Genomic DNA, 60,948 nt, shown 5'->3' on the forward strand with positions numbered 1-60,948 from the left:
AAAAAGCATGATTTGTAATTATTGGGGCTGATGTAGAGTATGTTTGGAGACCAAAATGTCTGAACTGTTCCAGATTCTCAAGGACGTCTTGAACATTACATTTTCGTGTAGTCAGAAGAGGAACTTACTGGGAGAATGAGCTAGCGCCAGAGGTGACACTGGCCCACAGGAAGCAGCCTCCATTTTTAAGCCAGATATGTGGGGAGTGGTATTAGTCAAACTGTAGCCAGGATTGTATTATTTCGCCACGGAAAACAAAATGGAATCAACATCAAGTGATGATGACCTGGTGCTCCTTTTACTTAATAAAAAGACAAAAAACCTGGGTACACCCAATATTGAAAAAGAGAGGAGAACTTGGTGAGTTTCACTGCTTGGTTCAGGAGCTTAAACTGTATCACGGCCACTTCAGGACATACTTCAGGATGTCTGTCAGACAATTTGAAGCACTGCTGCAACAGCTGGCACCAAGCTTGAAGAAGCAGAGGAGCAACTTCAGAGAGCCGATTGACCCGGAGCAGCGGCTAGCCGTATGTCTGAGGTAAGATAATTATTATCATAATTATTTTTTTCAATTATTTTTTTTCCATTTTAATTTGAGGAAAGTTTTGTTTGTCTGTCAACAGTTCCAGCTGTGCACAGCGCGCATTTGGTTTCATTCATATTCCTCCATATGAGTTGGGTCGCTTGTAGCTTGGTCAAAAATCATTCAAAGCCTGATCTCTCCACTTGAGACTTGCACCAACCAGACACTTTGCTTAGTGGTTAATAAATACGCATCTGTGTTGTTAATTGGTCTTTTTGTTCGCTCAAAAATAACTGAACATTGGTTAGAGAAATAAAATAAATAAAAGACAAACTTCATATAAAACTGATGGGTGGTGGGAGAGACACAGATTAAGGCTATTTGACCCTTTTGCATCTGTAAATTGCTTAAAAACAGCAAAGCACCGTAAATTTCTAAACTTGTCATAACAGAATGACTGGGCAGCTGTTCAGGCAGACAGAACTAGTACAACTGCAAAGCTGTATAACCAAGAAGGCAGTGCTGTATCAACAAGGCTCAGTAAATAAGAATATTTTATAACTGCAACATGATGGTGGACATTTCGATTTTAAGCATTTAGACTCTACACTTTAATAAGTGGACGGAATATTTATAAGGTCGTGGCAGCAAAATATATGTACTACTTCTGCTTCAAAACTATCACCTGGTGGCGGAAAACATTTTACACATTTACAAACATTAATGCTGCATAAAATACTAAATTATGAACACGTTATTCTGGAAAACATGCCAGATCACTGCACTCAGTGGTCTTGTTTGCCCTGTGGATGCAGACTACCGATTTCTGGCGATTTTGGCAGCAACAGCTACGGAGGCATCTTTGCCAACTCTCATCTAGGCAAAGCACTCCAGGCAGGTGACCTTGATCTTCTGTCACCATCTCTCCTATCTTCAGCAACAGAGTTGGGACCTGTGCCATATGAGGTTATGGCTGATGAGGCGTTCTCAATGAAGCCCTACCTCCTCTGGCCCTATCCAGGACGCCACCTTCAAGAGGACATGCAAGTCTTCAATTACTGCCTCTCCAGAGCCCGCCGTATAGTGGAGAACTGTTTTGGCATCCTCACACAACTCTGGAGGGTCTACTGTCGAAGACTGCAAGTCTGCCCTGATGTAGCAGACAGTATTGTGAGGGCAACTTGCATACTCTCCAACTTTCTGCACTCTGCTGAGGGGGATCAGAATCCAGACGATAGGGAGCCAGCTGAAGATGATGGTGGAGAGAACATCCTAGCTCCAATCAGGAACCCGCGGGGGAATAGGGCATCGGCAGAGGCCCTGAGAGTACGGGATACCCTCCACCACTAGTTTAACTCACCAGCTGGACAAGTGCCTTGGCAATATGCCCATGTACACCGTGGTTTTGCTGCCTAAAGCAATTTGCATCTGCCCTAATCAGTTCATTTAGTTTTCATCCCAGTTTTGCATTAAAATACAGTATATATCCAAACACTATAGTATGACAGGCCCTATGTACAGCATTGCTCTTCTCCTGTGGTGATTGAGTATACTAAATATCAAAACCTCATGTTAAATAGTTCTCTGATAAATATGTAAAAGTTAAATGTTTTAACTGTAAATAATAAAATCCATGTTTCTTGCCTCACCAATTGTTTTTCAGACAAATGCAGACAGATAATTGTTATAATCAGATTTTATTTAATAAATTAAACAGTAAATAAGAAATACATAACCAAATAATATCATAAAAAAACAAATTTGAAATATAACAGCACAACTAAAGTGAAGTAAAACAATCTGGGTATTGCTGAGAATACACAGCTCCAAACTCTGCCTGATGACACAACTCCTGCATCTTGATCCTAACCTAGGATTGCCTTTCTGGGGGCAGACGCCTCATTGCAGGTGCCAAGCTGCCAAGGAAGAGGATGACATCATCTCTCTGCAGCGCTCTCTCTCTATCTCTCTCTGTTGCCCTGGCTTCCTTCTTCCTCAGATACTCCTCCAGCATGCTGTCACTACTACTCTTCCTCTTTGCCTTGGCTGGCCTGGGAGCTACAGCACCACACTCTCCCTCACTTTCTGCAAGGTCAGACACCTGCTCTGCTGGCCCTGCATCCTCTTCCTGCCTTTCCTCACCATCTAGGTTGCTCTGGGTGCTATAAATAGTAACATTGAGTGACAGGTGAAAATTAGAGCAGTTGATATTTTTTCTGGGAAATGGTAGAAAATAGCAAATATTGTATTAATATAAACAGGAAACAGAAACACAGGTACTATGTGTAGATACTCTATTTTCTTGTCACCAGATGACAGAATTGGTAAAAAAAAAAAAAAAAAAAAATCACCACTTGCAGTGTTTCTAGTTTTAGGGCAACTGACAAATGAGAAAAAAGTTAAAAGGGTTATAGCCTACCTCCTGAATGAAGTGGATTTACCTAAGAAAGACATTGCCTCCATATATTTCCACCTCTTCCTATGCTTGCTACCTGCCTGGCCACTCTTCATCTCCCCCTCCTCCCTCTTCTTTCTCACATAAGTGTCCCTCAGATTATTCCACAACTTCTTCATTTCCTCAACTATAAAGTAGAAGAATAGTAGTTATGCTGTATTTGTTAAACAGCAAACACAACATGAGACTGGTTATGCTCAGTTCTGATTAGACACAAGCTTGTTTACATTACGTTACATTGCATTGTTACTTTTATTATATTTTGGACAATAAACATCTGCAAAAGAGGAAACCAGGTTGATATTCTACAAAGTAAGATTAGGAAGTTATTCCTATAACTGAAAAAGATAACGTTATCTTAGTGATAGTGATTTGGATTTGTAAAACAAACCTTGAACGTTCACCTATCCAGGGTGATGACTGTTCATAATAAACAAATTTCAGAAGATATTTTGTAGCAAAGACATCTGATTAACCTCATAATCCTGCTTTGTTACCCCCGATAGGGTGTAGGTTAGCCCAGACTCGGTATCTGCCTATTTTATACAGTCTATGGTATCTGCTGGGTCCTATTGTAAAATGTCAGATGGTCTTAAACTACAGCTTAAACTATAAACCATTAACATACAGTTTAGGCCTACTCGTCATTATGTAACAGCAAACAAACTGATATGACTTTTAAAAAGTATTAGTTAACATTGTAACTGGGAGGGTTAGCTTCCTATGGGCTAATGTCACATTAGCATAGCTGGAAGTTTAAACAAAGATGTTTTACAAAGATTGTTGAAACTTGATACACACCATCGTCATACTGCAGGTCGTTTGCTATCGCCCTCCACACATTGTCTTTTAAATCGTTGTCTTTGTAATGTTTCTGGCTTTTATCAAAGAGAACGGGATTCTGCGATACAAATACAATCAAACGCTCCGCCATGTTGAATGTTTTGAGTGTGACGTTGTCAAGAACATTAATTTTGATTGGTCAGATGTGTTTTTGTCTGAAGCGAAACCTTGGAAAAATCGACTGGGGTCCAAAAAAAAATCACTTCACTTTTTTGCCTCGTAATATTCGCATTCTGTGTGAGTACTCATGACACAAACAACAGTTTGAAAAAATATATTGACGTGTGAATTAATCACATGAAAAAATCGTGTCCAGTGTGTAAAGGCCTTTACTCAGGAATTGAGTCCTTTGCAGTTCCAACTAATAAACCCAAGGGCATTGCCATCAGGATATTGAATTAACCTGGGCTGGTCCATTGAGAACTAATGAGCAAGAATAAAGATATCAGTGACATTGACAGGTGAACCAACAGTAAATTTGGAGATTATACTGATCAGCAAAGCAACCAACAAAAAACAAACAAAAAACATGTAAGACAAGCACAATAAATACACAAAACCCTTACTCCTATCCCACCCCAGTACAGGTATCTCCCCAATTGAAATGCATGCAAAATCTCCCTAAACACAAGTAATCTGGAACACTCCATGGTAGGTCTAACAGGAACTTGATAGTGCTACCTGTAGATGAAGTGTGACTTCAGGTATCCACTGGATACCTGTAGCTGATACAGTAGCTAGCAGAAAGAGGTGTCAGTAGTGGAAATTAATAAGGGAAAAGAAAGAGAGGGAAAATTAATAATGAAATAAAAAATAATTGAACTAAAATAAATAAACAAAATACACACACACACACATTTCTAAATAAATTAATAGTTAATCAGGTTTAAACCAGGTTTGTTGGACTGTAGAGTTTCAGTGTGTAATTTGGTGAGAGCTCCCAGTTAGGGTTGATTTGATAGCATTAGATGGAAGATTTTGTTAAAATAAAAATAATAATAAATATAATGCAGATGCCATGTAGTGGTGTGTGTGCATGTTAATGTGATATCCCTTGCAATTGATGAATAATTTTACATATTAAACAGGTGACTAATTAAAGGAAATGCCTAAATATAATAACATATTAAGTGTAGAAACATGGTGAAGGCAGATGTGGTCATAAGGCTTCATTGAATATGAAAATGATGTGAGTCATATGCTATGGCCTTCACAATCACCACATCCCAATCCAGCTGGACAACTATTGGAGATTTTGTTAGACAGCCCTCTCCACCACCACCATCAAAACACCAAATGAGGAAATATCTACTTGAAGAATGCTGTTTCATTTATTGTCACCCATGTGTAGTTCTTAAAGAGTGACATGTTGCCTTTATATAGCCATCTAATATTGAGTACTAGACAAGTTGGATACCTCCTTTACTTATAATTTCTTATGAGATTTTGATGTCATGTTGGCTAGTGCCATTATTTATTTATCAGTCTGTGTAGCTTGTCATAAAACAGGTTGTGGCAAAGATAACATCATATGTTTCCCCTATATATTTATATCCAGCTAGTTTATTAATCCACATTAATCTTCACTGATAACACTGATTTGATAACTTTGATTGACAAGCTGAGAGGGTTGCTGTGTCAGTTGGAGGAACCTGACACTGAATGACAGCACAAAAGAGATGCATCAACAACAAAGGAAAGAGTGAACATGAAAGCTACTGCCCATGTTAGCAACCTTTTGTTTTTTTGGATCCTGGGAGAGGACAGACTGGGATCAACTGTAGTCTGTCTAGAATGCAGCCAGTGCATTCCTGGAAGAAGCTTAAAAACACAGCACACACACACACAGTTAAGCAACAGAGCAATGCATGTGTTACTGACAAAACCAGATTACTTCTCAGGGATTATCTAATACACTGTCTGTTCACCTATTTGTCTGTGTGTCTCACATATGCATGCCTTATAGACAAATTCTGCTAACTCCCTCCACACCAGCACATTTAAAAAAATACAGCAAAGGACTGCACAGACAGTGACTGTAGGGGGTGTGGCCTCATGGGAAGTGTGTGAAGCAGGATGTAAGGGTACACCAGCCAGAGTGAATTAAAGCCAGGTTCAGACTACAGGAGTTTTAAAATCCTAACCAATTTTTAAATCTATACAAAACATCTCTAGAATGTTAAACAAATGTATAAATCTGCACCAAAAATGAAAAATATTGCAGAAATACCTTAAAATTGCCTGACTTAAATGAAGACTGTTGTCTTCATACAGTATTCTTTGGTAAATGCATAGGATTATCCAATCCATCCACAAGAACTCCACATCAAAGCACAGATTTCTGGATGTAAAAAAAAAATATATGTAAAATTATACTCAGATTACCCTCCTTTGAAGCCCATTAACAGTATCTTGACAGCTTTAGGCTTTCATTTTATGTGACCAACCAATAGATAAATAGATTAACCAATCTATTTACAGTAAATTCCTGTTAAATATTGGCTTTATACTGTACAAAAAAATAAGATCATGTGATAATCACTTACAGAAACATAATTTTAATAGTCATTACTTTATATAAACATTATTTGACATTAATTACAAGCAACTCTCAAATATATTCAAAGGCTTTTCCTATTAATGTATGGGGTTTACTTTATATAAACATTATTTGACAGTAATTAGAAGCATCTATCCAATATATCTACAGACTTTTCCCATTAATATATAAGGCAGGGTTGCCAACTTTGGGTATCTGGCTGGAGTGAGCTTTTGATTCATGGGCTTAATCACACGTACATGCATGTGCACATGCACTTAATCACGTGCACATATTTGGACTCAATTGACCATCAGGGTTTAAAACAGTACACAGTTTACACATGTGGTGGGAGCGGGAACTTGACTGACTACACCACAATAGTAGACATACACTAATCCAATAAAGGGCACACAGGTTCATTCAGTAATGAAAGTCAGAGATGTGTTGTTTTCAATATCAAAACTACACCGTTTATTTGAATGTTCACAAGATAAAAGGCAATAACAAGGGTTTACACACATACACACACACACACACACACACTCACACAGCCAAACCTAAACATGACCACACTCACTCACACACACCAACACACACACACTGACTCAACCAAATATATACATCAGTATTCTTAACCATTTTTCATCAGTGCCACACTGGCAGGACAGACAGCCGCACTAACCACAATATACCCACAATATACAATATGTAATGCAGCCAATACAATCTGAATTAAAAATAGACTTACCTTAAAGCTAAGGTATCTAATGTATTTTAGAAGCATTTTTGTTATATTTGTTCAATTCTCTTTACATCCCGACAGCAATCATGAAATCAAACGAAAATCCAGTATCGTATCTGTGACTGTGGTAGGCCTCTAATAATGCCGTCCAATCATTTTATTCGGGCCAAATGACGGGCTACCTGCCTGTCAACCTACCAACTTGCCTATCTGCACGAACTCTGCGCACTCTGAGCTCTGTGCACTCATTGCGCATGACTGGAGTCTTCCACAAGGCGTGGCACACAAGCAGAAAGATGGGACACTCAGAGGTGGTCATGTTTACTGTTTACTAAAGGTTGTTGTGCCTTGAGAGGAAGTTTTTCATTTTCCTTTTCCAGGACACTGCCTACACCAGCTTTAATACAGGGATAAGCACAGGCATACATTTCCTCATCTTTCTTGACATCATTTTTCCTGCCATGACCAACACTAAAGTCCAGTAACAGCTTAAGAGAACATCATGTTAATAGAGATATTGTGTAGTGTTAGTACCTCTATTAAAAGCTCTGCAAGTCCTTTCATAGAAGGTTTCAATCTTGTTCGTTGACTTTTGTTAGTGGGATGCCCTTTAGTTTACATTTGGATAACAGATTGTGCCTTTAAAAATATTTACCAGAACAGTAATTAATCTAGATACAGGTGTAATTTCCATACCAGTTTTCCTGCTTTGAATTTGTTCATGTCTCTCTATCAGATGACGCCTGAGTGGCCTCTGTGTTTCTCTTTCCTCCTTAAACTTTTCTTTCAATCTTGAATCAGTTATTTACTTTCTCCTTGTTTTTCTTTCAACACCATCACATCCTGCAATTCTTCCTCACTTCTGTCTCCTCTCTCCTGATTTCTTCACTCACTCTGAAAATATAAAAAGCCTTCCTTTAAAAATCTGAGTGAGCATAAAGCAGAACTTTAACTTGTATGGTGTTAATTACAGAAATTGTGGACAAAACACACAGCGGAGATGCATCAGCAGTCAAGCTATCCAAACTGTCAAGCTAACATTACATTAACATTACTTCACGGCACAGAGGGTTTGTTTGATTTAAACACCCGCGTAGCAGGAGTGGGTTGTCGGTCACTCCTTGTTAACAGTAACAGTTGTCTCTGTCTCATACAAGGATACAATGTTCAAACAGAAAACAAAACAAGCGCCCCTAGAAGATACTAAACTGCAGTAGGAAGAAGGTCTGAGCCTCTAACAGCTGTAAAGGGATGTCTGCGTAAACGCTATTTCAGAATTTGAGAGGTGGCTAAACAGCGTTTATGTATGTTTAGTCTCCCATACAGCTCTGTATATAACTGTAAAAAAATGTGCTTAGTTTAACCATCACTCTATACCAAAAACACTCTAACTGTTCATCTCTCTCTGTTGCTATTGCAATGTTTTGGCGTGAGAATTGTTTGGGCAGCATGAGAGTGTGAGACTGAAGGTGAAAGCGTGTGTCATGCCAGAGAGTTTTGAGTGTACAAAAGCCAGACCTGAATGAGAAAGTGTGAAAAGCCCTACGACCTCAGAGTAGGGAGGAAAAATAAAAAGTGTTCATCAGTTCAAAGCCTCAATCAGGTTCATGTTCTGTGGTTTTGATGTGGCTAGGGTAGGTAACCTGTGATTTAGGATTCAAATAAGCCTAGGTAGCTGACGTTTTGCAACAGGTTACATAGTAAAAGTAGCTAACATCAACTGGTAGCTAGCTTTCATGGAAGCCCTAGACACTAGTTGTGACAGCTGCTGTCCTTTACTGTATGTTGTAGCGGGTGGCAACGTGCGTTGTCCGGCGTTGAAAACACGGACGATTTGGTGTTTTCGTGGCGATAGGCAGAGAGGCTGCAGTATCCACGGCTCGCGGGCAACCAAGGTAGATTTACCGACGCGGACTGAAACGCGCGCTAATCGCCAAGGATAGGCTTACTCCGGACATGAGGGTTTCTCTCCTGCTGTTGCACACACCGGCGACCCCCGCCATACTGAATTAAATCTACTGGTCGAAAGACGGAAGAGGCGGGACTCCGAGGGAGTGGCAACGTGGAGCTAGCTCACTGGCTGACTGGGCTAGTGGGGTGTGGAAGTAAGTAAAAAAACAACAGAAAACAGAATGGGCAATCGTATACCAAAACATAACATATATTTACAGCATGAATGTAAGGCATTTGCCTAGTCCCGAACATAGTTCAAATCCCCATTATTATTATCTTTTTTATTCTGTGGGATTGATCGCCACAATGTCATGGGTGTAGGTCTGGGTATGGATGGTAGGGGCATGTCCCTAACAATATCAAGGTGTTTCTGGATTGTCTAACAATATTTTTTACCAATCCCAGACCAAACAATCTAGCCACTTTAACTCCATGTAATGTTAATGATAAGATCTCTACAGAGCATACCTCAACTTCAAGCTGTACGCATTGTTGACTAGCAGCAGCAGCAGCTGTAGTGGAGCGAGGTGGAGAATCTGAAATGGTAAGCATTTATAATTTAAACATTCCAAAAGTCAAAGAATTGAAAACGACTTCAATAGACAAAATTATTTGATATTATATTTAATTTCATTGTGCGTTGTTGCTCAGAAATGCTGTTTAATTAAACAACTTTATTACTGGTGGTGAAAATTCCTCCCAAATGCAAATTAAGACACATGGGGTCTCATTTATAAAACAGTGGATACACACTAAAAGTGTACGTGCGCAAAAAAGCCGAAAACAGCGTGCACCAAAAAATAATCAGATTTATAAAACCATGTGTACGCACAAATGCGCGTATATTTCCCTTTATAAATCACAGTCCACCTGGAAATGTGTGCACATGGATCAGCCTCATATCCCGCCCTCTACACGCCCACATTCAACCATAAATGGTCGAAGCAAAAGAATTCATGAATATTGATGTTCACGTGTCTCTTTCACCACACCACTCACCAGGAACATCGCTAGGCCTATTTTAGGGGGGCTTTAGCTCCCCTAAAAACAGCTACAGTAAATAGCAAAGCTGGCCATTTCATTACTTTTTATTCATGTAATACATATACAGATGTCAATTAGATGGTAATCTGCATGAGAAATAAAGAAAAAGAAAAGAAATCGGTTATAATAATCATCCACATATGGTGATTAATTTGACCCAGACGGACGTGATCACTATAAGTGATTTCCACTGTACTAACTAGCTGACGAGCCATCCAGCCAAAGTGTGAACGAGCAAAAGAGGTAGAAATAATGTTATTGACAGTTCTTTACATACTTTGCTTTTATATGCCTCTTAAGTATTTCGAAACAGTCATATCAGTAGGCATAGAATATTGTTTATAATCAGTTAATGTCAGTTAAAAGGTCACATTGTGTTTATCATAACGCAATTTTATATCCTTCATTTCCTCAACATGTAGATAGATAAACAACATTTCTTCAAAAAAGGCAGATTTTCCAAATCAGACAAATACAAAATTAATCTGGTTGATCACTCATTAAGACCTGAATTCTTGTAAATCTGAGTCTAATAAAATAACATGCTACTAAAAACAGGCGAGGAGAGGGAGAGGAGGAAGATGGAAGAGACTGACAGGGCTGAAGGAGCAGGTCTGATGGAGGTTAGTGATCAAGAAGAAAGCGAGTGGGAGTTGTTTAAGCTTTCAGTTAAAATTAATACTGAATTTTATGACATAGGCCTATTACTCATACTAGGCATAAACTAGCCTAAATGATTTTATGACATTTTTAGTTTTCGAGGTTCACACATCAAACATCAGTCTATGTATGAATAACATACTTAGGACCTGCAACATATCTAAGAGAGAGGAGATAGCATTCCTTGACTTCAATACCTTTGCTTGATCTGTGCCTGTTGTAAGTGGATGGAAAGCATTTAATTCATATTAGATCCTTGCCGAATACAAACTATGAAGAAACAGATCTATTGTGTTGATTTTACATCTATTGGTACTCTAAAATTCATGAAAAACAGACATTTTGGGCCATTTAAAAAAAAAAAAATTCCTCCTCCCAGAGCCCCGTTAAAGCCCCCCTAACCATAAATCTCTGGTGACGTCTCTGCCAATCACTCTCTCTGTCTTTAGATACCTGACCAATCAGTGTCAAGAGTTAGCGTATCACTTGCACTCGGGCGGCTGCAGGTGAAGGAAAACGACAGCCATGAACAGACTTTAACAGTTTTATTTCCCTGTTTTCTGACGTCTTGAAGTTATGTGTGTATACAACTTCAATAAACATTCCTGTAGATTGTAAAGTCAGACACCTCTGGTTAAATGTTTACCACACCCTGCAGCGGGCCAGCTCCCAGTTAACCAGTAGCCTACACCACACACTCAATATCTACAATACAATAAACTATGTATTAACTTATATATACTTCAAAATCCAGTATACAGGTGTTTCTCTAATTTACACAGTGAGTGCAGATGGTGAAGATGTGGCGATGAGGTGACTGGAGAAGTCAGTTTGTATGGCAGCCACCGCAGTGTCTCCAGTGCGCTCTCTGTGCTTGACAACACAGTCATGTTTACTGTAGCGATTTTACACACATAAACTACATGGAAACTAAACTCATACCTGGTGATATATGCACAGTATAATGAAATATTACAAATCTATTAATGCTCTGTCCTGCAAATATTTTTTAGTTACGTTTGTTTAAGTTATTTGATGTCATCTTGGATTACTACAATCGCTTCTGATGATTTCATCAGTTAGTTAACGTGGTTGAGGTGGAAATGAATCAGTATATTCACGCTTAGCTAATATTGGAGAAAGGAAAGCCAGACTTTGCAGAATCCTGCCACCTGCTACATCCTGGCATTATTCATTTCAGCAGCTGCAGTGCTGCTCCACAGCTGAGTCTCTCCTCTGTGCTCTGGAGACAGCGCTAATGAAATGTTTAGTGGACTTTAATATCTGAGTTGGCTTATATCTTTTTAAATTGAAAGATGTTTATGGAATAATTATGGCTCACTACAAGCCCAAGTACAGATAACACTGCTGGTTTGAATGTTCATGATAACGTGGATCTATAATTAATGTTTGATATTAAGTGAAATTAAATGTGTGAGAGGATTATTATACAATCTGGCTTTAATTCACCACCTCACCATCTGTGTTGTCGATTTCCCCCTTCTCCAAAATGTTGGTACGCATGGCATGGGTCAGAGTTGACTTACAGGTGCGCACATTGTCCCGTCAAGTTTGTTTTTATAGATCACAACTGTTGCGTACGCCTCTTTCAGGCCCCGTTTTGTGCATAAAGAACCAAAGTGACAGTAACAGTTGAGCTTAGTTATAACAATGTTCTGTTATCAATCTAAACATTATTCTTTGAAATTAGTGGGAAAAATATTAATAATTTAATGCCATCTCTCTTCTTTTCTATGAGTTGATCAAGACCAGAGTTATAATGACATATGTGTCATTAAGACATGAACATTATTTATAAGCTAAATTAGCCACAGCCTGTCCAGCTGATCTGTTTGTGACTGTCAGGCATCATTTTATTACAAAAATCCTGTCAGCAGCCTGAGCAGCACAGAGACAGTGAGCTGCAGCCTCTCAGGTGAGCACTGATGTCACAGAGACACACAGACAGGTGAGCTGTAGCCTCAAAAAATGTTCCTACTAAAGTTAGAACCAAACCTATGCCCTTGCTGTATGTTTAGTATAATCCATGCAGGATCCAATTATCTTTATGGTTCATTAGCCAGTAGTAGTAAGTGCTGATTTTGTACCCCGCATCTATGTTATATTTTACAACGTTCACTTCAGTTCAGCATTCACTGTTTTACTAACACTATCTGAAAGTGAGTAAATTAGGACAGGTGATAAAGGCTACACAAGCTTATCAATTTGGATGTCCTTAGATTACAGTATTCCAGACAGTGAGCAGGACTAGATTTAATCTCTGTCTGTGATGCAATTGATAACCTGACATGGTTTAGCCTATTCCCATGCCTACTACTTACCTGATCAGCCTACTCTCAGTTTTCTCATTTTCTGTATTGGATTGAAGTAGTGTCCTAAATGTGACATGTCAGACATTTTGTTTTAAGGTGTATATTGTCTTTGAGGAGTTCTCATCAGTGGACATTTCAGTGGCAGAGTGTTCCTGTGTGGTTGGAACAGTACTCTGAAACCATAGTGTTGCACTGCTGTGCCAGACCACACACTACCCCACACTGAACCTGCACACTATACCCCCCATCCTTAGCTGCACAGAAACAGAGCAGCACTGGCACAATCCAAGAACCATGGTAAGTATGTTTTCACAATGTAACCACGGTTTACTGAGGAATTCCTTTGTGCCAGGAGCTGATCTAATGTGTTGCATCAACAACCATTAAAATTTATTTGATAATTTTTTTGTGGAATTAATAGAGTGTGAAAGCAGGCTGAGTGAGTGACATGGTATTCATTTCCACTAAGCCGAAGCAGTTTATAGTTGCTGATGGTGTAAGGTAATATCTATTATCCTATGTAATTGTACAGCCTACTATATATAGCTTTGTGATTGTTGTTTGAGTGTAAAATTGTTCTTTAAGTCCTAATTGTGAAATTACAGGTAAAATATGTAATTATTCCACAGTCAAATGTCTAAAAACAACTAGACCTTTGTTATATATTTTGTTGAGTTGTGTACTTAGATTATGCCAAATGTTTCCAACAATTTTCAAACCCAGAGAAATCTGTAATTTAATCAAAGTAACGGACCGTTTCATTTGGTCGCCTGTCAATGGCGTCATACCTCCTCTACCAAAGAGTAAACACGCACAAGATGTATACGGCGACGCTGTGTTTGTCTGCTACAATGGCGTCTCTTTTATTCAGTTTTAAGCCACATTGTCATGATAAATTTAGGTCACTTTTAACTGTATCTTTCAGCCGGAAGAAGGATTTCGTCATTGGACGTCTGGATCTTAAGTTATCAGATAAATAAACTAGGCAAACATTAGGAGCAGCTCAGCTAACAGCCCTTCCAGGAAGTCACCAAATATCGTCGGAGAAATATTGATTTTTTTTTAGGTGAAACAGCTTTAATTAGCATTTTTAACGATTTTAATCTGCGTGTATGTTTGTTTTTGGAGAGGAGGAGACCTCTGCGGATAATTCAGCTCCCGGGAGAAACTGGCCGAACGTCTGGATATACAGTTATAAGAGAAATAAACCAAAAAACTGTTGGCAGCAGCTCAGCTAACAGCCCGTACAGGACGTCCGGTGGACAGAGAAACACAGATTTTTTTAGGTGAAACAGCTTTATTTAGTGTTTTTACCTGTAATCACCGGGTCCGTTGGTTCTGGAGAGGAGGATACCTCCACGGGTAATTAGGCTCCCAGTAAAAACATCCTGAATGATTGGAGTAATCCTATCCCGGTGAAGCTGGTTATTTAACGATGAAGACAACAACTCCCATGATCCCTTGCTACTTCACACCGTCATCACACTCCATCTTTTGTTATTGTTTTGATTGAGAGACCCCTAGCGACTGAAATTACATATTGTGCATTTAAATTCTTAAAAGGAGTACTTGTTACAAGACAGTGTGGGGGGATCCACCAGATCCAGATGTCCTCAAAGTCAACAAGGTGTACAAAAACTTCTCTGCAGACATTGCTTGACTCATCACTACCATGGCGATAAGTGCAGAGTTCCCCCTGGTTGACTCAGGTTTTGGGAAGTCCAGGAAGGTAGTCCCATCTCCTACCAGGATCCATTACCAGTGAGCCAAGTTGTAGTATGCCACCCAAATGCCCCTCCACCACCACCTCTACCTGTAGAGGGCCATAGGCTGGAGCCTACCAGCTGTCAGTTTGTGCGCAGTCACCAAGAACACCTCCATCTACAGTCACTTGTAACTACATTATGAAAGTAGAGGTTGTGACCAGGGAGCAAAGCAACACTTAGTAGGAGGTAGGAGATAAATACCACTTCCTGCATCCACTATGTGGCGCTAGAGAACACCCATTAATTATATGTTACATTGCTGTATGTCATGCGTAGACCACACTATGTAACATTCAATATTCATGACAATGCATATGCATGTCAGGTGACCTCGACTTAATATTAAAGTTTTGAGAGTTTTCAAACACCCCTAGCAACTAGTGTGACCACCATGTGTCACCATGTGAATTTCATGTGAATCTGACTTCCTGTTGTCAGGAGGTGGCACTATGACTATTACTCAATATTAACACGTAGATGTGTTCAGGCCTGGACTCTAATCTAGCATGTGAAACTTGGGGCAGATTGGACAATGTAAAGTCGAGGTACAACAACTTCTTGTTTCATGGCGAAACATGCAAATTTACCAGCACGCCATATCAAGGGCGATCTGTGAAAAGTCAAGATTTTGATAACTTTTTATTGCACAGGTCTTACGAATACACCAATCAAATTTGAAGTTGGTTGGGTCAAATCTCTAGGAGGAGTTTGTTAAAATACAATGCCTGTGAATGGCAAAATTAACGCAAAAATTGCAAAGTAAATTCAAAATGGGTGAATTCCTGTTGGTCTTAGGGTATGGCTCCAAAAAGCTTTGCTTGAAGTCTGGACATGATACATGTGCCTACCAAATTTCGATCATCAACATCAAATTTAAAGGTGAGGGCTTTGACTTTGAATTTTTGAAGGGGGCGCCCATGAGCCATTTTGCCACACCCAAGCCCAAGAGCCATAGCAGATGTCAAGTTTCGCCACTTCTGATGTTTGCGCAAACTAGCACCTCAAAAATGCTAAAAATAATTAGGGGGCAAACCGATGTGCCTCGCCAAAGCCCAATTGCGATATCAAAAGCAAAATACTTACTAGTTTGAACATGCTTGCAGAGTTTTGTGAGTTTTTGTGAATCCTAAAAGCCTCAAACATCTGTTCGTAAACTGCAAATTGACACAAAATCCAAAATGGCCACATGTCGGGGGCAAAAATGAAAAATAAAAAAAATTGTGGGCAGAATGAAGAGAATGAGACAAAACTGAAGTTATTGTGCTTGGCCCTAAACACCTTTGAAACACATTATCTAATGTGCTGAAACACATTATCTAATGATAAAGCCAGAACAGCCTCAGTGCACCTTGGCATTGATTCTGCAAGTCTCTGGAACTCTTCTGGAGGGATGAACACCATTCTTCCAAAAGATATTCCCTCATTTGGTGTTTTCATGACGGTGGTGGAGAGCACTAACATGTCAGTCCAAAATCTCCCATAGGTGTTCAAATGAGTTGAGATCTGGTGACTGTGAAGGCCACAGCATATGATTCACATCATTTTCATACTCATCAAACCATTCAGTGACCCCTCATGCCCTATGGATGGGGGGCGTCGTTATCCTGGAGGAGAATGCTCCCATCAGGATAGAAATGTTTCATCATAGGTAAAAGGTGATTACTCAGAACGACTTTGTATTGATTTTACATTGACCCTCACCTCTGAGGGGAGAAGTGGACCCAAACCATGCCAGCAAAACGCCCCCCACAGCATAACAGAGCCACCGGATCCCCTCACTGATCTCCTAACATTCATACCTGTACCAGGTACACACGATTTACTTACTACTAAAATGGTTTATGTTGAGACGAAGTCAGTAAAATATGAAATGCACCAGTAGAAATACAATGTGTTTTTTTTTCAGTAATGTATGTATCTATATAAATTTGATCCAACGCATAAAGACAGCAGAATTGAGAAGAGTCACAAGTGGGACACTCTGCTCATGCATCTGGTGCACTCTGACCAATAGCTAGAATGGCAGCACGTGAATAGAATGAATAGATAGAATGCTGGCAGCCACAACACAGGCAGAACGCAAGCTGCATCTGGTGGACAGTGAGGATAAGACGTGCTGAAACACAGATTTGAGATATGCCACAGTGCAATGTCATTTGAACCTGGACTGACGTAGGTCCGAAGTCAGGAACGCACATGTAAACCAATACTGTTTTAAAAGCCATTCTGTAACAAATAGATACCAAAATAAAATAAATCAAACATAGGATTCATATGTTTTTGTTGGCTGTATGAACACTGTTACTCCCAGTGTCTTACAAATATCCCTGATGTACTTCATGGATAAATTCATGGATGTGTGTTTTTCAGACAATGACTCACAATCTTTGACTGTTGTCAGGTTTGCATGATAACCAGTCTAAAGCTGTTATTATCTAGCAATGTTCATTGTGCTTGCATGGATACACTGCACCTCTCTGATTATTGACATTAAACTTATTCCAGTGGGGCTTTTGTGGTGGATTTTATTTGCTATTTCAGAAGTACATACAGCATAATGACGGACCTTGAGGAAATGACTCAAAGATGCTTTCTGTCTCTGCCACATGTGGGGTCCCCCTCCCCCACTCCTTCTCTTTCTAGGACTATGTGTGTATGAGTCTATTTTTGTCATTTTGGAGATGTCATTATGTGGTGCAGGCGCTCTATTTTTACTTTCTCTTTTCCACCAAAGCCCTTTCTTCTACCCCTCTCTCCTGTTGAGGCCTCTGAAGGCTCATCTCAGCACTAGGCCTACCCTCTTATTTGAAAAATTGAAAAAAGCGGAATCATCTGTAAATTGCTTGCTGGCTTGTGCCTAATCATAACAACTCAATGTAAATAGACTGAGCCCCCTATCCCCCCTCCAAGATGTGGTTTATGAGTGTTAACAGATCAAAAATGCCCCCATCTCCACTCTGCTACCCCGATACCCCAAAGTACACATGCTACTAATTCTCTCCTGACAGAGGGAGATCAACAGAGACACAGAAAGAGAGAAAATGATGGAAATAGAGACAGGCAATTGGCTCTCCTATTTTTTCACATATATTTATTTTGGGTATTTATTGTATGTACACAATGGAGAGTGACTGACAAAGAGGCAGAGGAGAGGATATCTGCATTTATGATTTTTCTTATTAAGGATAATTCTGGTTTATTAGAAATGGTTTTATTTTGAAAGTTATAACAACATTGAACTCATGTTACAAAATATGTTGTATTATGTTACAAAACATACATACAACATGGTGTAGCAGGTAACTTTTGTTTTAAACCAAGTGCTTCATACACAGAAACATCGGACAACACTGGCCAAAACTTCTAATGCCAAGCCTTTGGCAGCTACTGTTCGTTAACTCATGTACAGTGTAAACAAATCAACAATCAATCAATCAATCAATCAATCTTTATTTATATAGCGCCATATCACAACAGAAGTCATCTCAAGGCACTTTTCACATAGAGCAGGTCAAGACCGTACTCTTTAATTTACAGAGACCCAACAATTCCCCCATGAGCAAGCACTTGGCGACAGCGGTAAGGAAAAACTCCCCTTTAACGGGTAGAAACCTCAAGCAGACCCCGGCTCTTGGTGGGCAGCCATCTGCTTTGACCAGTTGGGTTGAGAGAGAGAAAGAGAGAGGGAAAGGGGGAGGGGGGACAGAAGAAAAACAATCACAACAACAACAACAATAAGCACAAGCAGCAACAGCCAGGGAAGGATGCCATCAGGACTGTGAAGGACCGCGAAGGTTCAGCCCGGGACTCAGGTTTTTCTGTGAGATGAGAAAGCACAAAAAAACTCTGGGGAAGAAGCAAAGTTAGTGACATGCATTGATGTTACATGAATGCATACAGATGGAGAGGAGGAGAGGAGAGAGGAGCTCAGTGCATCATGGGAAGTCCCCCAGCAGTCTAGGCCTATAGCAGCATAACTAAGGGCTGATCCAAGGCGAGCCTGGTCGGCCCTAACTATAAGCTTTATCAAGAAGGAAAGTTTTAAGCCTACTCTTAAACATAGAGAGGGTGTCTGCACCCCGGACTGAATCCGGTAGATGGTTCCATAGAAGAGGAGCCTGATAGCTGAAGGCTCTGCCTCCCATTCTACTTTTAAAGACTGTAGGGACCACCAGTAAGCCTGCATACTGGGAGCGCAGTGTTCTAGTGGGATAATACGGTATTATGAGCTCTTCAAGATATGATGGTGCCTGACCATTAAGGGCTTTGTAAGTTAGGAGAAGGATTTTAAATTCTATTCTAGATTTTACAGGAAGCCAATGTAGTGAAGCTAAAATGGGAGAAATGTGGTCTCTTTTTCTAGTTTTAGTCAATACACGTGCAGCTGCATTCTGGACCAGCTGGAGAGTCTTTAGAGACTTGTTAGGGCAGCCTGATAATAAGGATTTACAATAATCCAGCCTAGAAGTAACAAAAGCGTGAACTAGTTTTTCTGCATCTTTTAGGGACAGGATGTGCCTGATTTTTGTGATATTACGTAAGTGAAAAAAGGCAGTCCTTGAAATTTGATTTATGTGGGAGTTAAAGGACATATCCTGATCAAAGATAACTCCCAGATTCCTTACGGTGGTGCTGGAGGCCAGGGTAATGCCATCCAGAGCAGCTTTATCATTAGATAATGTGTTTCTAAGGTGTTTAGGGCCAAGCACAATAACTTCAGTTTTATCTGAATTTAGTAGTAGAAAATTGCAGGTCATCCAGGTCTTTATGTCGTTAAGGCATGTTTGGAGTTTGTTTAACTGATTGGGTTCATCTGGCTTCACTGATAAATATAATTGGGTATCATCTGCGTAACAATGAAAATTTATGGAGTGTTTCCTAATAATATTACCTAAAGGAAGCATATACAAGGTGAATAGAATTGGTCCAAGTACAGAACCTTGTGTCTAACTTTTGCCTTCACGGAGGATTCATCATTCACATGTACAAACTGAAATCGGTCTGATAAATAGGACTTAAACCAGCTTAATGCAGTTCCTTTAATGCCAATTAAATGTTCCAGTCTCTGCAAAAGGATTTGATGGTCAATTGTGTCAAATGCAGTACTAAGATCTAACAGGACAAGTATAGAGACAAATCCTTTGTCTGATGCAGTTAGGAGGTCATTTGTGACAAACAAATGATTACCAGCCCAGGGCTATTGACCTACTACATGGTTTTGATTGCAAAATATAGAAACATAGGTGTTGGATGTTGGCAGAAATAAGATGAGCTGTATAACTTCAAACTTATTTTATTAACTAGGAAAATGAGGATGCAACATTACATTAGGTCAGCTTCATATCAGCCTGAATATGAGTCCACTAGCACTAAGTACAACTAACTATGCCATTCAAAATGTCTGTTGCCATAGTTGACCAATGCAGGTCTGTAAGAGAATGCAGCTGTGGACTGGATCTTCTTTTCTATGTTGTCTGTCAGCGTATGTCAGAAAACCATGTCTCATTCTCTCTGTTCAGTAGCTTCGGCACAGGGATGATGCTGATGTACTCCTTTTGCAACACTTCACATGGTGGAGTTGAGTCCAAATGGCATCCTGAGAAACCTATTGCTATATCAGTGCTAATAAAATTAACACTGATATAGCTGAAGATTTGTGGTCAAGTAAAATCTGCCATTAAGAGTTCTTTGACTCTTGTCTCTGTGCTGCTCAGGCTGCTGACAGGATTTTCATAATATGTTGCCTGACAGTCACAAACACATCAGCTAGACAGACTATGGCTAATTTAGCCTATAAATAATGTTCATGTCTTAATGACACATATGCAATACTAACTCTGCTCTTGATGCACTCATGGAAAAGGGGAGAGATGGCATTAAATAGTAAATATTTCTCCCATTAATTTCAAAGATTAATGTTTGGATTGATTACACGACATTCTTATAAGTAAGCTCAACTCTTACTGACACTTTGGTTCTTTAAAAATGACTTAATGTCTTAATGACTCATGTCTTAATTTGCTTTTGGGAGGAATTTTCACCGACAGTAATAAAGTTGTTTGTTGTTCAGACGTGCTGTCTAATTAATCATAAATTAGCTAACAACACTTAATGCCTGAAATTAAATAAAATATAAAATGATCTTAGTTTTGTCCAGTGAAGTCATTTTCAATTCTGTGATGTTTGGAATGTTTAAACTATAAATACTAATCGCTTCAGATTCTCCATCTCACCGACTCCACTACTGCTGCTGCTGCTGCTGCCAGTGTCAGTGCTGGGAGGAGCATGTTTGGTTATTAGCAATAATTAATAATTATCAAAGATAATTATTAATTATTACAATCAATAAATTTATTAATATGAATTAATGACAATAGGGTACCACCTGTAAACCGAGAACAATAACCAAACAGTAAGGTAGTCTCATAAAAGGAGCTCACTTACGAATCCCTGAGGGTAAACCTGAGGGGTACCAGCATCCACGGGTGAACGAAGGTTTGAGTCCAAGCTCTGACTCTCTCAACCAGCTTCTTATTACAACAAGTAAACACAATAATCACAAAAGACTTCTCTTTAATTGTACAATAGAATTTATTAAACTCAGCAAGAATTAATACAATTAAATGCTTTAGTTATCAAATTACACTATTATGACTAACATTACCTAAACAAAAAATACATAAAACAACAGCTGTACACGGTTACACACATATGCAGGTGAATGCGTGTGCGTGTGTGTGTGTGTGTGTGTGTGTGTGTGTGTGTGTGGGTGGGTGGGTGGGTGACAAGATGGCGGACATGACTACGGGAGGAAGTCGCGTTACACGAGAATCAAATAGCAGATGTGACTGCAGTGTTTTGGTTAGAGACAAAGGCAAGATCACCCAATTCAGAGTGTGTGCTATCAAATACACGTGTCTAGTGGTAAGATGATGAGAGGCAGAGTGCTGCTGTTTCTCACTTTATCTGCCCACCAGATGTGCAAAGGGGTGCAAGTGTTTATGTGCGTGTGTGCATCTAAACAGAGTTAGTAACGAGAGAGAAAAGAGAAAGAAACGCTGGCTCATGGCAGAGTCCCACGACCGTAGGGAGAAAGCAGTAGTTGCTTTGTCACACAGAAAAGCACGCGTACAGACGGTGGTCTGTAACGCATGTTGTCTGGACTGTTGACTGACAAACCAACCTGCTTTATCACTCGCGGTGGCACAAAACATCAGTCCTGAGTGGGACAACACACATTAGCGTAGTGTGGTGAACACGACTAAACAAGCAGCAAGAATCAATGCTCCTTGGAGCTTAGCAGACAAAAGAACTGTGGTCTGTCAACTCACAACACAGTAGCAATAAAGCTTAAAGGGGACGTATTTTCAGACATATATATAATGTCCCAATGTCGGATATTCATGTTAAAAGTGGTCAACAGGTCAAATAACGAGGTAAACGTATGTAGCAGTAATCCCTGTGAGCAAAGAGCAGCAGCTTCAGACTGCTCTGAACGCTCAGTTTCTGTTTTTTTCTACTTTTGGAATGAGTTGACGTCAGTTCGTGACAGATGGACATCTGCTACGTGCACAGTGCGCGAGTTTGCTGCTCCGCTCCGAGAGTAGTTACGCCAAGCCACAACGCCATTACACAGCACAGCAAAGTAAAATAAGTGGTTTACCTATTGGAGGTGTGCTGGTTGTCTGCAGCTCTATATAAAACATCCCACTGTGGCTGACCCTAACCTTGCTTGTACTAGTCCTCTCTGCATCATTTCTAACTGATCTGCTGAGCAAATAGCTCCAAATGTTGTTGTTTCAACTGGTTTTTAGTGCCGCTAACGAAACTCTGCTAACTCAGTGAGGAACACGTTTTTACTTCCTGTAAATTCTTCACAATAAAAGTCTCCCATTAGTTAGTCATTTAAAAGCTTTTAAATTGCAGCAGTAAAGCAGGAAATGTTTGGTTTGCAATGACAGTTAAGTTACACAACTCTGATACTCTGATACCAATCAGAACAGAGTGGACTCATCGGGAGGGGGGCCTTAAAGAGACAGGAGCTAAAACGGAGTGTAAGAGAAACTGTGTATATTGAGGGGCTGCATAAAGGGCCAGTAAAAGATAAATAAGGAGTTTTTTGAACTTTGAATAATGCAGAGCTACTCTAGTGGAATCCAAAAATAAAAATTTAGAGCTGAAATGAGCATAATAGGTCCTCTTTAACAAGCAATAAAGCTAACAAAAGACATAAGCCTCTTACTTTGGTCGCTTCAGAAAGTGATCAGATGTGTGTTTCAGTCCATCATTGGGGTCCAGCACAGGTCCTCCTATGCAGCGTCCTAGCAGTGCCGTCCGCATTTCCTTTAGGGTTAGCGGTGGCTGGTTTCTCGATGGGCATAGAGGACACACAGGAGAGTTGACTCGGTCAGAAGGCAGAGGGGTGTAGAAGTTATCCATGTCTTCGTGAAGAAATCCTTTTCTTCCTTATGAAGGCAAAACAGGAGAGGGCTGGATTGCAAAAGTGGTCTCTTCTTCATATCCAGTAGTTGTGCTCGGTTGAACACAGGGAGAAGTCTCAGCCAGCAAGGGAAGGATCTTCAAACTTGGCAAGGGGAGATACATGTGCACGGAAAACTGGTTACCTCCTTTAGTAAACTGGCTCATGAGGAAAGCGGAGCTTCCTCTGGCATGGTTAGAGTGGAAAGGCAATGGGTGTATCTGTGCAACTGGTAGTTGTAGCTGAGGTGACGTCACGGCTGCATCACTGGGACTCCTTGTAGCGTTAGGGCGTCTCTGCCAATGAGAGACAAGAGTTTGAGGCTCTCTCAGATTTCACACCAAAGTGTGAACTGCAGGGTAGGGTGGGAGTTGTAGTCTGTGTGAGCAGCCTTTTGGTGCTCTTCTTTTGTTTAAGGGATTGAAGGACAAAGGCGGCCTCGTGGCCAGGCTTCAGAGTTTACAAATAGGCCTGCCTTTGTCGGACCATACGGTTGAGGCCGAACACCAGGCTGCTGCTAGTCAACAATACATACAGATTGAGGTTGAGGATTGTCACATTGTCATGTCGAGTATCGCAAATATCCCGCTCTTTCATTCTTTATCATAATAATGCACTTTTTTGCAGAAAACACAAACTTGGCAACTCTGCAGAGATCTTACCATTAACATTACATGGACTCCACTCCATAAAAAAAAAAATCTCCTCCCTCTCACCCCCTCCCATGGGGGGTGGTGGTGTGTCTTCCTCAAGCTCGGGTCCTCTATCAGAGGCCTGGGAGTTTGAGGTTTCTGCACAGTATCTTAGCTGTTCCTAGGACTGCGCTCTTCTAGACAGAGACCTCAGATGTTGTACCCGAAATTCTTGCTCCTCTTTCGGCCCTTGGTATTTTTCGATCTTCTGGTGTTCCTTCTTCTTGATGTTGCTGTCACTTGGGATTGCTACGTCTATCACCACTGCCTTCTTCTGTCGTTTGTCGATCAACATGATGTCTGGTTGGTTAGCCATCACCAGCTTGTCAGTCTGGATCTGGAAGTCCCACAGGACCTTGGCTTGGTCATTCTCAACCACCTTAGGAGGTGTCTTCCATTGTGACCTTGGGACCTCCAACCCATACTCAGTGCAGATGTTCCTGTATACTATGCCAGGCCTTTGGTTATGGCGTTCCATGTACGCTATTCCTGCCTGCATCTTACACCCTGCTATTATGTGCTGAACTGTCTCCGGAGCATCTTTGCACAGCCTGCACCTGGGGTCCTGTCTGGTGTGGTAGATCCCGGCCTCTATTGATCTTGTACTGAGTGCCTGTTCTTGTGCTGCCATAATTAGTGCTTCTGTGCTGTCCTTTAGTCCGGCCTTTTCCAGCCACTGGTAGGATTTCTTGATATCAGCCACTTCTTCTATCTGTCAGTGGTACATGCCGTGTAGGGGCTTGTCCCTCCATGATGGTTCCTCCTCCACCTCTGCATCATCGGGTTTCTGCTGCCTGAGATATTCACTTAGCAGTTCATCTTTGGGGGCCATCTTCCTGATGTATTCCTGGATGTTGGTTGTTTCATCCTTGACAGTGGCTCTGACACTCACCAGTCCTCGGCCTCCCTCGTTCCACTTAGTGTACAGTCTCAGGGTGCTGGACTTGGGATGAAACCCTCCATGCATTGTGAGGAGCTTCCTTGTCTTGATATCAGTGGCCTCTATCTCCTCCTTTGGCCAGCTTATTATACCAGTGGGGTATCTGATGACTGGCAGGGCATACGTGTTGATGGCCCATATCTTTTTCTTCCCATTCAGCTGACTTTTCAGGACCTGCCTTACTCTGTGTAGGTATTTGGCTGTGGCTGTCACTCTTTGAGATGATCTGGCTGAGGGGGTTCAGGCCTATGCAGAACAGCAGTGGGGATAGTGCATCACCTTGGTATATGCCGCACTTGATGGTAACTTGTGCAATTGGCTTTGAGTTGGCCTCCAGAGTTGTTTTCCACAGCCCCATTGAGTTCTTGATGAAGGCTCTTAGTGTCCTGTTGATGTTGTACATTTCCAAGCATTCCAGTATCCATGTGTGTGGCATTGAGTCATAGGCCTTCTTGTAGTCAATTCAGGCGGTGCACAGGTTGGTCTGCCTGGTCTTGCAGTCTTGGGTGACTGTTCTATCGACCAGTAGCTAGTGCTTAGCACCCCTGGTATTACTACCAACTCCTTTCTGGGCCTGTTCATCTTAGCCGCTATGATGCCTGACAGGAGCTTCCATGTTGTACAGAGGCAGGTTATTGGCCGGTAGTTGGATGGGATCGTGCCCTTCTGGGGGTCCATCATGATCAGGACTGTCCTCCCTTGGGTTAACCACTCTGGGTGCATCCCATCCATCAGCAGCTGGTTCATTTGTGCTGCCAGGCGTTCATGAAGTGCAGTCAGTTTCTTTAGCCAGTAGGTGTGGATCATGTCCGGGCCCGGTGCTGTCCAGCTCTTCATACTTGACACTTGTTCTTGGATGTCTGCCATTGTAATGGTTACTGGATCTTGTTCTGGGAGATTGCTGTGGTCTGCTCTTAGATCCACTAGCCACTGAGCATTGGTGTTATATGATGCCTCCTTCTCCCATATGCTCTTCCAGTATTGTTCAGTCTCAGCCCTGAGAGGATCTGCTCTCGTGTTATTGCCTTGCCACTGAGAGTACACTTTGGATGGTTCGGTGGAGAACATCCTATTTATTCTCCTGGCTTCTGCTTCTCCTGTGTATCTCTTCAGGCGGGTAGCCAGAGCTGTGAGCCTTTGCTTGGCAGTCTCCAGTGCCTCAGGTATAGACAGCTTGTTGTACTTCCTAGGTATCCCTTTCATCCCCACCCCTTTCTGTAGCTCTGAGAGTTGACTAACTTCTCTCCATGTTGCCTTGATCTTGGCCTCCAGCGTCCTTCTCCATGGGGGGTAATGCTCTTTGTGGCTTATGGTGTTCATCTTGTAGCCAAGCATCTCTAGGATCACTGTTGCTGTGGTGTATATCAGCTGATTGGTCTCAGTTACGGTCCTAGTAGGGATAGTACGTAGCGCTGCATTCACATCCTCTGGCAGACTTTCAGAGGGTACTTTGTCACTAGCCTTGGTAATCGGCTACGGGGGTGCCGGGTGTCCAGCTTAGTCATGATAGTCATTCTTAGGTCAGTTGCCCTTGTGTTAAGGTCATAAGGGCTTGTTGGGGCTTGGTACCCAATCTCGGAGTGTGGGGAGGATGATATCTCCCCTCTGACCTGTCGTCCTGGCTCCCCCTTGCCGTAGCATATTCATTGTACCTCATCAATCTCTAGTTGTGATAGCAGTTGCCGTTTGCGGATGTTGGAACACTGAGCTAGTAGTTGTTTCTTTGTCAGCTTAGATGTTGGGTTTCGAAGCATCCATATATCCCACAACCTCTGCATGTAGCCCCTCTCATTGGGGTTACTTGTATGGTAGCATTCCAACAGATCCCTATTCTCTGCCCTGCTCCATCTATGTCTTGTTCCAGTAGCCCATTTCTCATCAGGGTGTCCTGGTTCCCCAACACCTGACACGGACCTTGTTGACCCGGGCAACGTCCGAGCCGATATGACTCTCGAATTTGCGGTTTCACTCATACTGAAGTAGGCCAGCAGCATCAAGGACCTTGCCTAAGGGTCCACACTGGATTTGTGTTACCCCTTGTGGACCCTTAGGCAAGGTCCTTGATGCTGCTGGCCTACCTCAGTATGTATATATATCATCTCACCATAATTCATAAGCATGATAATCAAAATAAGATATGAAGCTGCATTTCAAGATGAAATTACTTGCCAGCTGAGTAAGTTTCCATTTTTCAGCTTTTCTCCAACTGGGGTGCATCTCTCCAGTTTCCAACTAAGTTGTGAGTTGGTAGAAAATGGAAATTTGCTCATCTTTATCTCTTATTGGTGTCTGTCTTCACACACACCTGTACTGTAGTCTACAAAAATCACTTAAGTTGGCTGTGGTAAAATGTTGTAGAATGGTGCATGTGTGACTCACATCTACAGTTGACTCAGATCAGGCAGCAACAGGGACCATTAGTATCAACTCCAAGCTCTCTGGTGAGTAGCTGATAACATGCTGTGGGCAAATGTGTTGAATAGACAGACAGAAAGGTGGACCATATGACTGACTAATTGACCTTGTCATCATTATGTTATGCCACTGGCAGGGTAAGACAGGCTTGGGTTCATTGCTGGCCTCTGGCTTGACACCAGCAAACAGACTGTTTGTAGTAGCGAAGCCGGTCAGGGAAGACTTCCTTGTCACTGCACTAGAATCTGCTCCTGAGGTCAGAGTACTTGTTCAGAGTAGTAGTTTAGAGAGTTAGTGTAAACCTTTACACTGCTCACACTCCACTTAAACCTGAAGCAGCTGGTGTCTGTGTGTGTATCAAAGCAGGTACATGGGAGTGTACACCCTCCACAGGCCAAAACAGAGACCTGCAGCACCAGAGTTCTTTTAATTTCAATAGCATCATCAGACAGTATGACGGAGATTAAAGACTTATTTCCACCCCTTAATGTGAAAAAGCTTCATAGAGAATGACCTCAAAATGATGGACAAGAGATGATGCAGGAAAAGACCACGAAAAGACACTACTACACACATTACTATTTAATGTCCAGGTACTGTACTGTGTAAGAGCTGTCTTAATTTACAGAACATTTTTTTCATCATCAAGTGAAATCAGCATTAACACAGAGCAGGTCATCTGACGACAGGTGTCCTGGAAATGAACTGCATTCATTCACTTCATTGCTCTAATAACATGCTTGTTGCGGTGAGCTGTGAGAGCTTGGTGTATCCGTCGTGTTACTTGTAAGTGTGAGAAGCTGCAGCGTAATGGCACATTGCACATTACTTGCAAGTCAGCTTCACAGAACAAATTCAGAACAAGGTATCACCGCAGGAACATGGAAACTACTCCAGCCTCAAATGTAGCCAAGTGTGCATGTGTGTGTGTCTGTGTGAGTGTGTGAAAATGTCTGCCTGCCTGCAAATACAGTATGTGTGTACCTGCTTACATGTGTTGTGTGTGTGTGAGGAGAAGTGTGTGTAGGAGGACCTCTACAGCCTTTGGAACTATGGCCTGATGACTCACGCCACTGCTATTCACTGTCACAATGCTGGCGTGGTAACTGGTATATTAAACTACTGGGCCAGAAGAAAAAACAAGGAGTACAGAAAAAAAAATGCAGACTAACCCTTTAAAGTCTCAGCAGGTTAAGAAGGTCAGTGAGTGACACCTGTGTTCAGAGGTGAGAAATAGTGTGTGAAGGAGAAAAGTGAAACAGGCACAGCACGTTTAGAAAGTTTAAACTGTGAACTGAAATGACAGCACAGCAACCAATCACACCTGAGATCTGCCATATATTTAGTGTAAATACATGTAAATTGTGATCTTTTATTTTATAGCAGAAAGGAAATTCCCAGGTTTCTATAGGAAAAAATATTACATGATAGAAAATTTTACTTGTGCACATAGAAGTAGATTTTCTAGATGATGTCTGTAATGAGTGCTGACTCCAGGAGTACATTTGATTATTTAATCACCTTTTGCTCCAGTTTACAAGTACCTAAACCATCATCATACACACACACACACACACACACACTCTCTTTTGCCAACAGTTAGGTTCAAGTAGTCCAACCTCTACACACACCACTCCTTTCCTTCATCTTGTGTGAGCGTGTGTGTGTGTGTGTGTGTGTGTGTGTGTGTGTGTGTGTGTGTGTGTGCATGCGTATATGTACAAGGAAATATAATACTACGTCACAGCTCTCACTCACACGTAAAGCGCTTCCCTCAATATGTGCCTGTGTGTGTGTTGCTATGTAACATACACCAGACCAAACAACAACCATGCCAGCATTGCAGGCTGCTATGGCAACACATAGCAATCTCACACTCATTGTAACAGTCTTACCTAATGTAATGAGCATAATAAAGACTTAAAGGTGCCTCTGATCATCAGTTACTAACCAATTAAACTGTCACCTCTGCAGCCTGCATGATGTGTGGCTGCAGGTTACAGGGAAGAGGATGAGTCCTGGCATGTTCTCACAGAAAACTCAGGGAGTCTTAAAAAAGGACAATTAAGCAGGACCCTGCTGGAACAAAGCACAGCATTGCTGGATTTCCCAATGTTGCACACTCATACATAAACACAATCCACTTCTCCTGTTAACTATATAATAGCAAGATGGGACATTTTTCAGGAGTTTAAGATAACTGTGCTTTGTTCCAGCAGGGTTGTGAGATGATGGGGAATGTATTGCAGAAAGCTGACAGAGAGACAGGCTGTTTTGACTTTATAGATGCCTAAAGTAAAGCTATCAGTTCAGCTCAGGTCAGGTCAGTTTAGGTAAACAGACTGCTGATATTATGATGTGTTCAGATTATAACAATGAGAAAAACAAAGTTCTTGCACAGGGTATTCTAGGGAGTAGGAGGGAGACTTTAGAAGCTAATGTGGCAAATAGTTACTGCTCTAACAGTTTAGCAATGATGTGAGCTTTATTTGGGTTAACAAGAGTTATGAAGGGTTTATTACTGAGTCACATATCTTCATAATTTTGTCTCTTTCATGTTTGACATGCATCATTCTGTCTCATGAGAATACACATAGTTCAAGAGTGCTGAGAGCAGAGAGCAGAGAGCAGAGCATGTGCTAAGTTGTACTCTGCACACTGAGTTTGAAAAGCAACAGGAACAAGAGGACAGATGAAGAAATAACACTGTTGGGTAAGTTTTCTTTTAAACTTGTTTTTTATGTTAGTGTATATGTTCTATATTGCTCCTGTTCATGAAAAGTTCAGTGATTTGGAGCTTCTGTTTTCCTCACAGAATTCAGGATTGTCAGTGGCTGTTTGACATCCTGGAATTAGCATTAGTCTGCTGCAGTGCCCCAGCGGAAACTGGCGCAAGTTTCTAAATTTTTAGATTATCTATAAGAAGCTATACTTTTGATGATCATCATTGTGTTATTCATACAAATAAAATATTGTTACATGTCAGTATTGACTCAGTGTGTTTGCTGTGTGTTTGGTTATAGATAATTTATTATCAGGATTATCTTGAAAGTGACACGTTAAAATGTATTAAATATTTATAATTTAATAATTTATAAATTGTATGAACAATTGGACCATTTTAGAAAGTATAGTATATTAAGTTGTTTATCTGGACATATAGGATGTATAAAGCCGCAGAATGCACACTGTCGAGATAAACCTTAGCAGAATAGATAAAAAAAGGCTTGTTGATGATGGTGACATCGTATTTCAACATTGCTTAAACATCCAGGGAGGACGTCCAGCTAACAGCCAGGTAACATCCTGGAATTCAGCACAGCTTCCATTTTGGAACTATTTTTGTCTTCTGTCACAATTAATTTTGCTTTGTCTTGCAATACTTTTAGTACCTCGCAATAATTTTTTTCTTCCATTCCTTCTAAGCCATATGTCTATTTCCGCTCAGCTGCTCCCAGTGCAACACCCCAGTATGGGCATTAAGTATGCTGATATAGTACTACTGCTCGATACAAGTAATAAAAGAGGATTTATTGTGAAAGAAAGCAAAACATATTGCAAGGGAATGCAAAACATATTGTGAAGTAACGCAAAATATTGCGAGGTAACACAAACCATATTGCGAGGAAACGCAGAAGAAAAAGTCTCGCTGTGACCCTTGGTAGGCGCTGTAGGATAATGTCCTTGTAGCCGGGTGATGAATCTATGCGGGTGTAATTTTCCACTTAGGTTTGGTATAGCTCTCAAAGTTGTTTAAATGTTAATTCATGTGTTCTTTGTTGTTTTCTTTTAAATGTAACATTGTTTAAGTCTAAGTAAAATGTGAAGCAGATTGTGAGTGGTTGTCACAGTCTCACTTGCTATTACTGATTTGGTCACAAGGTGACATTGTTGAGTAATATTATTGTTACTCTGCCAAGTGCATGTTAGTCTTTCTTCCTGTTTACGAGCAAATGACCTAGAGATTTGCAGAGTGGACGGTGCTGCGACTCTGTCGTGTAGAGTAGTAGGTAAATACACACATATCTCGTAAAATATTCCTGTACAAATATTTAAAGGACGTTATCTGCTGATATTTTGACGGGCTGGTTTGATTTAGACACTACTGTCCTGGAATTTTGGTGCCAGCCATTGACTACTGTGTTCTCAATTGCATGCATAAAGCTACACCATGCTATTGTACATTGTTACCAGCAAAACTACAGGTTTTACATTAATTTTAACTCTGTTTTAAGGTAAATAACGAGTGTGTTGAGTTGTGCAATCTCTGGCTAGTTTCATGTGGGTTTGGTTAAACTTGTAGGTTTATGGTTGTTAAATATGTATTTATGTGGTTCTATTTTATGTTTTCTGTTGATAGTCATAGCCCACTGCTATATTTTGTTTTTATTGTTTTTCTTTTAAATCATTTTTGGGTAAAAATCTGCAACAAATCGTGAAAGCACATGAGCTGCTCTTTAAAAGGACTCATTAGGTTACACACTCTGTTAAAATGACTTGTTGCAAACATGGTCAACAATAAAATTAAAGCTTGAAAAACCCCTTAAGTAATTGTGTCCTGTGTGGCATCTATTTCTATGGGCTACATCCTGTTTGCCGTTGTTTTTTGCATATAGTGTTCCGCTGAACATTCTAATATTTACCTGCTGTAAACTGAGAATACTGTTTTAATTTAGTTTTCACTGGAGCCGACATTGGGCACCACTCACAAAGGTCAATACATCTTGAACACAGCTTTAATCTTTCAATAATGATGGATATCAGTATTGTCTGCCTTTGATATGTTTGAGGTTGGAATTTCTTCCTGCTGACTTCTCAGAGAAACTTTATAGAGAATTTATAACATTTTCATCATACTGTATGATACACAAGAGTCTCTCTTTGCATGAGCTCCTAAGTATGCATTAACCTTGGTCATGTCAGCTGACAGGTATCAGGAATCAATCAATCACGGGACCTCACAGCTAATCAGTCTCCTGAACAGTTCCACTTCAGTACAGACACATGTTGGGCAGTTGTCCATCGGGCAACGTAGCCAGAAGCACAGATCCCCAAACCATGCTTGTTATGCATTGATGTGCGGTCAAGACAATCACATGCAAGAGTTTCCCATGAGGAAAAACCTCCTTAACATCTCCCCAAGTCAAACACTGAAGAAGCAGGTATCAAGAAAGTGGATGGGACACAAATGGGCCTAACATGACTGACAAATACATCATTCTGTCTGATGATGATATAACATGTTTTGCCATCAGCGACAGACTCACACAATTGATATGAGCACAGCACAGTAAGTAACGTGTTTGCACAGAATACAAAAATGAAAAATCAGTGTTGTGCATGTCTCCGTTTGTTTTGATCTCTGTCCAGTAGCACCTTAAATAAATGATTAGTTATGATTATTTCTTACATTTCAGCAATTGTTTGAAGTTTGTTCAAGTATTTGTTCAAGTATGTATGTATGCTCCCTCTGAGCCTGTATCTGATTACATGTCAGGTCAGGTCTTATTATAACGGAATTGATTTAAAGATAATTGTGGGTAATAGATCAATTTGTGTTGTGCTTTTTGGGTGTGGAGTCGGTATGGGTTTCGAAATGAGACCTCTGCAAGGTAAAAACCATCCTCACACCCTGAAACTTGTTTTAAAATATTTTCACTAACATGTTTTATTTGTTTGAGGCATATAGAATGGATAATTGTGTGGGTAACTACTTGGAAAGTGTGGTTAATGTAGTCCTACTCTGTTTTGGAAGGACAACCCCCTTCTGCAATTGTTTTGAGACGCTACTGCAAGTGGCAAAATGCATTACTCATTGCAAAAAGACTTTTAGACTTTTGCTTATAATAAAACTTATTTGATGGAGCTCATCTTGAGGACATCATGACCAATCCTATCGCTGTCAGATTTAAATAATGACTGCTAAGTTACTTCTGCTATGCCATCCTTGCTAAAATTATGCACAGACCCTCTCTCAGAGACAGTACATGAAACACACAAAACATTCCTGCTGCTGTGTGTAGGACACAATACTTTCTTTTCTTTAATTCCATGGATAAAACAACCCTTCTTTAATTCCAAAGTGAGGAGGTGAGTGAATCCCTGCAACATGGTGTGAGTGCCTCACCAAAGAGATGAACTGACCCATTTTTACCTTGCCTAAGAGGGGTTTGGACAGCATGACACTGACCAAAATAAAACACTGTTACAAAATGGAGATTAAACAGACCTTCTGAGAGACCATTTCTGACCAAATAACTAAAATTGCAGTTTTTATCAACTGACAAGACACAAAAACTGGTACGTGTGGCAAACTTATTGAAATCACTAACTGATGTAGCCTATCTATTGACCAGGAGTGCTATACCATGAGCACATTTTCTGCTTTACACTAAGTTTGAAAACCTAAAACATACTTTTTGCAAAAAACTACACATGGTTATCTACATTAGACACATCATTCAAAACTAAAAGCCTGTGTGTGTTGTTTGCTAAACACTGCCATTGAAATACCACACTCAATTATCAATCACCTGCACCCATGCACATATGAAAATACGCATAACCAATTAGCTCACTTGGAAATCAGAGCTTGAACACTATAAATAGGATTCTGGTTTGCTCTTTGGTGTACACGGCAATGGATGCCAATTTTGGAAAGAGAGTTAGAGGAAGGTGTTCAAGTAAGAGACGGACAAAGGCTAGGAAGACAAGGAAGAGGAGGAGGATGAGAAAGACGAGAAGGAGGAAGAGGAGGACACAGAGGATGAGGAGTGGTGAGAGGACACGTCAGGAGAAAAAGGAGAACTGTCTCAAATGAGATCCAAGCCACTTCGGTTGGCCATATAATCAGCCATGGGTTGAGTTTTCAGGAGGCTGGTCAGACAGTCCAGCCTAATTTGAGCCACTACACTGTAGCAGGTGTCATCTGGACATTTTGAAATGAGAATAGGTAAACAATCCTACGCTCTATATGATTTTACAGTATTTCATGAGAGGGAGAGCACCTAGCAGCCTGCATGCGGCTGTCTATTAATGGGCCTCCTCTCAAAGAGATCATATCAAAAGGCCATGGAAGCCCTATGAATGAAGCCCTGTGGCTATGAGAAGCCCTGAAGAGTAAAATGCTCCAACAAATCTTTGTGTTACTAAACAATAATAAATAAAACATGTCAAACAATGACATCTGCTTTTTTTTCTGTATGAGAGCCCCCCCTCCAGTTCACATTGCCCCCACAGGAAACAATGATTCTATATACCTGTCTATATGTGAATATATCATTAGAGGAAATGCTGAAAGAGGTTTTATTTTACGATGCATATAGCATGGGTTATCCCGGTGGAGTGCAGCCAATTATTTAGATCAACTGTAATGTTAGCTAGTCAATGGAATAATAGCTAAATAATTAAATCTAGAGGAACGTTACCATTGTGATATGTCAAGACATCTCGTGGGTAAGGTTGAGCCTCAACATCCTGGTCAGCACCGCTATTTTCTGCAGGGGCCAAAGGCTCAAACATGTATGGCTTTACTCCAAGGATGAAATATTCATCCTCTCCCTCGTCTTCCTGCACCTCCTGCAGTTCGAAAGGTACGTCTGCCTGCTCTGGTAATGGGGGTGATTAAGGAGTTGAAGGAGGCAAGTAATCCTCTACAATTCAATGGAGGTTTGCATCCAACTCCGAATCACTGTAATTCTCCATGTTTGTTTGTTTGTTATGACATGCCCACTTTTCAATGTTCAAATCAAATTCCTCCCAATTCCCGATTTTATAACTGAACTAAATACCAGGATGCACAATTTTTATTTCTTTTGACATTTTTGCATCATAAATGATGAACAGCATTAAAGAATGAGTCTTGCAGGTAAAACACGAGACTCATGTAGGCTGCTATATCAGTTTAGTGCAGGTGCTCTTGCTGTAACTGCAGTAACTGGGTGGAGATGAGCCTCCTAAATTTGCACCCAATGTTGTCAAAACTTTTATTTATAATTTCCACCACAATATCAATATAAAGGAAATAACATTATAGACACTACCACTGACTATCCCTGTAACAAATTGGCCACAATTCTGTACACCCAGACACGGTCCAGCCATACATAAGGGATAATCAACGAGTATAGTGGACTTTGCATCAGTTGGTTCTTCGCCTCCACATCGTGCCTTAAAACTGTTTAATGCACACCATCATGTGGATTATCATGCTTCTACCATGGTCATTTGTCAACAACATAAATAAAAGCATTTGAAAAATTTTTGGTGAAAGTTTTGCACTCAAAATTTAAAGGTTATGAAGCAAGAGCTTTCTTTTGTCATGACAACTTGCCACACTGTACTCACTGCCAGCCTGAACCAGGGATAAAATTCACATAAGGTGTCATTAAGCATAACCGCAGAGTATGTCTCCAAATCAGTGCTCTTGTTGCCTTTTTTGTATTAATCACATCCTTCTCTTCCCCTATCATTTTAAGCTCTTGTGCTGTTTTTTGCATGGTTTCTTCCATTCTTCAAAACTTCATAAGCTTCATAAGCTTTTAGAGCTTATGTTGCTATGGTTTCAGGTTGGGTAGTGGATGAATTTAGAACAGTGATTAAACTTGAGCCAAAGTGCATTAAATGGTTTTAGTGCACACCTTCCGGCCAATCAGAAAAAGAGTATTCACCCAGACCATGGTATAAGTTTTGACCTAGTCTTGTTTTCTTGTTGCTTGCAGCACTGCCAGCAAATCTGGCTCTATGGATGGCAATGTCGCTTTGTTTGTCAGCCTTTTTTCCAAACTGAAATATCTTAACAACATGAGGATGGACAAATATTAAATTTAACTTTGGTAATACCTTCATTTTCAATCCGGCACCATCATCAGGGAACATTTTATTTCGTCCAGTACTTTGGTTTATGACCAAATACATGCAAACTAATGACATTCCCATCATCCTCAGCTGCAGTTTTGTTTAATGCTAATTAGCAAATTTTATCATGTTAATGCCCTGAACTAAGATGTATTTGTTATAACAGTTCAGTTTAGGACCCAAATGCAAACACAGACCAGGAGACACAGGAATAGTTAAAGGGCAGTTTATTATAGCTTGAGGTGTAGATAGATATTATTGTGACCTAAAACTTAATTATTATAAAAAAAAGAACCTTATTGCGGGCACCACCTCCTAGAAGCAACCTTTAATATCTGGAGGAAACATTCAAGTTTGAATATAATTCTTAATTTGGTCAATTAATCAGTGTCATAGCTGTACGTTTTTGTCCCAAACAGTGACCTCTGTTTACTGTGCTCAAGGAAACAACCAACCACTTTTAGGATAAATTAAGACATTTATTAATAGCAAAACATCTTGTGTAAATGATAAAGCATAAGATAATAAATAAAAAGAATAATAAGGCTTATAAATGACAATAAAAATAAAATAAAGAAATATTCAGCAAGAGTGGCTCGAAGTGTGTGACTCGAGGCTAACATATTGCAACGGGGAATACTGAGGGGAACCTAATCCAACCTCTCTAAAGAAATTATCTTTTTAATTTTAACGTTATTCAACATCAATCCTTGATCACAAAGCCCTCAGGTCCAGTGTTGTTTTGGTAGTTGGCTGCAAATTACAGCTTGGCAGTGCAGTGCGGTCCGTGTTACAGATGAGTCTTCATGGGTGCAGAGGTATTGTACATCAGTGGAAGGGAGTCAAGCCGTTTCAGGCTGCTCAGGAATGAGTCTTTGAGTCGGCTTAACTCTCATTTGCTGTACTACTCTCAAAAAGCAGACAGAGATCCAGTTAGAGGGTTGTTTTCTTCTTCAGGCATTAAGTTGATTCAGGCTTTGGTTGGCTTGTAGTAACCAGAGTTTAATGCTGAATAAAGTTTAATCTGACTACACTAAAACCTTCAGCAGCGTTTACTTCAAAAATAAAATACTGTACATGGAAACATGAGATTTAACGTTACAAATAAAAATGAATCAAACTTGTTTCAATAAAGCATTAAATACTCATATACTTGGTTGAAAAATAAAAGAGATGTCTTTGATCGTTCGAGTTCTGGAGACCAGCCCAACTGAGTTCAGTTAAGCTTTCCTTTTTATAATCTTGGTCAAAGCAGGCAGAGTTTTGGGTGTGTTTTAAAGGTTTTTGCACCCAAATGTTGATTGTTGAATATTCAATCTATTTGTTCTGGACTTTTAAGATGTTGTTGATTTTGCTTGAGATGGCAAATAACTACTTATACTGAGGAATTGAGTTTTGAATTTTAAACGCAAAATTCACACTTCAGAGTCACTAGGTCTGAACATTTCATGTCACCAACCGCTGTTCCCTGCCTGTTCACCTGCTGCGCCGTCCGACAGAGCCGTGGTTCCCCAGGGAGTTGGACGGTGCCACAAGCTCAGACCCCCGGGGGGGGGGTCTCGTCGACCACGCAGTTTAGTATATATTTTAACTTGTATGTATTGTGTATTTGTTGTTTTGTATTTTATTGTCATGGGGACAGGAGAGAAGCTGGGTGGGGTTGAGTTGGGACCCGGGCGGGGGAAGGTTTTGTATTGGCCCCACCCTCTTTCTTAAAGTAGACGTGTGACTCCACTGTGTGCAGTGTGGTGTGCTCCCAGGCATTTCCTGAAGTTGTTGTGATGTGCTCTTATCCCTGTTGTGTGTTGCATCTCTGGATGGTGGTGTGAATTTTTATAGTGTGGCCAGCCCTGACTCCCCCTCAAGTGGCATAACTATCCTACCTAGTGAAACCCTGAAGCCCCTTCTTTTTATTGGTGTTAACTTAATAAAGATTTCTATTTTTGCCAGATACTTTGATGGTCTGGTGTCAGTTATTCTGAGGTCTCTGTCATTTATCCCACATAAGTTCTGGTTTCTGTTTGAACTCAGATTTATTACAGTATTTTATGTGGTAAAAAGGTATTAACATCAAAGTTTAGTATCTCCTTACTAGATAATCACACAACTATCAAAGTCATACCATTCTTTGTGTATTTACATGACAAATAACATTACACAACTTACATAATGATTAGACATTTAATTTACATGAAATTTAGGTTTGGCTCATATTTGCAGGGAAACTTCACAAAAGGAATGTGAGTTAGAGTTTATGGCTTTGGTACTGGTAAGATAAGAGTCTGTGTCCCATTTAAGGTGAGGGTTGTTTGGTCTTTCTCTAGTCCAAGTAACCTTAGGGTCAGTTTTAAGCTTTTAGTTCAGGCCATAATTTTGGATGTTTGGTCAGAAATGGTCTTTTAGGAGGTCTTTCTGAGTCTTTTGAGCATCACCGATCAACCCCCACTTAGAGGGTTACAAGGGTCAGTTCTGCAGGCCGGGAGTCTGCTCTTACCACCTTTTGGAATACAGGCAAGTCTGTCTCTTCCTGTTAGGAATCAAAGATTAGTTTAACACAATTAAAGAACAAGTGGTTGTCCTTCTACAATCTGATTGCTTAGCTGAGTGTTCTTGGAGTCTGGATATGGCAGAGGGGTCTGGGAATGGCAGAGCAAAGCAAGCAGCAGTGCAGGGCAAAGGACTGAAGCAGGCAGAGGGCTCAAGGCAGGGCAAAGCAGACAGGGGAGCCACAAGCCAAACTGGCAAACAGAAGACAGGGACAAGGCTAATGTGGCAGGTGTGCTGGAAGCTGGTGTGGTGAACCTGACAAACAGACAGAGAACAGAATTAGTGGAGTTCATGAGGTCAGAGACAAACCAGCAGATTACAAGGAACTTGACAATAGCATCTGTACTGCATTGGTGACTGAACAATCTGGTACAGCATGGAGAGATGAACCAGGGCTTTATACTGCTGTGGCTTGTAGAGTTGATTAGTAGATAAGCTGCAGGTGCTCAGGTTGAACGGGAGAGGGAAACCAGGAGGCCACGCCCAGCATACACCCACACACAAACACAGAGAGACAGACTGAGGACAAACATGAAACACTTTGTGTATGTCTGTTTACTGCATTTGTATTTCTGTTCTTGAGGAGCACCAGTTGGAGGTTGCTAGTTGATGGTCAGAGCTAGAATCAGGTAGGTTTAGGTTAGTTCAGGTAAAGGGTACAGTAGAGGTCTGAGTAAATGATAAAATGTACTGATGTCAGTGAAAGGTCCTCATAAGTATAGCAGCACAGTGGTGTGTGTGTGCGCAGCAACAAAATATGGTATCTGGCATGAAACAGCCCACACTGAACAGAATTTGGCAGGTAATTTCTGTAAACTCACTTTTGCATGTTAGCTGAATTAGAGATATGCCAGCATATTTTACTATACAGCTGTGCTATTGTTTCCAGAGTGCCCCTGGTTGCCCCTAGCAACCCCCACAAAACATGGGACTGCCATGGGGTCTGGCTCTAATTGCTCTTAAAGCAGATCTGATTTAAAGCAAATGAAATCCAGATACGCTGGGCTTATGGGGCAAACAGTTTCACCACTCCCCTGCCTAACCTTAAGCATACACAACTTTGTTTCCATAACTAAAGCCATGTGTGTGTCAATGTGACTGTGTGTGTGTGTGTTATTGTTATCATTACAGAAATCATAGCTTGCGTTCTTTAAGCGGCTGAGTGCAGCTTTGGAGCAGTTTCCATGAATAGGCCATACTGATCTCCAGCCTGCTCTGCCTACCTTAACCTACCTGTGTGTGTGTGTGTGTGTGGGCATGTGTGTAAGGAAGCGTGGATGTCAAGTTAACCCTCACTGTAAATTCAGAGATTTCTCCAGACATAAGCAGCTAGCCTGATGTTGGCCATGGCAAGAAGCCACTAAACTTTGCACACATGTACTGTCCACACAGGTATATGCATAATTGTGTACATGCCTGTGTTTCCTGTTGTGCTCTTATTGTCCATTTCAAATGTTTATTTACCATTTCCAGAGCCAAGTACAGCAGCAGACTAACTGAGCTACTGAATCACAGAACTGAGATTGTCTGTCTGTCTCTGTCTGTTTGTAGCTTTCATATGGAAAATAAGAACAGTTGAAGCTCCGATAAAGACTAACGTTACACTAAATCCTCCTTTTAGTAAAATATTTGTACAGTCCCTCTATTATATTATCCCCAGTCTGTTGTCTTCATTGCACTGGTCTTTTTTATTAGAGAAAATCAAGTAATACTAAACCAAATAAATAAACAAATAAAATCTGTGAAAAATCTTTGACAAAGGTATGATGTGTCTGATAGCAGCTGAAGGGATCTCAGCTGGGAATTAAATATTGGTTCAATCAAACAAACAGACTTCAGATAGATGTGTAAGTTTAAAGGTTGACTATAATAAGTAGGAACAATTAGCATTGTATTCTGGGTAAATGACGACCCTCTTCAAACTAAAAAAAAATAACAACAGAGCTTTTCAGCTCTCTTCAGCAGAAACCCTGTACCTCTGGAAGAATTTAGTAGTTCCAAGCACACATTGCAGGTGAAATACAGTGAGTGAAGAAATACAGATTTCCAAGAGGTTACTGCAGTCCCTAAAATCACTTCCCCTTCTCATGTTTTCTTTTTGCTATCTGACATACATTGATTGTTAGGTGTGTGACATGGACAAAGCTGCAGTTTGACTGTTGGAGAGGTAGAAAAATTCAATGCAACTCATCATAAACTGTGTCCCAGTCCACTGAGCGGGAACTGTTGTCACAATGGAAGATTGCACCCCCCCTTCATTTTCTGCTCTTCTGTCATGATTGCATTGCTGTTTTTACTGGTTTCCTCTTTCCATCTCTGTTGATTTAACAGTGGGTGGGTCTGACCCCTCTGAGAGATAAGTGATCTCTTCTTAGCTCTTGGTGTTGATCATGAAATGTGGAAGTTTTAAAGGTGGATTCCAGACAGAGAAATCATGGAATTTGAAAAGGTTTCAGCCAGGTAGTAAAGGGGAATTACAGTCTTTTAGGAGTGTGCTTTACAGCAGATGTTAATTTTGCTTCAGTAATGTTGATAAGGGTCATTTTTTTCAGAAGTGGTTCTGACCAGGTGTCTAGATTCTTTCATGTAGTCCTCCATGTTATCCACATGTTTAAAAAGGCTGTAGTTGGGGATGCTAAATTCATTAACATACAGGGAAAATAAAACAGGTGATAATACCCATACCTGCAGAACCACTGTGCTAACAAGGCTGTTGTGAAATACAGCCATACTGTATGTCCCAATAAGAGCCTGTCCTCCTAAGAGAAACAACACAAGGTCATAATGTCGGTTGCCAAAAACAACATAGTTACGTTTGAGTGACATGCCACATGCCCCAAGCAGCCGTAGTGATTATGACCCAGAAAAGTGGCGCAGTTCAGATGACGCCTATATAAGATGACACATTTCCATATTCACAAGTGGCGGGTTGGGTGGCTGGTTAGATCCATGCGGCAACAACCACGGCTTGAAACTGAAGCCAATGTAGAAATCCCTTAAAGCGCAATATCACTGAAGGTCACTAAATGCTGGCTCCAAAAAATCCCTGGCTCCAATAGACTTCAAAAAGCATCAACTTCTCTCTTGAAATGGAGCTTAGCGTAAATTCAGGCAGGAAGACTATCTTTAACCATTCATTAATTTCCCACTCCTCTCTCTCTCCCCCCTGCTCCTCCCGCTTTCGCATCAGGTGTTTAGGGGCGTCACTCCTAGTTATCAAATCAGATTCCTCCACAATCTCTAACCACCAATCACGGCTCAGCTGTCAAACTTTAAAGACTGTCACTGCCAGCTGTCACTCCAGAGCAATCATCGCGACCCTCCTCCACTCCATGCACCTCCACGGCCGCGTCCCATAAGCTCTCTCCTCTTCATCCCAGATCACCATCTCGCCTTCTCCACTCCGTTACCTCAGCACCAGGCCCGAGTTCACCAGAAGCCGCTACCATACCACCAAGATCTACGCCTCTTCATCACCACCACCAGTGTCTAGATTCCATCGGGGGGTTATCCTATACTACTCTCGAATTCACCTCCCCTTTTCATATCTTGTGACATCACGATGGGGTCTAATCCACCTTTTCCACCATCATCTATCATGCTTGTTCAATAAATATCATTTACTTCATAAAGAAATTGAGTCTTTCCTGATTGAAATAGTGAGCAATAAAAAAATCAATTTTTTCAACAATTTATTATGATCTTAATCAATGATTAAAAACTAAATTCAGACCCTCTAAAAAGTGTGGTTTTGTGGTTATTTTGGAAATTATTTCTCCATTAATAAGATTTGAAGACTTATAGTGGCTTTGATGTCTACTCTGTGGGTGTTGACTGACAGTTGTGATTGACAGTTAGCTCACCTGCTAATCTCCCTGGGTCTGGGACTCGCATAAGTCAGACTATTGTTGCAATATTTCACTAAGTTTAATGTTACTTGATAATGACATGTTGTGTAAGTCAGCAAATGTTAGCCCGAGTGTGCACTGCTCAGTGTTCTCAGTAAGCCAGTGTTAGCTTGGGTCCAACGTAGCGGGGCGTGTTTCCAGAGTGTGAAAGGACACACCCCACACTCCTTACTTGGAAGGTCCTGGCTCCAAAAAGAAAAGCTGGCACCGACCATAAGCAGCAACTCTGGGCTTCAAACCAGATCCAATGCAAACCAATGGGTGACATCACGCCTTGCTATGTCCATCTTTATATACAATCTATGGTTAGATCCTACATTGCAAATTGTGGATTTAGTAGACTTTGGTGCAGGTGACCACTGTTGGCTTCGCATTTCCAACCACGAGTGTCACGTTTCCAACTGTTTTTTTAAAAAACGGAACAACGATTGTTGTGGTGTTAACTGTTGCCATAACAACGAAGGTTGCCTAACCTTGAGGAAGTAGTAACTTTAATCCACACCACATATTTCTCTAACCTTAACAAAGTGATCATTTTAACCCAAACCATGATCTTTCCCTAAACCTAACCACACCTTAACCATAGCGTTGTCACATCATAATACATCATTATTTTTTAATAGTGATGTGTAATGGTTTTGGAAAGCACAAACAAATGATGTTGTCCTGCCAATTACTGCTGATAGGGGTGTTCCTGTGGGTCGTTCTGGAATGCATGGTCAAACAACCTATTTGGTCATTTAATTTAGAGGAGTTTCTGCCCAAGAAAGCCCAGCAATACAGATGTTTCATTATGTCGTGCCCTGCTTAAATTAAGGTTGGATGTCTAAGGATTTTTGCAGGCCCCAGTACTAGCATTATCTTGTCTAGCCTGAGAGCCAATCTAATGATGTGAAAAAAGGTAAAAAAAAAAAAAAGAACCTATGTTTTTATTTTTTGAGTCACAGTTGTCTGTTGATGCTCAGGTGACTGAAGTGGTGGGGTCCTGCTTTGTCCAACTGAGACATTTAACCAAGATTAGGTCATTCCTCTCATTTACGGATCTCGAAAAGTTCAGCTATGCTTTTATATGCTCCAGACCTGGTATCCTCTTTTAAATTTATTATTAAAACTCATTTTAATTGTATAGCTTTTTCTTAACTGTGTAACTGTTCTCAACTATTTTATCTTGACCTTTATGTTTTAAATTTTAATTACTTTTACTTCTTGTTTTTACTGTGAAGCACTTTCTTACTTTGTTTTGAAAGGTTTTAGATACAGTACCAGTCAAAAGTTTGGACACACCTTCCCATTCACTTGAATGAGAAAATGTGTTCAAACTTTTGACTGGTACTATAAATAAAGTTATTGTCATTATTATTATTAAACCAGTCATATTTAACAAACAGTCTCTAATACAGTGTATTATGTATCTATTAACACCCAGGTCAACTAATGTTTCAGAAAGACATCAAACCTGGTTTGTTAATCATTTGAAATGATTTGCTGTGTCTGTCATACTTTCTAGTGTAAATGAAAATTAGTTAGTTTGCCAGTGTTGACCTGGAAGATATAATGTCACCTAAAAGGCAAAATTGCACTTATATTCGTACACATTGTGTTTGCAGTTGTTGGTGCTGTCTAAGTACCCGTCCTTATCAGTTTCTACCCTTTTGACCTTTTGTCTTCACTGTCCTTTGTGTTTGATTTTAGACTACCAGCTGAGAATGCAGTTGTGATGCCGGACAACCTGGATTCAGATTAACAGTCAGTCCCTCCAGGAAAATCAAAATCTTGCAATTGCAAAAATTAACACAAATCAACCAATCACAGCAGTCTTTGCAATAGTTTGCAACTTTCACACAATAATATTTCCTCAGAACTACAAACAAACAATTTGGATGAATGAAATGGCCTCACAACAATTATCTAATTCCAATCCCACCTGTTCATTTTACCCACAGGTTCAAACCCAGTCTCACAGCAGTTTCTGAAATAGTTACGAAATTTAATCTATATGTTTGTGTACATGGACACTCGGGAGCACAGAAGCTGTATTGTTTTTTGTTATTCTTTTTTTTGTTGTTTAATTATAACTGTGACATTACCAAACAGATACACATTTTATCAACATTTGACATCTTCTGCTGCTCATTTTATTTTCAGGTTATAGCTACAGATTGTGAACATTAATTAGGTTTACACTAAAAAAGGCAGAAGTTTCTGCCTTCTCAGCCAATAAAAAGTGATAACATCTGAACTGAATCTATTTGATAAGTGGTTCAAAAGGATTCAGATTTGAAGTAGTGTTCTGTGTCACTAATACATATAAGTATAAAATAAGTAAGCCATGGTTCCAAAAAGGAGTTGGAGGTACTCTGATACCACTTACTTTTCATCTGCAAGTATAGACACATTTACATGTTAATACATTGACTCATTCCTACGTAACCTGTTTTGTCTCACAGTAACCTGGTTTCTTGTGTGCATATTCACAGACAAACTGGGTAAAATTTGTAACATTTTGTCATTTGTGGCTGAAAAGACTGCTGAAAAAAATCAGTGAAAGTTTAAGCCTGAATTTTAGGAAAAAGTTAGTAATTGTCTCCCTGGTATTTTTCATTTACCTGCAAAAGCCCACAAAATTCAAACTGTTTTCCTCACTCCAAAGAGGAAGAATTGCATGACAAACCACTCCCAGTTGTATCTGCTGTGTACCACAGCGTAACCAACTAGTCTAGCAGCAGTCTGTAGTCAGTTAGTGTATTTTTATTTGCTGTATAGCAGTTTGCCAGGCCAGACAATGAATGGAGTGCTCTACCCCGTCCTCTAACCATGGCTTTAACTGCCTGTCCTGTAACCATTAAACACTGCCACTGGTTTCCTACAAGGCTTTGGAGGGAGGGCAAATGAAAGGAAGGAGAGGAAGACAGCTGAGGTCCCTACTTCTCCTCTGGATGTGGTAATGGATGGGTAGGGCTGGAGTCTGCTGGTAATTGATAGCTAGGTGTTTAAAGAGGGGTCCTTCAACTGAAAAACCTCACAGGAGGTCTTTAATTTAAGCTACTAAATACCCTCTCCCCTTTGCTCCACGTGAAGATGCATGCAATGCAGACCTTTATGTTTTTGCGATTGTATGTCCACATGCACTGTGTACTGTACATGCATGCAGTTCCATATTGTTTATCTTAGGGCCTTTGCTGACTCAAGCTTCTAGGTTTGGTATTGTCTCAGAGGCACACGCACAAGAACACACTTGCATCTGTGCACAGATGCAAACACGAACAAATTATATGCAATATGTGGCGCTCAAAAAAGTCTCAACGGTTCAGGGGTGAAACCACAGGTTTATCGGAGTGGCGTCACCATGTCACACCACACACGCACACAGACACGCGCATACACACACAGACACAGCGTCTGCCACATGCCATCAGAAGCAGTATGGTCCATTAAGTAGTTTGACCACATCAAAGCCTGAGGCTTCTATATAAATGTGACGATGCTGTTCAGTCAGTCAGCAGATTTCTTAAAGGAGCAGTGCCAGTATTCAACATGGAGATTTTAACACTTCAGTTTGACTGGCTACATGCATATAAACAATATGGCAGTGGGGTCGACTGGGCCCCTCAGCACTTCTTTCCAGGAAGTCACTGCTCCAGTCAAGAGGGACAATAAACAATACTGTGAAAACTGTACACTGGGGAGTGCCTCAATATAAAATCAAGATATGAGAATTGATATAAGACATATAATACATATAACCAATTTCATTTTCAGTTACACTAAAAAACATTTTTATATAAATAGAATATCTAACATATATATACATATATATATATATATATATATATATATATATATATATATATATATATATATATATATATATTAGTATTTAAGTATTTATTGGTTTCACATATGTTTTATTGTGAAGCATATTGTAGCAAGAATACAGAATTTTGTGAATACAATGCTTCTTTTTAAATGAATGAAAACAAGAACCAAGATGACAAACAGTACAAGAGAGAAAAAACTAAAACACACACAAATACCATGGAACATACAAATCAGGTAATGTAAATAATGTAATAATTTTTAGGACCACCCCCCATCCCTCCCATCCACAAGCAGTGTTATCTAGGGTGTTAAAGAATACCGATTGTACAGTACATCTTAGCTGTCAGTCCCTTCCATATAAGAGATCATTGGTCTCCAAATCCTTTGAAATTCCTCTAGTCTGTCATTAAGGATGTGTCAGATTCTCTCCAAGTGGATGGTATCAGTTATTGTTGTTATCCAGAGTTTAAAAGTTGGCATATATTTCTTTTTCCTGAAGAAAACAAGACCACAGGACAGTAGGTGATGTTCTGGGCTCTGTAGGTTTTTAGAGTCTCTGGATACATCCAATATAACCAAAAGTGGATCTGGTTTTACTTAGAAATTAAAAATCCTTGAAAAAAATGCACTAGTATTTATTTGTATTAGCAGCTGTATCTAGGAAACCAGACCATTCTACTGTAGCTGACATTTAGTGATAATAACCTTATTGCTGGGATACTTAGAAGTATTGTCTTATTGGCTATTATCTAGTAAATGTGCTCTCTGTATGTATGTGACTGTACTGTTTAGACTTAGACCAAAGATGATTTCCTTGCGTAAAAAGCAAATGCACTAAATGTACTGTATAGCTGAATTTTCATTTTTTCTCTTTAGTCTTTTTTAATTAAGTAAAAAAGTAACACTGGGAGATAATCATAATTTAAATTACAATATTGTCCAGACAACTTGTAATTAGATACTCCTCTCAAATTGTGTAACCCTACCATACAGGATCTTTAGCATTTGTATTCTCATTGTCATTTGCTATTTAACAATAACAATAATAACTTCATTTGTATAGCACTTTTTAAAACATGGTTACAACGTGCTTTACAGAATAAGATAAAATACACAGTCACAATAAAAAAAACAATAATATAAATAAAAACAAAGAGCAAGTTAAAAACAACAGAGACATAAATAAAAACACAGAACATAGGATAAAACAGTGAGTATAAAAAGAACAGGTAAAATAGATAAGCAACAGATTTACTGTAGAAAGAGATTTTCTGTAAAAGTAAGTTTTGACGATTGATTTAAAAGAAGTTACTGAGTTTGCTAACCTAAGTTCCTCAGGTAGGGAGTTCCATAGCAGTGGGGCTCTAACTGAAAACGTAGTTTCCTTTAGTAACAGGGCGGGACGTGGGGAAGGTAAAAGGGTCCTACCCAGGGGCAGAGCTAGACTCTCAGCACAGAGGGGGCAGAGCATTCTTGAGGTGCCCTTCTGATAGTCATTTTAAAATTCACAACCGTAAAACAGCTGATATATCCTATCCTATTCATAAACACAAATTGTCACTTACTGAGCCAAGCAAGCCTATGTCTAAGAAAAATAGTATAGTGCTTCACTACATATAATGAAGCCACTTTGTCAGACAAGCTTTTTCTGAAGAACAAAAAAAGAAAACAGGTTGTCAGCCACGTTCAAAAGTTTCAGCACCGAGGAGAGCTCACAGTGCTCTATGTACATCGATTAACGAACAGTTCAGCACCACCGCCAATAGACAGCAACAAGCCAGGTGTACTGTCTCAGTACTATGTCTGTCTTACACAGAAATAACATAACCCTAAAACAGACACAGCAGTCTGCAGTACCACAGGCAGTGTCACAGACAGGTGCCAAGATACAGTGAGCATGGAGTTACAAAACAGATTAATATAACATTCTGACTGATTTCTTCATAAGGACAATTTAAGTTAATAAAAACTAATTATGGATGTTTGTATCTTTGTTGAGCCCCGAAAAGGTGAGAATGCCCAGTATTTCCCAAGAAAAGAGCAGTGCAATTAGAGAAAAATCTAAAAAAAAAAAAAAAATTAACAGAAATGTTTCTTTTATTTTTCTGTTTCATACTTTTTTTTACCATCTTGTGACCCTAGGCATTTAATAAAAAATTAAGTCTGAAACTAAGCACTTATACTAGCAATGTGATCAGACAGGTCATTATAAAGAAATAAGGTATGAAATAGGATAACATGTCATTTTATCAAAACATAGTGTTTCATAGTGGTGTAATACAACAAACCACATTACATTCAATTAGAAAACTCTAAGTCCACTCTAACTCCAAGCAATAAGCAGACAGAGCTTCTGCACAGGCTCATTCTCAAATCACACACAGTCAACAGGTGACTCAACCACTTATAAATCCAAAATTGGGGAAAATCCACCTTATTCAAAGCCATGGTGGGCTTGTCAATCCCAGTACAAGATCCAGTACATAACACAGTTTCCATAAGTTATGGAAGTTGCATGTTTCATTCACCAATTGTTGTCCCTGCTCAGCCTGTAGTTTAGTTTAGTCCATTAAAGTGAGGTTGGATAGTCCAACCTCATCCATGCACAAACACAAATAGCTCATAATGAACCTCAGACAGCTGAAACTTTGTCTTGTCAGTTTCATTCAAACAAACATAAAAAGACACGAATAGCTCATATTTTGGATAAAGTGCTCCTTGAAGTTGGTCATTAACTTTGAATTACTGCTTCTGCAGTCTTTACTTCCCACAGAGTCACCAAGCAGAAATATAAACAGCGCCACTCTGCCATTGCAATCCACATCATGGTCAGAGGGGGGATTACACCTGTAGTGATAAGAACTACCATAGAAAATGAATTGAAAAAGTTAAGAGAGTTCTACTATTCCTGCTGCGCTCGCAGATCAGGTATGTCTCCAGCGGGGCCCCTACTGAGTGTGGGCCCTGGGGCAGCCACCCCCTCTGCCCCTGTGGTCGCTCCGCTTATGGTCCAACTTAAGGAACACAGGAAGCGACTAGGCTCAAAGGGTACAAGTAAATCTGTGATGTAAGTGGGAGCAAGCCCATGTAGGGCTTTAAAAGTAATTAGTAAAATTTTAAATCAATTCTAACAGGTAGCCAGTGTAGAATGGGCATGATATGGTCTTAAAAGTCTGGCAGCTGTATTCTGAACGAGCTGGAGACAAGAGATGGCAGAGATGCTCATCATTATGTACAGCCGAGGAAGGCATCAGTCAGAATTAAAAGCAATATGCTGTATAAAGGCTTTTAATGAGAAGTTTAGTACCATTTATGTTGAGGTGTAGGCTATCAAATTTGTAGAGGTCATGTCTGGTCCAGAAACAGTCAAAGTGGCTGATAGAGCCCTCTCCAGTTGCAGCACAGAGGGGTTTTAGCCATTTGTGCAGGCTATATAAACAGCTAAAACATTCAGGGTTTTTTGACAGGTTGGGAATTGGACCATGCAGGTTTTGCCCAGGCTCTGGATTGTGATTGCAAAGGACTCTAGCTGGATGCAGAGTTTAATTGATTGTCTATCCAATTCAATTTTCAACTCAGTTCCAATCATAAGGATTTCAGGTTGCCTATCCTTACAGCCTCTGTTATAGACAGCGAGTTCGGATGGGAGAGATAGCTGGGCATCATCAGGGACAGCAGAGTTAACTGAATTAGCTTCACCTGTGCCAGTGACGTCACCACTAGCCACCGCTGTGTCCAGTGCTCCATTGGGCAAGAGGGACAATGGTTGGAGGGTAGGAGGGTTGCACTCAGAGTTAGATACAGCAGGATGGAAAGCGTGTCTGGGATACTATCCATGGGATACCGACAGGCTAGTTGGGGGAGTACAACGCTTTCTCACTATGTTGGAGCGGACCGGAATGGACTGAGACGGAGTGGGTTGCAAGTGTGTAGCTGCTAGTTCAGTTAGCTTCTCAATGGAGGCATAGTAGTAGACAACAGGACAGGGTCAGCACAGGGAGAGAAATCCATTTCCCCCTCTTCACAAAGGAGGTCCAGGAGAAGGGATGGACAGCTGATGGCGTGGGAGAGCCACTTTCTGCCAGACTGACAGAGCTGGTGGGAGCAACCCTTTGCAGCACATCCAACCAGGAAAGGAGCAGGGATTGCTGCTGGAGGATAGCGTCCAGGAGACTCTCAATCAAATGGAGTTAAGATCTCAAACCGGATAGCTCAGATTCCACTGGGGTAAGTGGGGGCATGCTGTGTAGGGAAGGATAACTGCCAGTACACAGAACTAAAAGGCATAGCAGGTTGCTATTAGCAAGGAGCTAATGTTAGCTGATAGCAGATACGTGTCAGCAGCACTTACAGGCATGGGCTTCGATGGGAGCCCACTGTGATGATCTGGTTTAGTTGTGGAATGGATGCACAGATGGAAAACTTCAGAAGACAAAACTTACCGGCACAAGTCCAGAACTATTTGTCTCAAGAGTCCCTATCAGCCGAGGCAGAATTCCCCGTCTCATGTGCGAGCATTCCTAAATCATTCCTTCCATCATTCATGGCTGTGGTCTCTGGCAGCAGCCCAGAGATGAAAGCAAACATAAACATTTAGGAGCAGAGCCGCACACAGTGTCCAGGCCTGTGCACATGGGCTCCCAGAGGGCTTTTCTACCTTCGTCATTTCGCTGATCTGTGAGCTGGAGGTTTGTCAGAATTGCTGGCAGGGGAAAGCTGAGGACTTTGAATGGCTCAACAGCAAGCTCTCTTTTACTCTTGCTCTCTTTCCCCTGATTCATTTGACATTTTTCACAACCAGAAGTATGTTTTGAGAGTTTTAAAGCACTACTCTGTCACATGTTCATGTGAATTTGTATCTGTTTTACCTGAGCTGTGTATTGTATCTCAATACATTTTTGGTACCGACTGAAATATGTCTGGAGCACAGATTATTGTACAGCTTCTTATATTGCTGCTTATTTAAAGATGAACTGGGATTAATATAGATTTTGAGAAGATACCAGTGTGAATTTTGACTTTTTTATTTGGTCAGCTATCAGTGTTGATAGCTAGCACTGTGTGGAAAAGGGGGAAAAACATACATGTGTCCAGTTGTCTCCTAATAAACCCTGCTTCAATGTGTCAGTCAAATGCTGCCATGGTAAACGCCCACTCAAAGGCTTCAATGCTATTTCCACAAATATATTAACATAACATCATAGTTTATATTTTCAAAAGGTGAGGAGAATTCAAAGTTCAGTTTGACTTTAACAATGAGGCACTTTGGCTTCTTTTTGATCATACAAAATAGATTTGTAGTAAAACATGCTTATATTTCTCAAATTAAAGTATCAAAGGTTTGTGCTTAAACTTCACCCTACCTAACTATGATTCAGCCTACAGCCAATTCATCAAAATCTCATGTAAAAACAGTCATTGTCTTTACATGTGACGTAATAAGATAATTCATAGATTTGGCAGTAACATTATTTTGAAAATACATTCTCTGGAAGCTTCAAAACCCACGCACTTTCATTAGCAAGTGATCTCTGACTTGGGTATTTGCTGTTTGGGTCTGTCCTTTCTCTTTCTTGCCCCTTATCTCTTTCTTCTTCTACAACTCTTTCTCTGTTGCACCCTCAACCTCTCTGTCTGTCTTGTCCATTCCTGTGGACATTGAGACCCTTTCCCACTGCTGTTATACTTTCCTCCAAATGTTTTTTTTCCTTTCTTGCGCTCTTGCAAAAGATTGTGTCAGTGTCAAGAGTTGCAGCATCACTCTAACTGTTTCAGCATGTGGACAACTCAAGACTTATTGGCCTGACTATACAGTTCAACACACAACAAACGCAGCTTTTCAGAGATTTAAAGCTGCCATGCTTAATGATGGCTCTCTGTTTGATAACAATCATTGGAAATATCAGTTCACTGTTTTTATAGTGTTTGTTAAAGTGAATTACACTGGGTCATGACTTGAGGTCTTGTTGGATTTTACTGTTAATTCATTTCCAACTTTGCTGCATGTTGGAGCTGGGATTTTAGAGGCTAGATGGGCTCTTTAACCCACAGAGATCTGGTTCCAATACTTTTTGGAATCCAAGAACATTTGGTGAACTTTGAGCACCAGATGGGACAGGTTTGCTCTTTTACTTATACTAGCTCTTATACTAGCTAGTCCATCAGCACCAAGAAAAAGCAGCTAAAACATGTAGAAGCCCTTGATCAATTTAGTCTTCCTGATCATAAATCAGTCTAGAGGTAAATTAGAGAAATTGTCTGTCAAGCCCGCAAAATGCAAATTGTACTTCAGAGCTGGTCAGATTGATTCTGAGCTAAAATCCATGTTAATCCCCTTCAGATGACAGTGTCTATATACAAGTATATCATTCCCCCTTACAATGCAGGGAACAAGGGTGCTGGGCCTCAACCATGTGGTTTGACAAAGGCAGGCCTATTTGTAAACTTTGTAAGCAACAAAGTGTGTTAGTTATGGTCTTAAAAAATGAAACATGTTTTTGGATGTTTAAGGACCTCACAAGTCAAATGTCATTGCTGCAGATGATGTGTGGAAATGGCTAGAAAGAACAGAAAGTTAGTCAACAGGCACAGCTGAAGGGGTTTCCTAATATATCAAAAATATATATATGTTCAAGCCCATATATACATGTATACCTGTATATACTCATGTAACATATATACACACGTGTGTTTCTTATTTTATCTTAATTTGAATCCATTGAATTACTCTAGGGGGGCAAGGTCCAATATTTCATAAAGTTGGGATATACTGAACCAACATCATGGAATGATAGAGAAGTGCCTGAAGTCATAAGTTTTCTAAAGGAAATAGAAATCCAAGAAATAAAAAGTCAAACTAAAGTAAGAAAAATATGTCTCACTCCCTCCACTGACCCCCAATAGTGAGTAACAGTTAAATTCAGGTCCCAATTTCGCTGATAACCATACAAGCCATAAGTTTAGGCCTAAAGGAGAAGGTTAGGTTTAGGCTCCACTCCCATATGGTTAGGTTTAGGGTTAAATGGCCTGGCCAGGTTGTGTTACAGCCCTTTCACCAGTAAGTTAGGTTTAGGGACAATCAATCTCGATAGGTTAGGGTTAGGCCTTATTACCAATTGGTCAGGGTTAGGGCCAGCCACCATGATAAGGTTAGGATTAGGCCTTAGTGATCCCTGGTTAGGCTTAGGGTTAGGGTTAGAGCAGACTACTAGGCTCAGAGGCAAGAGGAAGCAGTGTGCAGAAGAGTGGTAAGTGGGCCGGTCTGTTAGGCAAGCTAAACACTAACATGACCGGGCCAGCCATTCCATCACTCTTTCTGGTCAATGTTCTCTCACTGGATAACAAAATGGATCTGATCGGACTGAGACTGTGTTCCTTGCAAGATGAGGAACTATTGTGTTCTATCTCACACAGGTTCTGCCCTCTACTGGACTCTATGGGTAACATTCTCCTCTAATCACATGCAGGCAATCACCCACTGAAATTTGCATGTATGTAGCCGGCCAATCAGGATGCACCTACCGATTACATGTGTCTCACACAGTATATAAGGCACTGTCTCACTGCTGCTCACGTCCTTCTCACTTCAGCAACGGTGAATCTGCTCACTGATCTTACTTCTTCACAGATGCAGTCACCACTCCAGCAAGCTCATTTCTGCTCTTTGTGCCCCAGCCTCATCGCCACCGCTAACAGGCAGTTCTTCTGTTTCAAGTGCCAAAGAGGGGACCACGCAGAGAGTGGCATGTTGCAGCCATCACCCCGCTTTCACTGCCGAGGACTTCCTCCGATTCAACACCAGCAACAGTGGGACCATTTTCAGCTGAGCTTGAGATAGATCCCTGCATCAATGACAAGTCCCCCACTTCGTCCAGTGCCCTGCCACCACAGCTGCCGTTGGATGCCTCGTCTGAGGCTATCTCAACGGCTTCACCAATGGATGATGACGATAACCTCTCGTCTGTGTCTGCGTCGAATTGTAGGAAAACTACATTAATATTTTGTAACTTGGCAAATATGTTAATTAACAGCATTTTTTCATTATGTTGATAAAACAACATACTAAAACATATTTGTAGTTGGAATGCTGTCTCTAGTTATACTTCTGGCCAGTCTTTCTATGAGCTATGATAACGTTATAATCAGTTAATTGCTGAGATCTCAGAACACAGCAACATAGCTTCAACAAAGTCAGACAGGACAAGGAACATGAGCAGTCAGATGGACAGATAGGTTGGAAACAAGGAACCAGATTATCCAGATTATATAAAGCACTTTATTTGGATGTCAAACTAAAAGTGAGCATATCATATATATGAAATGTTGCTGATAACTCCTCACTGATGATGGACAATGCTATGAAAATATGACTCAAGTTTTAAAGAAGCTGAATTATCGTTTAAGTAGTTCTTCTTAGTGATTGTATCAACTTGTCAGGACTCAAATTTAAATGGGTAACTTGTGGTACAAAGCAAACAGATACCAACAGAAACCACAGAGACTATTTTCCCAAGAGGGAGAGGGCAGTTAGGCTGGTGTAAAGAGATACTGATGAAACTCACAGAAATGAATGAACCTCCAGAAAGAACCAGCACATCTCAATTTCCCTGGAAAACTTCATGGAATTCACTCAAATCCTATTGCTCATTGCACTCAGGGGGCACAACTGCTGATTACATAATGACCTATAACTGATTTTTGCACCGCACACTAAAACTGTCACTTTAAATAGCTCAGCTTATCTTATCTTATTCAGTCCACATTTCTAGTAATATTAATATTCTACATGTCATTGCTTTGCATGTCTGGTATTATGTGTTTCTGTGTTGCCTGTTTTAAATGTTACCTAACAATGTAGAATAATGGTGTCCTGTATATTTTTTTAATAACATTAATATTCTTTACTCTTTATTATTACTCTGAATGCTTATAATAGTTTTAATAACTTTGTCATTTTAAATCTTATATTCCTTTTCAAGGAGCCTGTGTAATATCTATTCAGGAACAACTTTTATTCATGTGTGTAGGAGGGCAACCGCTTGTTCTTTAATTCTGTTAACTAATCTTTGATTCTTAAGAAAAATAAGAGACAGACTCCCTGGATTCCTAAATTGGTAAGAGCAGACCCTTGGCCTGCAGAACTGACCATTGTGACCCTAAGTGGGAGTTTGATCAGTGATGCTCAACAGACTCTGAAAGACCTCCTAAGAAATCATTTCAATAAGTTGAATTATGACACAAACTAAAAGCACGAACTGACCCTAAAGGCCACTTGGACCGGAGGAAAACAACTCCCACCTTAGATGGAGCACAGACTCTTATCACCAAAGCCATAAACTAACCCACATTCCTGCGGACTATGGGAAGCCTCCCTGTAAATCTGAGGCAAACCTGAAATTCATGTAAATTAAATGTCTAATCATTATGCGACTTATATCATGTTATTTGTCGTGAAAATACAAGAAGAATGGTATAACTTTCATATATGTATGACTATCTACTAAAGAGATACAGGACTTGACGATTAACCTCTTATACTATATGTAACAATACTGCCCTCTATTGACAAGAGTTAAATTCCCTTATGTGAAGAGTTAATGAATGTTTGATGAAGTTTCTAAGATAATAGAATGCAAAGATATAATGTTTGAAGGATTTGAGTTTAAAGTTTTCTTTTGAATGTTTCATTGAATGTTTTTATATTATGAAGTAAGGGTTATGTTGAACTTATATTTAAATATGCTTCTGAAAGTAATCTAATCACATAAGTGCTTAACTGTTTCTTGAATGGTTTTACAAATATGATACAAGCTGACAGGACCGTTATTAATCAGAAATATCATGAATGCTCGGGCATTATGAAAAGAATGTGTTTACAGCTTTAATGTGAAATAATAAGCAACAGTGACTTGAAGTGTGAGTTTTTGCATGTGAAAACTCAGACTGCAAAGCACCAGCCAATTCTAAACCCCCTAGAACAAAGAAATTGAATATTCATCAATAATTTGGCGCGAAACCCTTTAGAACACATCCAAACTCCTCCCATTTTATTCTAACTTATAAAAACAGCCTCAAAGAGATTCCTCTTTGACCTGGCCTCCAAGAACTCAATAAAACTCTAAAGACATCTCTTTTATTTGTTTTTCAACCAAATATATCTGTATTTAATCTTTTATTGCAACAAGTTAATTTGTTTCTGCTTTATTAGTAACATTAAGTCTCATATTTCCAAGAATAGTTATTGAAGTAGACGCCACTGAAGATTTGAGCAGTCAGACTAAACTTTATTCGACACTCAACTCAATTTTCTACAAGCTAAGCAGAAGAAGCAGAAGCAGAAGAAGAAGAAGAAGAAGAAGAAGAAGAAGAAGAAGAAGAAGAAGAAGAAGAAGAAGCCGAAGCAGAAGCAGAAGCAGAAGAAGCAGAAGCAGAAGAAGAAGCAGAAGCAGAAGCAGAAGAAGAAGAAGAAGCAGAAGAAGCAGAAGAAGAAGAAAAAGAAGAAGCAGAAGAAGCAGAAGCAGAAGAAGCAGAAGAAGAAGAAGAAGAAGACTTGAAACTGAACCTCTACCTGCTCTACCTGCCTAAAGACTCTTTCAGAGTGGCCTGAAACGGCTTGATTTTCTGCATACGGAGATGCGCCACAGCTGATCTGGGCTCTTTCACTGCAACATCACTGGTGATGCTGCGTCAAACAACACTGGACCTGCCAATATGACACCTCTACCACGACGAGACACCTCAACAGTAAGGCATGACATGGCTTTGTGATCAAGGGTTGATGTTAAATAATGTTAAAATTAAAAGAATTTATTTAAAGAAGTTGAACTAGCTTTCCCCCTAACATTTCCCAATGCAATACGTTAAGCCTTGAGTCACGAGCCATTCTTGCTGAATTATTTTTTTTATTATTTTTATATTATTCATAGATCTTATTTATTTATTTATTTATTTTACTTTCTTTTTATTTATTATTTTCTGTACATTATCTTATACTTTATCATGTATCCTCAAGATGTTAAGCTATTAATAAATGCCGTCATTCGTCCTAAAAATGTTTGGCTGTTTCTTTGAGCTGCAGTAAACAGAGGTCACTGTTTGGGACAAGAACTTACGATTGTGAGACTGATTCATTGATTAAGTTGAACAAGGGTTAGTGCTCCCTCCTGGCACTAACAAATCCTAACCAAAAAGGAGGTGGTGCCCCAAATAATGAGGTAATTCATTAATAAAGCATTAATACTCCTACATGTGCACTACCCCTATTAAATAAACCAATAAAATAAATTAATTATTTAAATAGACAAAAGTCAGGGCTTGTACATAAAGGCCTCCAGCATTTAAAATGGTGAAACTATGTGGCAAAATCAAACAAACAGAAGTGTTGACAGGCCAAATCACAAGAATAAACCGCTTCACAAAAGACAACATTGACCATGGGTTCAGTATCACTGTGTGACTGTGTCATAGGCTTAGGGTAAACTGCTGTGAATGGCCCCACTGGCTTGATAGGCAGTATTAGAGTATCTTCATGCCATGGCCAGCTCAGTGGTCCAGCCATCACCTGCACATATCTAGCGTATTTAAAACATCCTTGAATTCTGTTCTTATCAAAGCAAAGAGCAGATAGTCAGCAGCATGACCCGGCCTCATATGCATCTGCAGATGACACTTTCTATGATCAACTCACAGAAGTCTTGAAAGAGTGCAATCTCAACAAAGAATTATTACTTATGGGTGATTTTAAGGTGAACTGGGAGGATAAATCTAAGAGGAAAAAACTAAAAATGATCACAGAGAAATTCCAACTAGAACAACTAGTAAAAGGCTAGGATTGCAAAATGCTCCAGTACACAAATTGATCTGATATTTTCTAACAAACCAGAAAGAATAACTAAAAGTTATAATTTAATCACTGGCTTATCAGATCATAACCTAACCCTATGTGTGAGAACATTTCCTAAAAGTAGATTTAAGACCACGGCAACTAAGAGAATTATCCTTCAATCCATACCCAGAGGTAAACAAGAAGAATTTATCAATGAAATTAACAGCTTGAACTGGGATGATGCACTGTCCTCTGATGATCTGGACTATGGCTGTGATACTTTTACTCACAGAATCAACTCTGTGAGGGAAAGATTTAATGTGAGGAAATAAATCTAAAATCCAAAAATAAAAACAATTAACTGTGATTTAATGAAAATTTGTGGAAACTAATGAAATCTAGAGATGCTGCACTATGGAAGGCAATTAAAACTAGAAGGGACACTGACATGCTGATTTATAAAGGTTCAAGGAACAAAGTTATCTAAGAGCTAAAAGAAGCTAAGTCTCATTTTTATCTCAATATTTTGAAATGGCAAAAGGCAACAGTAAATTGATCTGAAAAAACATTGATAATCTCACAAGGAGGGACCCAAAATTTTTAGATTTTAAACTCAAGGTACAGGGAAAGTTAATTGAAGATCATCTTACTGTTGCTTCTGTCTTTAATATTTTTTTCTTGAGTCTGTATATGAGTTTATTATATTGTATATGAGAACATTTACAAAAAGGAAACTGGATATTGTTCCTATAGATGCTACAGGCCAGGTTTTCGAGCTGGTAGAAACTTACAAGAAAACAAAATCATCAGCTCCTTAAAAAGCTCCAAAAGTCGAGATGCTTTCCAATTTGACACCATGTTTGTCAAATCACACAAAGATATTTTAACTCCCCCTATTGCTCATTTAATTAACTTCACAGCTCTTAATTAACACAGCTCCTCTCCTGATGAATGGAAATGTGCCATTGTCATGCCTATTTTTTAAATCTGAAGACCACCTTGAAACCAGTAACTACAGATCAATAAGTATACTGCCAGTACTCTCAAAGGTTGCTGAGAAAGTTGTCATTAAACGAGTGACATTTCTTAATACAAGCAATTTTGGTCTACATTGTGTGCAATTTGGCTTTAGAGCAAATCATTCCACCAAAACTGCTACCTTGCACTGGACAGAGCAAATTAAATCGAGACTTGACAAAGGAGGAGTAGTTGGTGCTGTATTTTAAGATCTGCGTAAAACAATGGCATGGCATGGATGTCTTCATATTTATCTAATAGGAGACAATGTGTTAAAGTTGGTGACATACTATCCAGTAACATGAAGTGCACAATGGGTGTTCCACAAGGGTCAGTGTTAGGTTCCCTATTATTTAGCCTACATATTAATGATCTCCCTCAACAGTGTCATGATGCAGAACTACACATGTATGTGTATACATACATGTATGAGTCTAGATATAAACAAGACAAAGGGTATGTTTTTCTCTGAAACTATGGTACAACCTCCTAATGCTGATATTTTCATAAAAGGTGAGAAAATTGACATAGTTACTGATTTAAAATATCTTGGTGTGACGCTGGATCCAAATTTGAACTTTAAGAAACATGTTAAAAAAATCGATTAAAACCATGAAGTACAACTTGGCAACTTTTAGACATATTAGAAACTGTCTCTTTGGACGCAGCCAAGATATTTATGCATGCTATGATTCTTTCCCATTTGTCTTATTGCATCACATTTTGGGGGCAGGCTGAAGAAACAGCCATAAAACCTCTTGAGTCCTTATACAAACAAACTTTAAAAACTCTGGGCAATAAGCCAATGCATTTCCATCACACCATGTAGGGTACTGGAGAAATACAATTTACTGAGCTTTGTGAATTTTAGATTAATTTGTGCCTAGTTTACAAAATTTTAAATGGTTTGGCCCCCCCTCCACTATGTGACTTTGTGTACACACGCTCCATAAGTTCTATTAAATCCTCCAGAATATATAAAAGATTGTACCATACCATTTCGTTGCACTGCATTTGGGCAGTCAGCTTTCTCAGTGAAAGCCACAACTCAGTGGATATGAAGAACTGTAGTTCTATCAATGCATTCAAGACCAGACTGAAACATGTACTAAAGACCAATCAGCTGTGTGACTACTGAGTCTACAACCAATTAGCAAAATTACTAGCATGACTATATATAGTCATGTACAATAAAACATGGCCAGGTACTCCGGCATAGGTGAGGTTGGCAAGGTGGGTCTATAAAGCACTGCGGGACAGTGGTTTTGCCTCTTTTCATTGCATACCTTGCTTTGTGATTGATGTTTCAGATGTGATTTAAAAATGAGCCTGCCTGGAAATAAGACAGATCACAACTGTAAGGCCGTTTAACAAAGTCAATGACATGTATGGTAACCACGTGCAGCCCAAAGCTGGTTATAGACACAAATGACAGATACACACGTGACCACAGTGGGACTGACAGATACAGACACACCCTCTCTGTCTCCCCACAGGAACACAAATGGGGCAACATACACACACACACACACACACATATTATAGGAATATAAAGCGTGTGGAATCTAGACTTGTGAAGTCCATTTA

General features: G+C 40.0%; 1 long non-coding RNA gene across 1 annotated transcript; it reads left to right on the forward strand.

The window, feature by feature from the left end:
• The first annotated feature begins 56,051 nt into the window (after positions 1 to 56,051).
• On the forward strand, positions 56,052 to 58,960 carry LOC122988558. Its single transcript, XR_006404833.1, has 3 exons — positions 56,052 to 56,132; positions 56,386 to 56,390; positions 58,949 to 58,960. It is a non-coding gene; the product is annotated as an uncharacterized LOC122988558 (long non-coding RNA).
• The last annotated feature ends 1,988 nt before the right edge of the window (positions 58,961 to 60,948 follow it).

This window comes from Thunnus albacares, chromosome 9 (genome assembly GCF_914725855.1).
Source record: "Thunnus albacares chromosome 9, fThuAlb1.1, whole genome shotgun sequence".
NCBI classification, from domain to species: domain Eukaryota; kingdom Metazoa; phylum Chordata; class Actinopteri; order Scombriformes; family Scombridae; genus Thunnus; species Thunnus albacares.